Raw genomic sequence first — 61,164 nt, forward strand, 5'->3', positions numbered from 1 at the left:
ACACCGTCCTACACCTGCCCCTCTTTCCCTGCAGGCTGTAGACACCGATCTGGCTTCCCCACCTGCTCTCACCCCAGCATTTCTGTCCCTTCACTGATGTGTCTGCACCCTCACTGGCTGTTCTTTGGAACACAAAGCCATGGGCTGATCCAGCTCCCTCTGCGTGACCTCTTGCACCACAGCCCTGCCCTTCCAGTCACATTTCTTCCTCCTGATATCCAGTCCTCACCTTCCAAGTTGCACTTTCTGACTCTTCCCTGCTTCTTCCCACTTCCAAGGAGAGCACAAACATCTAAGAAACTGCCCTTCATGCAGGGAACCCAACCTGTTAGGCTTCTTCTGGTCTTTTACCTGACCAGAGAGAAGTAACTTCACCACGATCTTCTAAATCCCGTGACTGCTGTTGGCCTTTCAGCTTCTCTGACAGACATGACCATGTTCCTGCTGCTGTCCCGTCATGTCCTCAGGTGGGATGGACATGACAACGCATGTCCAAGGCCTCTTCCTGTGTAGGACCCGTGAGTACTTAGGCAGAGGTTCCTCCCCAGCCATGTCCCTGCTGCTGGCCTGTCAGCTCCAGAGACAGAACTGATCTCACTGTCCCCTTCACAGCCACACGCTTCTGACTAGATTATGAGTTTCTGAGACACAACTGACCTCATAATACCAGCACCCATCCATCCCCCTCCTTAGCACCCAGGACCTGACCAAGACTGAAGCATGTTCTACGCAGTCCTCCACCTGCCCCTCTTTCCCTGCAGGCTGTAGACACCCATCTGGCTTCCTCACCTTGTTCAAATCCATCAAATATATTTCCTACTAACAATGTGCATGAAAAGCACTCTTCTCTGGAACTGCTGTATTTCCGTTAACACCTTCTATATCTCCTCTTTTGACTTCCTTATTTTTTTTACTATTCTTCTACCTATTCTCTCTCCAGAAACCTCTCCAAGGCAAAAAATCTTTCAAATCACAGAATAACTCAGGTTTGAAGAGAGCCCTTGTCTCACTCATCTTGTCTCACCCTCCTGCTCAGGGCAGAGTCAACCAGGTGAGGTTGCTCAAGGCCTCCACCCAGGTTTGCATCATCCTCAAAGGTGCTGAAAGTGCACTCTGTTACATCCTAGAAGGGGAGAATAAAGATGTTCAACAGTGTTGGCCCAGTTACTGGTCACTGAGAGATGACACTAGTAACTGGCTGCATGGAGGACTTTGTACCACTCATGATATTTGGGTTTGATGGTTCAGCCAACTTCCCACACAGCATCCACTTCTTGAGCCCCATCAGCACCACTCTGCCCAGAAGGACACCATGGCTGAGGCCTTGCAAGCACCCTGTACACAACATGCCTTTCTTTCCCCTGTCCATTTGGCTTCCGCAATCCTTCCTTTGCCTTCACATTCCAGGAAATGGGTGTAGGAGGACATGTCCCATCCCTTTCCCAGGGAGGGAGGTAGGGTGACCAGCCTGTAACTCTCCCAGTTCCTATTCCTGCTCTTCTTGAAGATGGGTTTGAGGTCTACGTTTTCTAAGGACCCCAGAACCATTCTGGTTTCTATGGCACTTTTGAGAGCACAATCCGGAATCATGGGAAGGGTGACGTAGCAGACAAGAACACGTGCAATGAGCCTGTCCAAGGCAGCTGAGATGAATCTCACTGGTCAAATGGGGTTTGTTCCTGTAGTCAAACACAGAAATGTCAGGGTTCTGTCAGGTGTCAACATCTGAGCTGGCTTCATGGACTCCTTATGCAGCCATGGATGCTCAGAGACAGAGTCTGTCCCTTTTACACAAAGAGCCAGGTGTCACAGAGTCCCTCTCGACCTCCTGTTGCCACTCCCAAAGGGCAGGAGACACCTGAGCCCTGTGGTGTGTCACCCTGCTCTGCACTCATCTGAGTTGTGCCACGGCAGGAAGAATGGACACAAGGAGCTCGCTTGAAGGAAGCACATCCCAGTGCTGCATTCAGGCAGTTAACAATGGGATGTTACTTCCAACACCAAGTGACCTCAAGATCTTGTCTGTTCCACAGGCCTTCATGGAACCCTAAGGAATAGTTGATGGTGTTTGTGATCACTCGGCTTCATGTCACCTCAAGTACATGATGTGCGTGCTCACAATTCATCTGTACAAAGCAAACATGAACTGCTGAACTACTCATTCGGTGTCCATCCACGGAAGGAAGAACAACCTCTGTGGGTGAGAGGCCAGTGCAGGAAAAGGTGGTTGTGAGGGGCCAGTGCATGATGATTGACCTGAGGCTCCTTCCGAAGGGGTGTCCAGTGCACAGGGGCACAGCCCAGCCCCTGCTCTGCTGGTCCTGCAGGTCTCTGGCAGGAGGCCTGGCTGTGAGAGGACACTGCTGTGTGCCCAGCCCTGCACACACACACTGTGCAGCTGCACAATGGTGTTTCATCTGTGGGCCACTTTCTTGTGCATGTTCTTGAGAGAAACTTTGCAAGAAGACCTAAGCCTTCAGGCACTGCCTTAAGAAGATCACTTTTCTTTATAGAAGCACTGTTACGGAGGCCAGCTCTGTCACAGCAGTGCCCATTGCCTGTCCCTGCCTGCGCTCACAGGACTGACACACAGCAGGACGGTGACCAAGCTGCCAGAGCACTCAGGCCTTGCACCAACACAAGGGATGAGAAGGAGAGTGTGGGAGTGGAACGAGAACAGCTCTGGAAGACCAAGGGCTGCTGCTCCCTGGCAGCGCTGCCAGGCTGGGACTCTGCTCCCCTCCACTACTGCAGACAGAAACTGTCCCTGCAGCTCCAAAAAGGCCTTAAAAGAAGATCTCAGGGGAAAAATAAAACAAAACGAAACACTGCAGGGCCTTTTATTCTTTTTTTAAAAAAGTAGAGAAAAGGGCTCCTCATTTCCATAGACACTTGGTCAGAAAAAAAGGCAGACAGTGAATTAGGAAACAAATGACAACATTATCACAAAACGCAACCACAACAAAAACAAGAAACGCTGAGAATGTAATGAGTTACACTATAACTGCTATGCAGAGGGTGAGAGTTTGTTGCTGTTTCTTATTGAAAAAGTGCAGTTATCAATTTCCACACTGAATCCTGGAGCTCCTGGTTCCTCATGCTGTAGATGAGGGGGTTCACTGCTGGAGGAACCACCGAGTACAGAACAGACACCACCAGGTCCAGTGAAGGGGATGAGATGGAGGGGGGTTTCAGGTAGGCAAATGAACCAGTGCTGATGAACAGAGAGACCACGGCCAGGTGAGGGAGGCAGGTGGAAAAGGCTTTGTGCCGACCCTGCTCAGAGGGGATCCTCAGCACAGCCCTGAAGATCTGCACATAGGACACCACAATGAAAATAAAACACATAAAAGCTAAACAGGCACTGACCACCATAAGGCCAAGTTTCCTGAGGTAGGAGTGTGAGCAGGAGAGCTTGAGGATCTGGGGGATTTCACAGAAGAACTGATCCACAGCATTGCCCTTGCACAGTGGCAGTGAAAATGTATTGGCCGTGTGCAGCAGAGCATAGAGAAACCCAGTGGCCCAGGCAGCTGCTGCCATGTGGACACAAGCTCTGCTGCCCAGGAGGGTCCCGTAGTGCAGGGGTTTGCAGATGGCAACAAAGCGGTCATAGGACATGATGGTGAGCAGATAATACTCTGCTGAAATGAAAAAGAGAAACATAAAGACTTGTGCAGCACATCCCAAAAAGGAGATGGCCCTGGTGTTCCAGAGGGAGTTGGCCATGGATTTGGGGAGAGTGGTGGAGATGCAGCCCAGGTCGAGGAGGGAGAGGTTGAGGAGGAAGAAGTACATGGGGGTGTGGAGGTGCTGGTCACAGGCTATGGTGGTGATGATGAGGCCGTTGCCCAGGAGGGCAGCCAGGTAGATGCCCAGGAAGAGCCAGAAGTGCAAGAGCTGCAGCTCCGGTGTGTCTGTGAATGGCAGGAGGAGGAACTGGATGATGGAGCTGCTGTTGGACATTTGCTGTTTGTTGGCATGTGGGCTCTGTTGGAAAAAAAAAAAAAAAGCAACTTAAAATTAGGACAGACTCCTCTTAGCAAAGCCACACCATTTTTTAAAGATATCATCCCAATAGAAATGCATTTTCTTTCTCTGGTCTGTGCTGGCTGAGTGTGCTGCCAGGAGCAGGACCTCTGCCGGTGTGCTGCCCAGCAGCCAGCTTTGCTCTGCTGCAGTGGGGACATGGGAGCTGGTTTGTGACAGCTCTGACATTCACAAGGAATGGCAGATGTAATCCACCTTCAATGAAAAAGTTTAATATCTGTGCTCATGACTGTCAAGGGCTTTGGCTGCAGAGGAGACAATTAGCTTGTCCTTATAAATTTTTTTTGTGTGTTTTTTTATTTTCCACCACCACATCAGGTGAGTGGGATTTTTTTATGGGTAGAAATCCTCATTTCTCTGACTGAAAATATGAAGAGGCTTGAGACAGGACAGGCAAAAAAGCTGTGCTTTCTCTGGCTCAGTGCAGACTCAGACAGCAGAAGTGTCCATCAGGATTGCACTCATCTGTCCTGTGCTCCACCTTGTGCTGCCATGAAAATGACTTCAGACACAAATTAATCTAAGTAATCCAAACAACTGTACTCACACTGGAGCAGGAGAGCCTTTTAGAAAGGGCAGATTTGCAAACTATTTCCCAGCCCAGAGGTGGAGACGTGATGGAGAGAGCAGGACACGACCCCTCACAGAGACAAGCAAAGGACCCTGGCAGGAGAGTGCGGACCCCAAGGAAAGGCTCAGCACTCCTGGCATCCTACAGCAGAGCTGGGCCTTTCTGGGGGCAGCTGGTGAGCCCAGCAGGACAGGCAGAGCAGAGTCAGGGCTCCTGGAGATGGGATGTGCTAAAGGGACAGTCCGATCATTGCCCAGCAGACAACCCCCAGCAGCCACCTGCAGAGCAGGAGCAAAAGAGCTCCTGACCAGCCCCTGCTCTGCTGCCTGGAGCTCTCCCTGCCTGCAGCTGTGTCTCTGTGCCCAGGTCTCCTCTCTGCCCTGATGAGGCTGGAAAAGTCATCCTGATGCTGTCTGTAAGCCAGGGTGTATTTAGTTCTGATACTCACAGCTTTATTCCCCTCTCGGAGTAAGATTTCTGGAATTTCAATTCCTCCTCCTGAACTAAGAAAATAATTTCTGCGTCCTATTGCCCACCCAGACAACTCAGAGTACGTGATTGATGGTACAAGATCCTTCTTTTTCAGGTAGCCCCTGCCTTGCTGTGCTTTTTTAAAAGTAGCCTGGCAGATGTCCTTTAGTGGTCTGGAGTAGTGAGGAGCCCTGACCCACACAGTGCTCTCTCAAGAACAGAAGGACCCTGCACTGATCTGTCAGAGATTGTTCCTTCCATGCAGAATTTCTCCCCACACAATCACAGGGATCTCCATGGGCAGGCTTAGTGCTGACCCTGACCAGCAGTGGAGTCCTTGAGCCGACACACAGCCCATGGGGTGCAGGGAGCCTGCTCTGAACCACAGCTCTGGGCACCCAAATTTGAAATTTCTGAACAAGAGCTTCCTCTTTCAGATCCAACAAGCTGCATTTGTGCCAGATTTAGAGGATGCCTTCAGGAGCTACAGCTGCATTGCCCTGGACCCAGAGACTTACCGTGACAAAGACTGAAAAGATTTCTTATCCAGTGAGCTCTCAGTCATCTTCAAAGTCCTGACCACCTTTAATCTGTCTCTGCCTTGCTCATCTCCCTGAGATCCCCAGGCAGAGCCCTCAGCCCTGCTGCGCTTTGCAGAGGAGCTGCTCCTGGGCAGAGCTGTCTCTCTGCAGCGCTGCCGCTTGCCATGAGCTCCCTCTGTCCCAGGAGCCCAGCCCAGCTCAGCAGCACAGGAGTAGCCCCAGGCACTTTAATGACCCCTCTGGTGGCTTTGGTGCTGAGTCCATGAGCCTCACAGCCTGAGAGGAATTGAAGAAACTTCTCAAGAAGTCAAAGTCAGATTCAAACTCCAAAGTTTCTTGTAATGTTAATGGGTCCCACTGAGGGACACGACTGAAAAACCATCCCCAGGGTCAGTTAAGACAGAAAACTGGAGCCAGAGATGACAAGTCACTAAAAGCAAAGTACAGGTGGCTCTGATTCTGAGTAAACCTGGATGTGTTTCATTAACCAAAGGGCCAAGCCCTGACCCCCATACCCTGGGAAATCAGATCCTGTCCCTCCCACGTTGCCCAGGGCTCTTCCTGGGACACTGTGATGTAGGGCTGTGCAAGGCCAAGGGCAGGACTATGGTCCGACACATCCCAGGTTCCTGGCTGGGGACAAGGAGGCCCTGAGGCCCCTGTGCTATAAGGACAAGGTGTCTCCTCACAGGCATCAGTGGTGGAGACAACAGCCATCGCTAAGGGGAGAAGGAGCTCATGTCTTTGGGGGCTTTCGGCCTTTTTATATCCCTTGATCATCTCCACGACAGCCTGTCCTATGCTGTGGCATCACCTGCACCTCTTGCCCTGCAGGCTGGAGACATCCCCCCTGCTGCCCACCTTGCTCTTGTCTGAGCATCTTCCTTCCTTTGCTGAGATCTCTCCGTCCTCCCCAGCTGTTCCTTGAAGCCCAGAGCCTTGGGCTGATGCAGACTCCTCTGGGTGACCTGCTCCACCACAGCACTGCCCTTCCACTCACATTCCTTTCTCCTCATGTCCAGCCTGGACCTCCCCAGCTGCACTTTGTGCCATTATTTCATTCCTATTCTGTTTCCGACTATGAAGAAAATCTCCACCCTCTCTGAAACCACCCTTCCAGCACTCTCAGGCTACTCCTACACTGCTGCAGCCTCCCCAGCGCTGCTGGGCCAGAGCAGCCCAGGTCCCTCAGCATCCCACACCATGTGCACAAGGTCCTGACCCCTGCCTTGGCAGAGCCCTGCACTCTCCAGTTCCTCCCTGCTTCTCCAAACTGGGAGCCGCACACTGGCACACACCCGTGTGTGTGGGGTCACACCAGTGTTGAAGCGAATGGGATGAGAACTCCAGGTGTCTGGGTCCCCACGCTCCTCCTCATGCAGCCCCGTGTGCAGCTGCCTTGTTCATGGTGAGCGTGCAGCACGGGCTTGTGTGGCGGCCCTTGTAGTGCCCAGGCCCTTCTCCTCAGGGTCCCTGCTCAGCGTGTCAGGTCCTGGTCTGTCCTGATGGATGGGGTTATTCTCCTGCCCTCATACAGAACTGGCCACTTCTCCTTTTAAAACTTAAGAGATTCCTTATGCTGTAACTCCAATTTTCTCCAGGTTTGGACTCTCCCTGGAGTGCTGCAGTCTCAGCCCCTCAACTTCTGGCCAAGGCAGAGACCAGTCACCTCAGGAGCCCCCAGTGACCCCAAAGTAAAGGGTCCCTGGCCTACAGGGCTCTCAGAGCTTTCTGATAGGCGACCCCAATGTTTCTCCAGGTCTGGACTCTCCCTGGGCTGAAGCTCCGTTTGCTCAACTGTTAATGTTTCCATGCAGATGGCTTATCTGGATGAAAGTGTCTCTCCCAAGATAATAGCATGAGGAGTTACAGGACACCACATATAGCCCCTCCTGGACAAAGTGCGGGGTCTTGGGGGACTGATACTCATAATGCCAGAGGTCTGGACTTAGAGGGGAGGTTTTCTTTCATGTGGGAGAGCAGCAGGAATGCGTGGAGCTCTGCCTGGGGATAGATAATGTCAGATGAAGGTTGAAGAGTCAGCATGAGAGGGCAGAAAAACATGGGCAATGTTGTGGTGACTGGACATCAGCTACAGGCTCTCTGATCAGGAAGAGGAATTAGATGACACCTCTTTCAGACAAAGGAAAGAAGCCTCATGTTTTCCGGGCCTGTGTCCTCATGGCAGATCTAAGATATTCCAATAGCTGCAAGGTACCAGCCATCCAGGAGAGTTTTGCAGCTCATTGACAACATCTTCCTGAAATGGATGACTGAGGAGTCAGTGAACTGAGGTGCCCTATGGGACTTGACACTTACAAACCAGAAAGAGTTGGTCAGGGAAGTAACAGTCGGGGATGAGAAAGTGGAGTTGAGGCTTCTGGAAGATGATAACAAGGCAAAGAGCAGGATTTCAGGAGAGCAGGCTTTGGCCTGCTGAGGGACCTACTTGGGTCCTGTGGGATATGACCTTGGTGTCTGCAGTGCTTTTTCTCTCCCATTTATTCCCTCCTCTCTCCCACCTGCTGTTGTGTAGCATTTTTTACCCTTTCTCAAATACAACATTGCAGAGGTGCTGCCAGCATCACTGAGTGGCTCAGATTTGGCAAGGAGTGGGTCCATCTTGGAGCCAGCTGAAATCAGCTCTGTCTGACATGGGTCAATCTGCTGTTGTCTTCTCAGAGAAGTGACAGCTGTAGCACACCCACACTCACCCCCAGTTCCAAGACTTCGCCATGTAAATCCAGCACAGGGTGACATCATGTTGGGTGTTACAAACTACTTGATCATGGAGAAGAAATGGAAAAGATCTTCTGTCAGCAACACGAGGAAGTGTCCAGTCAATGAGCAGGTTCCTATGGGGAACTGAAATCCCCCTGACAGTCACTGGCCAGGCAAACCTGTGGATACCAACAGTCCAAAGGATCTTGGGCTGACTTCTTAACATGTCTACCTGGTGGGCCAACAAGGGTGATACTCACCTGGATCTGGCACTGGGAAACAAGGAAGAGCTGGTGAGGGCTGCGAACATCAGTGTCCACCTTGGCTGTGGTGACCAGGAAACTGTGGGGTGCCAGGCACCAGAGGGGAGGGAGGAAGGGCAGCAGCAGAGCACAGGCTGGTGGACTCCAGAGAAGACTTTGACATACTAGGAGACAGCAGCCGATAGAGGTGGTGACATGGAAGTCTGTCTGATGGGTGAAGGAGCTCAGGAAATCTGAGAAGCCTTGCAGGACAGCCTTGTGCTCCAGAGGAGTGTGATTCCTCTTGAGCTGCCCTGGCTTGTCTCCTCACTCAAGTGGTGCATCAGGCACCCACTTTCCTACACATATTGTTTTGTCTTCATCAGAAAATGCTCCAGATCAATAAGATACCACCTCTTCAGGAAATGGGGAGGAGGGAGAGGGGGGAAGGCAATACAAGAAATACTGCTTTATTGTTCTTTATTATGGAAATGCTCTCTGTTTGGCTATTCCTGAAATCTCCCTAATCATCAACACCAGGCTGGAAGCCTTTAGGAAAATGATGCACAGAGCCTTGGCTGGTAAGGGCATTTTGGATGTTAATGAGCCCTCTGCTGCCATGATCCTGAACTGCAGCTGCTGAATGAAGTAGAACTCAAGTTTCTGAGGGTGTTTGGGACCCCATGAAGGGCCAGCACTGACACAGCTGTGAAGGAAACAAGCAGTCGAGATCCCTGTCCCTGGAGGCTGGTGAAGGAAAGACTTGGAGACACTGGTTACAGGTGGTGAGGGCAATGTGGAGGTGGCTCTGATGCCATGTCAGCCCTTGATGCTTGTTTATCACCAGAATGGCTGAGCCCTGACCCCTGGGGCTTGGTAAGTATTTCTCAAATGTTTTTCAGGGATTTGCCTGTGGTCAGTGTAGGTGTTTTGTGTTTTGGGGATAGGTTTTATGTCAAGTGCTGTTGCTTTAACTGCAAGGCTCTGGTCTTCTGTGGAGTTGGAAATGCCTGCGAGTTCCTCTCATCTCATCCAGCTTCTTTCATACACCTGGCAATGGTCACCAATCACCTCAATGTCCCAGTCCCAAACTTGCTTGGATCCTCTATTTGGATCCATATCCCATCACTGCAGGAGGTTCATGCATCCACCAGGTTCATGGATGTTTCCTGAGGTCCATCCAAGTGTGGGCAGTGTAAGAGAGGAGCAGAGCAGGGTCAGCTCATGGGCCATGACTGAGCACAGCCACCCCAGCAGCAGCCATTCCCCATCTCCCAGGCACAGCCATGCCCACAAGATGGCAATGTCACTACCATATATGATTAGCTCAAGAGAAGCCTTTCTTCCTTCCATATTCCCAGGAAAATCTTCCTGCTCTTCCTCCTCCACCTGCAGACATCAACTGCTTTCCATTTCTGGGCTCAGACATGGCTGTAAGGGTTCACTAAACCATCAGCCATCTCATTGCTTCTCCCTGACATGCCCTGACCCTCTCCCACACCTACACGTGGCCAATCGCAGCTGCTCAGGGGCTCCCGCTCTCCAGAAGAGACCTTGAGCTTCTTGGTTCTTCCTGCTGCTTATTAGAATCTTCCTCGCTCTCTCCAGAGTTCATGGTGAACTTTCTTGTCCATAACAGCCCCTTTATGACCATGGCTTAGTAAACGGCTGTCTTTTATTATCATTGGTGCAGAAAGAGTAGTCACGGGAAAGCACCCAATATGTCAAAACTGATGCTGAGTGAAATGCCATGAAGACCTGATGAGTTACCCCTGTGGCTGTGTCTCTCCTGGACGGAGTCTGTCCTGAGAAGGGGATCCAGCTTCTACCCCTCTCTGCAGAGGCACATGAGCAGTGTCCGTGCACCTGGGGACACAAAGGGTGACTTTTGCCAGACCACCCTTCATTTGAACCACTTAGATGTGTACTTATAGATAGGGTATCATGCTTTATACTGCAAATAGCTATTTGATTTGCACTGCCAGTGGGGCTACCACTGATGCAGAGTGAAATGTGGGAGATAATTATATTGAGGCAGATTAATATTTCTTCAAATTTTTTTTTGTACTGACACTCTTAGAGAAATTACACAAACACCTGAAGGATTATTCACGCCTTTTAACATGATTATCCACAGAAGGCCCACCAGATTTGCATCTCAAGAAACTGGATGCCAGAGTTGAAGGGAAGGATGGTTTGGGCTCTGTCCTGGGATCTGGGAAACTGAAACGTGCTCCCATCTCCCCAACACTCTGCCCTCCTCACTGAGGGGTTCTGAGACATTCTGCCAATGAGGTCTGAACTCACAGGCATGACAAGTATCTTATGTCTAACTGCACTTAATGGTGTCCTGCCAGGTCAGAATTTTATCTTCCATCCCTGGAAGTATTTAAAAGATGTGGAGATGTGTTACTTAGGCATATGGCTTAGTGGTGGCCTTGGCAGTGTTTGATTTACGGTTGCACTCCATGTTCTTAAGGGTGTTTTCCAGCCTAAATGATTCTATGATCCTATGATTCTATGATTCTATGATTTGGGTTGAAACCATTTCAATTCCCATCACGTGCATCTTCCCTCAGAGGCTGCTGTTGTGTGGCACAACTGTCCTGGCTCTCCAGGCAGGTTGGGCACTGGTTTGGTGCCTGTATTGGAAGTTTTCCCCTTCCTGGGGTAAAAGAATCTTGATGGTGACTTTGATGTCTGGCTGATGTGCAGACTCCGTACATGGATGCTGACACCTCTTGAGCAACCTGCTCTAAAAGGATTAAGGAGTTGGGCATGAGTAGAGCAAAAAAGAGGAGACCCTGGGTTGGGGCAAATGAAAAGGGATGCAAAAGTTGTGGTCCGGCATGCTTCGGGTACTTGTAAAGCAGCCCTGCACCTCATGTGAATTAGTTCTGTGGTCAGGGAGAACTTGAGAGCTCTCCCTAAATGGAAAATACAAAGGGGAAGGAAGGACAGCATCATCCAGGCTCAAAGGGAGCTTGGGAGATGTCTTGACCAACCTCCTGCGCAAAGGAGGGTCAGACCAGATGACTCAGGGCTTTATCCAAACACATCTTGGACACTTGCTGGGACAGAGTGAGTGCACATGCCTGGGAAACAGCTTCCAGTGCTTGACTGTCCTCATGACTGCAAAGTTTCTCCCTTCCTATAGCACCTTTCCAAGTCCAACCATCCAGATTGCTTTTTACTCATCTACTTACACACTGACACAGACCATAATATCCTAACTTGGACACTCTAATATTGCAGGGGATGATGATGAATGTCTTCCTGACTTCCAGGTAACAGACCATCAATGTTCTCCCTGCAACCAACAATCCTGTCCATTCCTCACAGAAAGCAAAGAGGGCGGACAGGCACAATGGACCCTGGGTAAACCCCGTCACCTTCTCTTTCAGACACCCAGAAATGGGGTCCCAGTGGACATGCTCTGGGGCACAGCCTTGAGTTCCCCTGCTCACTCATTGGCCATTTTTGAAAAGTGCACACACTGCGTGAGAGGTGCCAGTGGTCAGGGAGTCCCCCTAGTTTCCATGAGCTTTCAGAGATGGTGGAGAGTGGCCTCCCTGTGACATCGTCCTGCTGTCTCAGCTCCTGGGGTGCTCCCCCTCCTGTCCCATAGACTGGTCAGGATTGTGTTAGTTCCAGTGAGCCCTGACTTGATCCCCACCCACTGCTGGTTGTTTTCCTCCAGATTCCTACCTTGAGGCAGAGTGGCCTGGGAGAACATGCTGGTGAAGATGGAGGACAAGAGGACACAGACTCTCACCACTTTCTCTTATTAAATTCATCAGTGGCCACACAGTGTCTTTGTTTCTCCTTTAACTGTTCCTGAAGTAGGAACAGCTCATTATGTGGCTCTTGAATATCCTTACAGGTCTAGACTGAGTTTTGATCTGGACTGTTGCTGTGCTTGGAGGCTGCTGTCCTTCAAGACCAGATGAACTAACTTCTGCCACCCTGCCTTGGCAGTTTATTCCATCCGTGTCACTGCTCTGTCTGCAACACTGACAGCTCCAGCTCCCCCAGTCAGGTCCCTGGCTGAGGACATTGCCTCACATCTGGGCTGAACCACCCCAGCTGTGGCACCAGCCCAGCTCTGACCTGCCACAAGGAAACCTGGTACCAAGTGTGCAAGACTCCATGTGTGCAAAGGCTTTGCTTCAGAACAGAGACATGACATGGCCAGAAGATTGCTGAATGTCTTTCTAACCCAAGGACTACAAACACAAAATAAAATACCGAAACTCATTCAACTGGAGATATTCTTCTCTCTAGCTTGGAGAGTTTAGATCTTTGCTGTAACCTTCCTGGTGTCCTGTCTAATGATGGGACAACAGAAGATGATTCTCATGCCCAGATTCTAATATGAAAAATACTACTGCAGGAAGGAATTGTCTCTGTAGAGGTGAGAGAAGAAACAGCACTGATTACTTCACACTGTTTCATGGGACGTTCCCCTGGAGCCCCAGGAATACCAGAAGGGAGCCCAGAGGGGACAGAGAAAGTGCCACCTTGGGCTGCTCCTGTGCTGCTGAGCTGGGCTGGGCTCCTGGGACAGAGGGAGCTCATGGCAAGTGGCAGCGCTGCAGAGAGACAGCTCTGCCCAGGAGCAGCTCCTCTGCAAAGCGCAGCAGGGCTGAGGGCTCGGCCTGCAGCACCGAGGGGATGGAGCCAGGCAGATAAATTTTATAGACAATCTGGGGTGGGAGGACAAAGCTCTCGCTCACTTGGAGAAAAATCTTCACAGCCCTTAGCATGGTAAGTCTCTGGCTCCAGGGCAATGCAGCTGCAGTTCCTGGAAAGATCTCCTAAGCTGGTACCTCTAACAGTTTATGAGACTTTTCAGGAGGAGTCTCTCAGTGTCTCTAATATTGAGGAGGACGTGCTTCAGAGCTTCCCTGCTGCACCATCAGGGGGACAGGACATGACGGCTGCCTTCTCCCAGGGATGGTTGTAGAGATGTGCATCTGGGTGAGCACCCAGGGGTGCCCAGGGCTGTCCTGCAGGGCAGGGTCCCTGCACCCCAGGGCTGTGCCGGGGCAGGGACTCTGCCGCCCGCCAGGGTCAGCGCTCAGCCTGCCCGGGGAGATCCCCATGGTGCTGTGGGAAGAAGCTGTGGGCAGAAGAAGCGACCGGTATCAGGGCAGAAAAGGTGCTTCTGCTGTGGAGAGTCCTCTGTGGGTCAGGGCTACTCACAGCTCCAGATCACCCCCAGCGTTTTTCCAAAGGGATGCCCTAAGGACAAGATCAATGCGAGGACTACCAGAAAGATAAGGAGCTTTCCTGACCCTGTCTTTTTAGTTTCCTATCGCAAGGGGTGGGGGGGTGCAGGAAAGGATAAAATGAAAATGAGCCCTCATGCTTAAAAAAGTCACTGAGATTCCTGAACTGCAGTTTCGAGTGATCAGTACATCTGCCAGAAGGCTCATAACATCCCTTCACCACCCCTCTGCCTCTGGACAGCACCTGCATCACCTTTGCTGGACCCATAAGCTTCAATCTGACCTGTCCTGTTTCCCAACCTGCAAACAGGATGATGCCCCCAGGCAGTGCCCTGCAAACAGGCAGGTTTCCGTAGGGCCAGGGTGAGGGCGCAGAGGGTGGGATGGGGTCTGTGAGCACTGACAGGGAAAAGACATGGACAGGGAAACACCTCCCAGCGGGAGAATCTCCAAGCAGCAGGGAAAAGATCAGAAACGAGAGGAAACTAATCCCAGAATTGTTATGGGAGGGAGAACAGAGAAAACTCTGTATGATCCCCTGCAGTGCAGATCCCTCCTGTGAGCAGCCCCCTCGCCTCCTCTCCCACCCAGCAAAGCCTCTGCCCTCAGGGCCGGGGGCTCCAAGGCATGAAGCAGCTCCTGTGCAGCCAGAGCTCCAGTTCCCTCTGCAGAGCACAGGGGCTGAGAGCAGCTGCCCGGCAATGCTGGTGTGTGGGAGGTGGCTGCACAGCTGGGGAAGGGTGACGCTGTCTGAGTGCCCGGCTGCCTCTGCCCTGGCCTCTCTCACACCCACCCTCACCGCAGTTTCCTTCTTGCTCCGCTGCTCTGGGTCACGGTTGTTGTGATCTTGTTCTTGCTGTCAGGCTCTCTGGGGATGGGAGTTTCAGCTGCAGAGTCACAGCCTGATCTTGTGGGCCCTTTCCTGCAGCTGTGTCCATGGGAACACCTGTCCCAGCTTTCCTCTGACATGTGGGGTGTGGGCAATGCAGTCTGTGGGTCTGGGAAATGAGCTGAGTCTCCCTTAATCAAATGCCATCATTAGGACATTTGCTATCTCCTTGAGGTTTCCATCCAAGCTGTGAGCTCCCCACCAGGATGCAAACCTGTGCTATAACACCTTAGTGTTATCTTAAGCCCCATGGAGAAACACAGAGATGCTACAACAGCGAAAATGCCGTTGGGTTTGTGAAATGAGCCATGTGTGTCCTGGGCTAAACGTGGGGTGCTGAGACCTTAGGAAAGGGTGAGACATGTCGTTGTCTGATGTGGGTCCGTCTGCTCTCAGCAGTGCCTGGTGGCTTTTCAGGGTAACATGGCAGTGTGATCAGCCTCCATCTCAGAAAGGTGCCAGCCCAGGGCAGCTGGAGCAAGACAGAGGGACAGACCAGGTCCCCTTAATCTGCACTGACCCACAGACATGGAGCAGAAATGCTGAGAGTTTCTGAGATAGAAGAACATTCTCCAGGGCAATTGCAGGAAGCTGTAAAAACCCCAAAATCTCAAACTGCCTTGTGTAATCATGGTTCCTTATCACTGGGAGAGCAGATGCTGACAGGCCCTCCTGCAGCAGGAACGGTTCCATCTGACACAGCTGATCCCCAGGTCTGGCCCCTGCCCCCGTTCCCATGACCCCCTGCTGCAGAGCAGGGCTGACTCCTGGGCAGCCAGTGGGCACAGATCCTGCTCCTCACGGCACCTCCAGCCAGCACCACCCAGGGCTCAGCCACGGAGCTGAAGGAAGGTCTGGAAAAGGACAAGGGGGTGTGGAGCAGGGGGAGGGTGCATAAGCAATGGCTTTGATTTTGCTCAGAGAAGTCTCCCCTAACTTGCCACTGTCTTTTGCTCCTGTGACAGTACTCCATACCCATCGGAAGCAAATGTCCAACAGCAGCTCCATCACCCAGTTCCTCCTCCTGCCGTTTGCAGACACACGGGAGCTGCAGCTCTTGCACTTCTGGCTCTTCCTGGGCATCTACCTGGCTGCCCTCCTGGGCAACGGCCTCATCATCACCACCATAGCCTGTGACCAGCACCTCCACACCCCCATGTACTTCTTCCTGCTCAACCTCTCCCTCCTCGACCTGGGCTCCATCTCCACCATTCTTCCCAAATCCATGGCAAATTCTTCGTGGGATACCAAGTCCATCTCGTACACAGGATGTGCTGCACAGCTGTTCTCATTTGCCTTCTTGGCAGTAGCAGAGTATTGTCTCCTCACAGTCATGTCGTACGACCGCTACGTTGCCATCTGCAAACCCCTGCACTACGGGACCCTCCTGGGCAGCAGAGCTTGTGTCCACATGGCAGCAGCTGCCTGGGCCACTGGGTTTCTCAATGCTCTGCTGCACACGGCCAATACATTTTCACTGCCACTGTGCAAGGGCAATGCTGTGGACCAGTTCTTCTGTGAAATCCCCCAGATCCTCAAGCTCTCCTGCTCAAACTCCTACCTCAGGGAAGTTGGGCTTATGGTGGTCACTGTTTCTTTAGCTTTTATGTGTTTTGTTTTCATTGTGCTGTCCTATGTGCAGATCTTCAGGGCTGTGCTGAGGATCCCCTCTGAGCAGGGACGGCACAAAGCCTTTTCCACATGCCTCCCTCATCTTGCTGTGGTCTCCCTGTTCATCAGCACTGGTTCATTTGCCTACCTGAAGCCCCCCTCCATTTCCTCCTCATCCATGGACCTGGTGGTGTCTGTTCTGTACTCAGTGGTGCCTCCAGCAGTGAACCCCCTCATCTACAGCATGAGGAACCAGGAGCTCAAGGATGCCATGGGGAAACTCATATCTTAGTGTTTTCTGAAGCAATAAACTGTTGATCTGCCTGTACAAAGGAGTTTTAATGGAGCTAATAACAGGCCCAGCCTGTCATCTGGATTTTCTGTTGTTATTGGTTGGTTTTTTATTGTGATGATTTTGTCATCCCCTTTCTAATCCACTGTCGGCTTTTCTTTTATAACCATTGGTTGTGTAAATGTGGCACAGTACTCTCCTTCTCTCCAAACAAAATAAAGGTTCCTGCAGTGATTTGTTTTTCACTATGTCCTTCCTGCAAGGCCTTTTTGGAGCTGCAGGGATTGTTCCTTTGTGCATGGGAGGACGGGAAAAGAGTCCAGCATTGCAGCACTGCCAGGGAACACCAGCACTTCATTTTCCAGAGCTGTTCTCGTTCCACTCCCACACTCTCCTTCTCATCCCTTGTGTTGGTGCAAGGCCTGAGTGCTCTGGCAGCTTGGTCACCGTCCTGCTGTGTGTCAGTCCTGTGAGCGCAGGCAGGGACAGGCAATGGGCACTGCTGTGACAGAGCTGGCCTCAGAACAGCATTCCATGAAGAACGCTGATCTCCTGAGGGCCGTGCTGGAAGGTTTAGGTCTTCTTTCAAAGCTTTTCTCAAGAACATGCCCAAGGAAGCAGCCCACAGATGAAACACCGTTGTGCAGCTGCACAGTGTGTGTGTGCAGGGCTGGGCACACAGCAGTGTCCTCTCACAGCCAGGCCTCCTGCCAGGGACTTCAAGACCAGCAAAGCAGGGTCCATTCTGTGCCCATGTTCATTGGACACCCCACAGAAGATGCCCCAGGGCATCATCATGCGCTGGCCCTTCACAACCACTATTTCCAACCCTGGCCTCTCACCCCAGCTCACAGAGGCTCTTCTTCCCTCCATGGATGGACACTCACTGTTTACGTTGTATTGATGAGATGCGAACATGCACATCATTCACGTGAGTTGACGTGAACCCGAGTGAGCACAAACACTATCAGGTGTTCCAGGGGATTCCTGAAAGCCCGTGGGACAGTGTCCTGATGTCACTTCATGTTGGGAGTAACATCCCATGGGAAAACACGTGAACGCAGCATTGGGATGTGCTTTCTTGAACCGAAATCCCTGTGTCCGTTCCACATGACGTGGGACATTTCAGATGAAGACAGAGCAGGGGGACACACTTTAGGGCTGAGGTACCTCCCGTCGCTTGGGAGTGGCAACAGGAGGTTTTCATTGAACCGATGAGCCGTTAGCATGCACATCATGTGTGTGAGGTGACAGGAACCCGAGGTGAGATGAGCCCAAGTGAAAAATAACCAGACATTCCTTGAGCTTCCATGAAGGCCTGTGGGGCAGACGGTGTCTAGAGGTCACTTCATGTTGGATGTTACATACCAGAGGAATCTGCCTGGATGCAGCACTGGGATGTTTATGTGCTCAAATCGTTAGTAGGATTTACATTTGATAACTTCCCTAATACAAGCATACATTCATCTGGTCAGGTCCTGGGCCATAGGAGGTTGATGGATGGGTATGGTGTGTTATGACATCAGCTGTGTGTCAGTGTCTCATAATCCAGTCAGAAGCGTGTGGCTGTGAAGGGGACTGTGAGGTCAGTTCTGTCTCTGGAGGTGAATGGCCAGCAGCAGGGACATGGCTGGGAAAGAACCTCTGCCTAAATACCTACAGGTCCCACCCAGGAAAGGCCTTGGAGACGGATTGTCATGTTCATCTCATCTGAGTACATGATGGGACAGCAGCAGGGACATGGTCGTGTCTATCAGAGAAGCTGAAAGGCCAGCAGCGGTCCTGGGATTTAGAAGATCATTGTGAGATTACTTCTCTCTGTTCGAGTGCAAGATGACAAGAAGACTAACAGGTTTGGTTCTCTGTTTGATGGGCAGTTACTCAGGTGGCTGAGCTTTCCTTGGTAATGGGGAAAAAAAAAAAGAGGGAAAAAAAAGTCATGAAGTGCAGTTTGGAAGGTGAGACCTGGATATCAGGAGGAAGAAATGTCACTGGTAGGGCAGGGCTGTGGTGCAAGAGGTCACGCAGAGGGAGCTGGATCAGCCCATGGCTTTGTGTTCCAAAGAACAGCCAGTGAGGGTGCAGACACATCAGTGAAGGGACAGAAATGCTGGGCTGAGAGCAGGTGGGGAAGCCAGATCGGTGTCTACAGCCTGCAGGGAAAGAGGGGCAGGTGTAGGACAGTGTAGAACAGCCTGTGATGGAGATGGCAAAGGGCGCTGGCAAGGCTGGAAGGCACCCACAGAACCCAGGTCTCTGTCCCTTTGGCCATGGCAGTTGTCTGTGCCACTGAGGCCTAGGAGAAGACAAGTTGTCCTCATGGCACTGGGGCCTCGTTGCCTCCATGGAGGCCCAATGAGGAAGCTGGAAATTGTTGTACCAGTGTTGTCCTTCCCTCGGCCTTGCACACCCACATCCCACGGTCCCAGGTAGAGCCCTGAGCTGTGTGTGAGGGACAGGATTCCCGTTCCCAATGCCTGGAGGTCATGGCTTCTCCTTTCTGCTTCAGAAAGCAAAGCAAGGGGTTTCTCAGCATCAGAGCTGAAGAAAGGACTAAAAGGAGACCTCATGGTGGCTAGAGCTTCTTCACAATCGGAGAAGGATGGGCAGAGCTCTTCTCTTTAGTGACTAATGACAGAACCCCAGGAATGGCGGAAGATGTGCCAGGGGAGGGTCAGGTTGGACATGAGGAAAAGGTTCTTCACCCAGAGGTTGCTGGAGCACTGGAACAGGCTCCCCAGGGAGGTGTCACGGCCCCAAACCAGACAATGTTCAAGAAGAGACTGGGCAACGTCCTCAGATACATGGTGTGAACTGTGGAGTTGTCCTGTGCAGGGACAGGAGTTGGATTCAATGTTCCTTGCGGGTTCCTTCCAACTTAGGACATTCTACGATTCTATGAAATACTAGGTAAAAAGTCCATATATTCATTGTACAGATGAGTTGTAAACATACATATCTTGTGCATGTCCATTGTGTGCATGTGGTGAGATGAACCCAAGTGAGCACAAATGTTTTCAGCTCTTCCTTGGGGTGCTATAAATATCAGTTGAATAGAGATGGTGTTCAGGGGTCTCTTCCAACCTGCATTATTGTACGATTTCATTAATCTTTTCCTTGGAGAACTCTTTTGAGACAGAATACACAGAGGAAGAAGAAAAAAAAAAATTGAGGCAGAAGCAGAGATATAAAATGCAACAGTGTAAATAGAGCAGCTCCTCTGAGGAGCGTTTCTCCGCTCAAACCCTTGATAGGAAATCTATTAGATGAATTCGATGAAAGCAGCTTAGTTTTACCTGCTCACACACTGCACCACAAGGAGGGTGATGGCTGGGTACGGCACCATGTGCTCAGCTGTGTCTCAGGAACTCCTAGTTCAGTAGGAAGCCAATGGCTGTGGAGGGGACTGTGAGGTCCCTTCTGCCTCTGCGTGGGATAGGAAAACAGCAGAAACATGGCTGGGAAAAGGACTGTGAGGTCACACATAGGAGACAAGCAATCGGGCCAAATCAGCATGGCTTTATGAAAGGCAGATCCTGCTTGACCAGTCTCATCTCCTTCTATGACACGGTGACTGGCTTAGCAGATGAGGGAAAGTCTGTCGTGGGGGAGTGAATCCACCACACAGGCTGTGGATGTTGTGTGCTTAGAGTTGAGCAAAGTCTTTGACACCGTATCCCACAGCATTCTCCTGGAGAAGCTGCAGCTCATGGCCTGGGTGGTGTATCTGTGATGGATAAAGAACTGGCTGGAGTCCCGGGCCCATAGAGTCGTGGTGAACGGAGCCAAATCCAGTTGGTGGCCGGTCACGAGTGGTGTTCCTCAGGGCTCAGTATTTGGGCCAGTTCTGCTTAATCTCTTAATCAATGGTCTGGAAGAGGTGATCGAATGCACCCTCAGTAAGTTTGCAGATGACACCAAATTGGGTGGGAGTGTTGACCTGCTGGAGCGTAGGAAGGCTCTACAGAGGGATCTGGACCAGATGAAATGATGGGCTCAGTCCAGTTGTCTGGGATTTAATAAGACCCAGTGCCGGGTCCTGTGCTTGGGTCAAAACAACCCCAGGCAGCGGTACAGGCCGAAGGGAAGAGTGGCTGGAAAGCTGCCTGGAAAAGAGGGATGTGGGCGTGTTGATTGACAGCCAGCTGAACAAGAGCCAGCGTGTGCCCAGGTGGACAAAATGCCACCAGCATCCTGGCATGCATCAAGAGTAGCGCAGCCAGCAGGACCAGAGTAGCTATCATCCACTTGTAGTTGGCGCTTGTGAGGCCCCCACCTTGAAACCTGAGGTCAAATTTGCATCCCTCACTATAGGAAAGACCTTGAGGTGCTGGAGCAAGTTCAGAGAAGGGCAATGGATCTGGTGAAGAGGCTGGAGCAAAAGTCTGATGAGGAGCAGCTGAGGGAACTGGGGCTGTTTAGTCTGAAGAAAAGAAAGCGGAGGGGAGGCCTTCTCACTCTCTACAACTGCCTGAAAGGAGATTGGAGTATGGAGAGTGTTGGTCTCTCCATGTCTGTCCTGTACTGAGGACCCCAGAGCTGGATGCAGGACTCCAGGTGGGACCTCACCAGAGTGGGGCAGAATCCCCTCCCTTGACCTGCTCGTCATGCTCCTTTGGATGCAGCCCAAGATATGTTTGGCCATCTGGGCTGCAAGAGCACATTCCCAGCTCCTGTCCAGTCTTTCACCCACCAGGATCCCCAAGTCCTTCTCGTCAGGGCTGCTCTCCATCCCTTCATCCCCCAGCCTGTAATGATAGCGAGGGGGTTGCCCCAACCCAGGTGCAGGACCTTGCGTACGGCCTTGTTGAACCTCAGGAGATTCAAATGGGTCCACTTCTCGAGCTTATCCAGGTCCCTCTGGGTGGCCTTCTGTCCCAGAGGCAACACCACTCAGTTTGGTGTTATCCGCAAACTTGCTGAGGGTGCACTTGATCCCACTATGTCATTGATGAAGATATTAAACAGTACTGATCCCAGTATGGACCCCTGAGGGACGTCACTTGTCACCAGTGTCCATCGTGCCATTGATCACTGCTTTTTGGGTGTGAACATTGAGACAGTACCTCACCCACGGAACAGTCCAGCCATCAAATCCATATCTCTCCAATTCAGAGAGAAGGATGTTGTGAGGGACCATGTCCAAGGCTTTACAGAAGTCCAGAGAGATGACATCCATAGCCCTTCCTCTGTCCGCTGATGTAGTTACTCCATCGTAGAAGTCCACTAGGTTAGTCAGGCAGGACTTGCCCTTGGTGAAGCCATGCTGGCTGTCTCAAATCACCTCCCTGTCCTCCTTGTGCCTTAGCACAGCTTCTGGGAGGATCTGTTCCATGATCTTCCCAGGCACAGGTAACAGATTGACAGGTCAGTAGTTTTCAGGGTCCTCCTTTCTACAGCAGAGGAGAGAAACACTGCCACACAGCGCAGCTTGGAATGTGGAAACTGGACATGAGAAGGAAGAAATGTCACTCAAAGGGTAGTGCTGTGGTAGAATAAATCATTCAGAAGGAGCATGAGTTCAGTCAACGACCTTGTGTTCCAAGGAACAGAGCACGGGAGTGGAGACACATCGGTCAATGTATGGAAATACCTGGGTGAGAGCAAGGGGAGGAAGCGAGATGGGTGTCTGCAGCCTGCAGGGAAACAGAAGCAGCTGTGGGACAGTGTAGGACAACCTGTGGTGGAGATGGCAAAGGGCACTGGCAAGGCTGGATGTAACCAAGAGAACCCAAGTCTTTGTCCCCTTGGCTATGGCAATCATCATGTTGTCCTCAGGCACTGGGGCACCTCATGGCCTCCTTGCACACCCCCAGGAAGGCTGGGAACTGTCACACCATTGTCCTTCACTCAGCATCACACAGCCCACATCCCCCTGCCCCAGGAAGAGCCCTGAGCAATGGGTGAGGGACAGGATCTGCCTTCCCAGGGGCTGGGGGTCAGGCCTTGGCCTCTCTGCTTCACCCAACAAAACCAGGCTTTTCTCAGCACCTCAGCTGCCTGCACATGACCCTTTGTTTATCTGCCATCATGGCCTCCAATTCTCTGCTCTAACGAGTCCCTGGGGAGGCTTTGCTGGTACTTGTCCTCGGTGGAACTCATTAATACTTCAAGGTACTCAGTACTTTTTTCTTCTGACTTTGACTTCTGGCAAGGTTTGTGCAATCTCCTCTCAGCACCTCAGTGAGTTTCAAGGACTCAGCACCAAATGCACCATGGGGCTCATTACACTGAAGAAAGCTCTAAGAAACCATGTCTCTTCTTGTAATTTCCTTCTACTCTTGTACAGTGAATTAGAGAGTTTTCTTGGTGTAACTATGTAGAAAGATTTCAAAAAGCTTCTAATAAAGGCGTCTTTCTATTTTAAAGGGTGTATTTCATTAATTTTTCCGTTTAAAGAAAATATTCTATCAGTATTATATCGATCCAGGGTCTCTCCTGTGGAGGTCTGGACTGGTTGGAGAAGGTCTGACACTTGAGGCCTGACACTGTGTGGACAACCTTGCTCCTCACCTCCCCAACCCCATCATTTCTCTCATTGGCCACCTGGCACTTGCATCCCTTTTCCTTACCCCAGACTTCTCCACTGCAGGCTGCAGCTGGATGTTCCAGCTCCTTTGCAGCAGCTCCCACCTGCTCTCCTTGGAGACCTGGCTGCACACAGGCAAAGAGGGACTTTTCTTTCCTTTTGAACAAACAAAATAAAACTGATAAGATTCATGATTAAAAGAAAACACACTCCTCAACTGTATGCCAAGGACAAACTGCCACCAATGAGATTCACCATTCACAAGGCATAACCATGAGAAAATATTTTAGGCAGAAATGAATTACAAAATAAACACAATAAAAGAGTTGGCTAAAGACAGAATTAGACAGACTACCGAAAGACAAGGAAGCTTTTAACTCCTTGAAGCTGAAAGCAGCAACTGGATTGTTGAGAGATGTCTGAGTGATCAAAGAGTAAGGGGAAGGGAAATCCAGAGAGCAATCGCAAGTGCTTGTGTGTAGATTAGTTGCTGGAAATGTGACTTCAGACATGGTCAGTTTAGTTAGGATGGGTGGAAATACATGAAAGATGAGGGAGATCAGATGCACAGCCTAACAGAGAGAGTGCTGGCAAGGCAAATCTAGTGGAAGATGAGAAGTTCTCCTCTTGCTCTTAATGCACATGCTGAAAAGCCTCATTTTGATCTCATGGGAAAACACTGATATTTTATTTAAAGTATTTAATGTTTTCAGCTGATGATTTCCTGCTCCTGCTTTTAAAGACGTGTGCAAATGTCTCGCATTTTCAGGGCGAGCTCCATTGCCTGACCACAAGTATCCAGGGCCACCTCCAGAGGAGCCAGTGTCTCTGAAGTCCAGGTCTGGACTGGTCGCTGTCACAGAGGACCCGCTGGAGACCAGAGCCCCTCGGAAGCTGCAGCTGGAGCCTGGGCAGAGGGTCCCAGGGCACCTACACTGGCACCACCCACCCCTGTCCCTGTAACTGCATCCCAGCCCAATGTCATGATCACTTGCCTTTGCAAACAAAGGCAGAACATAAAATCCCCCGGAGATCAGTATAGTAAAACAAGGCAAAACAAAGGAAGGAGGTTAACAACACCAGCAATATTTGAAGCCTAAATCTGCAATAAGACTTGTCTTTCACTCTACATCTTTCATTCTATTTTTTATTGCTTAAAACAAAAAAAATGTTCTCAACATTTCCATCATATGGAAACCTACAGCATTCGAAACATTTTATTTTTGTCTTACACAGCCCAGGGCCCCAAAAGCTCCCTGCCAATAACTGTCCATGCCACTTCTTACTCTTGGCACAGAGTGAATCCCACTCTGAGGTTTTGGCGACACTTGCCTGATGGAGAAAAGCAGGGTAAAAGGCTTCAGTGTAATGTGCCCATTTGGGATGGCCAAATTTGCACTGATCTTATCAGATATCTGTCATCTGTCTTTTTATATGAGAAAATCTGTATTTGTGTGTAGGTACAAGCACAGAAGAATCATAAAATAATAGAATAATGGAATCATAGAATCACGTAGGTCAGAAAAGACCTTTAAGATGATAGAGTCCAGGCATAAACCCAACACTGCCAAGTCCACCACTAAAGCATGTCCCTAAGCCCCATTTCTACATGTCTTTTAAAACCCTCCAGAGATGGTGACTCAACTACTTCCCTGAGCAGCCAGTTCAAATGCCCAAAAATCCTTTTCATGAAGAAATTTTTTCTGTTACCCAGTCATTCCCTGGCACAACTTGAGGCCATTTCCTCTTGTTCTATCACTTGTTACCTGGATAAAAGAGACTGACCCACACCTCACTACAACCTCCTTTCAGGTAGCTGCAGAGACCAATAAGGTCTCCCCTCAGCCTCCTTTTCTCCAGGCTAAACAGCTTCAGCTTCCTCAGCCACTCCCCATCTGACTTGTGCTCCAGACCCTTCATCAACTTTGTTGTCCCTCTCTTAACTGACTCCACCACCTCAAAGTCTTTCTTGCTGTGAGGTGCCCAAAACTGACCCCAGGATTCAAGCTGCAGCCTCACCAGTGGCCAGGACAGGGGAACAATCGCTTCTCTAGTCCTGCTGGTCACACTAGTGCTGATACCAGCCAGGATACCATTGGCCTTTTTTGGCCACCTGAGCACACTGCTGGCTCAGGTTCAGCCGCTGTCGACCAACAGCTGCAGGTCCTTTTCCACCAGGCAGCTTTCCAGCTGCTCCTCTCCGAGCCTGTAGTGTTACCTGGTGGTGTTATGACTTTAGTGCAGGACCTGGCACTTGGCTTTGTTGAACCTCAGGCAACTGGCCTCAGCCCATCATTTCATCCAGTCCATATCCCTCTGTAGAGCCTTCCCAGCCTCCAGCAGATCAACACTCCCACCCAACTTGGTGTCATCTGCAAACTTACTAAGGGTGCACTTGATCCCATTGTCCAGATCATTGATAAAGAGATTAAACAGAACTGGCCCCAATACTGAGCCCTGAGGAACACCACTCATGACCAGCCACCAACTGGATCTGACTCTGTTCACAACTCTTTGGGCCCAGCCCTCCAGCCAGTTCTTTACCCAGCAAGGAGTATGCCTGTCCAAGCCATGAGCAGCCAGTATTTTTACTTTTTTGTTCTATTTTATTTTATTTTGTTTTATTTATGAATAAATATGGTATTTAAAATGTATATATGCCTCTGTACTTGTGTATAAGAGTATACACATTATATATAGATATATACGTATGTATAAAACCAGAGAAATTAAATATACATAGCCATTATAACGTACATATAAAATGGATAATGCCTTCTTTAATAAGATCTAATGGAATGAAGAAGTAGATTTTAAATGAGAGTAGAAAGAAAAGTATAAGGATGGGTCGACATCCCCCATTTTACCTGGTCCAGAACCCGCCCACAGATGTCTGGGGAGGAACTTCAATCAGGTGGGGAGGACACAGACAAGCTGGATCATGCCCAAGGGCTATGTCCTCCCCCAGGAGGCCACTGAGGGGCCCTCAGCACAGATCCTTTCACATACAAGGAAAAGCCCAGTCCTGTGGGCTGGACTGGACGGCCCCCACATCCCAGCCCAGACCAGCAGGACATGCCGTGCGGGATTACTGGGTCAGACTCTGAGCTCTTCTGGGTGCTGCAAAACACAGGCAAACTGTCTGTGAACATGGAAACCCAGGACAAAATGCCAGCTTCAGAAGAACATGTGCATGGGGACAATATGGAAAAGACCCGAAGAGGATCTCAAAATAGACAACGTGAAGCAGAAGATGTTGCCAATGAACCCATGAACCACAAATTGGATGTTGAGGTGCCAAACAGAGGCACCTCCCTGGTTGTGGGGGTCACCTGTGGGGTGCAGGCTGGTGATAAATAGGTTTCCTTGTCCTTAGGTTCATAACCTGATTGAATGTTCCAGACTGCTCTGAGTGAGGGGAGAAGTGATGGGACTTGCCCAGGTCCACCTCAGCCACACCAGCCAAACCCAGTGTGCTGTGTGTGTCATGTCTGGGGTGGGGAAGGGGGTGGTGGTGGATGTAAATGTCTTGAACACTGTAGGACCTGAGCAGAGTGCACATGGTATGGAATAAGGGGTGGAGATTGTACTGCCTGGGATGGAGCTAATTTTCTTGTTCACAGCCCCTGCTGATGGTGCCCAGAACAGCTTTGACAACACTCATGTTGCAGCAGTTGCTGAGCAGCACTGGCACAGCCTCAAGGCCTTCGCTGTTTCTCCCTCTGCCCTAACAGTGTGGAGGCTGCAGGTGGCAAGAGGCTGGAGGGGACAAAGCAAGGAGAGCTGACCCCAACTGACCAGAGGGATATTCCACACCATATGACCTCATGGTCAGCAATAGAACTGAGGAGGCAGGTGTGTTCTTCAGAACATCCTTTGCTCAGAGACAGGCTGAGCATATATCTCTCCTGCTCTGAGTGATTACTTTTCCACTTAAGTTGTCTTTATCTTGACCCATGAGATACTCTTTCTTGCTTTTGCCCTTCCAGTTCCCTCCCCCATCCCGCTGCTGGGGATTGAGCAAGTGATTGGGTGGGCGCTGCCAGATGGGGTCACCCCCAACATGTGCACAGAGCAAATAGGTTGTGCGGGTGAGGTCCCTGGTGTCTCAGTAGATCACAGGCCAGGAGCTGACTCAGCGATTGTGTAAGTGGTTGCAGGTCACTGACACCCGAGCAGCTGACAGGCCCAGCGCAGGCACACAGTTTGTGTCACAGCTTGTGAGGTCACTTGTGCCTTTGTGTCTCGCAGGCGAGCAGACAGCAAGTGGGTGGATGTGACGTGGTCAGGTCACTGGTGCCTGAGGAGCTGAAGGCAAGAGGGAGAAACGTGGCTTGGGATGTACTTGTGATGTCAGTCCTGGCTGAATGGCTGATGGGCCAGGACCAGGTGCACGTCCTTACAGGTGCTGGGGAGGTCACCAGGTGTCTGAGTCAGTCACCCCTGAGTAGCCTCACAGGCCTGGAGTAGGCCCATGGCATGTGTAGGTGGTTTTGCGGTCATTGGTGTCTGAATAGCCAATAGACCAGGAGCAGGCCCATAGTTCATGTAGGTGATTTTGTGGTCAATGGTATCTGAATAGCCAATAGGCCAGGAGCAGGCCCATAGTTCATGTAGGTGGTTTTGTGGTCATTGGTATCTGAATAGCCAACAGGCCAAGAGCAGGCCCATATCAGACATAGATATTATGACATCACCAGTGGCTGAGTAGTAGATGGGCCAGGAACAGACACATGGCTCGTCTGGGTGCTCGTGATGTCACAAAACCATATTTATACCCCACCCAAATTCAGCTTTTTGGAACCATTGTCAGCAGAAGTCCATAGAGTGCACACACACGTGTGACAGTGTAACCAATGAGCACACAGCGGTGGCAGTAGAGGTGTGAGGTCACTGTCAGTATAACCAATGAGCACACAGCTGTGGCAGTAGAGGCTGTGAGGTCACTGTCAGTATAACCAATGAGCACACAGCAGTGGCAGTAGAGGTGTGAGGTCACTCTCAGTATAACCAATGAGCACACAGCGGTGGCAGTTGGAACTTCGTGGTCACCCTCAGTATAGCCAATGAGCACACAGCGGTGTCAGTAGAGGCTGTGAGGTCACTGTCAGTGTAACCAATGAGCACACAGCAGTGGCAGCAGGAGCTGTGAGGTCACTGTCAGTGTAACCAATGAGCACACAGCGGTGGCCGGAGGAGCAGTGAGGTCACTGTCAGTGTAACCAATGAGCACACAGTGGTGGCAGTAGAGGTGTGAGGTCACTGTCAGTATAACCAATGAGCACACAGCAGTGGCACTCGAGGGTGTGAGGTCACTGTCAGTGTAACCAATGCGCACACAGCGGTGGCAGTAGAGGTGTGAGGTCACTGTCAGTATAACCAATGAGCACACAGCAGTGGCACTCGAGGGTGTGAGGTCACTGTCAGTATAACCAATGAGCACACAGTGGTGGCAGTAGAGGTGTGAGGTCACTGTCAGTATAACCAATGAGCACACAGCAGTGGCAGTAGAGGTGTGAGGTCACTGTCAGTATAACCCATGCACACCCAGCACTGGCAGTAGGAGGGTGCAGTGCTCACGTCACCGGTGACACCCCATGGCCATGGAGCTCGGTGCAGACCGTCCATGTGCTGTCACAGGGTCCCCACGAGGTACCGGAGCTGCCCGGCCCCGTGTCTGCGAGGCCGAAGGAGCAGCCCCTGCAGCCCTGGCTGCAGCCGTCGGGGTGGGGGTGGCTCGGGGGCACCACAGGGATGTGCCCGGGCACGGCGCCCGGAGGAAACCACAGACTTCCTGCCCGGGCGCCGCGGGGGGAGCGCGGGGGCTGTGGTTTGTGCACCTGCAGGCTGCAGCTCTGATCCACCCGTGGGGAATAACGGCCCCTCGGTGACACACTGACAGGCAGGGACGCGTCTGAGCCCCTGGGCTGCACGTCTGCTGCCAGGACAGGGACGTGTCCCAGCTCCAGCTCCTGCGAGGGACCTTCCGTGGGCTCTCCAGGGAGCGGTGGGTGAGCCAGCGCTCCTGGGATGGGGCTCTGCCCTGGGCTAAGGCCCTTTCCCAGCTGCTGCTCCCAGCACAGTGGGGACTGTCACAGGGGCCGTTTCCTTCCCTTCCTGACACAGCCCCGGTGCAGTCGCAGCCCCATGGGTCTTATAGCACAGGAGTATTTGGACGCTCTCTACCTCGAGCTCTTGGATAGTCTGTCACAGGACATGCTCGGTGCTCCTGGTCCCCACCACAGGGCTCAAGGAGTAAAAAATTGTTTGCCCCACTACAACCAGCCCTGTCCTGTGATGTTCCACCAGCACAGTGATGTGACACCTGCAGTGGAGCTGTCCCTCATATATGGTCATGAATGGCGCTGGAGAAGTTCATTGGAGGACTGGGCTGTGTCGCAGGGGAGATAGCTCCCGATAATGTCTAAAAAGGTGCTGCTGCTTCGATTGGCTCCTCCTGTAGCTGGGGGACATCTGCAGAGATATATTGCCCTCCCGTCATCATTGTTCCCATGAGTCCCTGGAGCTGCGGCAGGGAGTGTTGCACAGAGGGATGCGCCATCAGGGCAGGAGGCTCAGGATGGGCACAGAGGGACTCCTGTCCCCTCAGACGCTGTGGCTGCTCCTCTGGGTCCAGCTGTGCAGGGGTAAGCGCTGACTCCCTTGTCCCCCTGCCCAGGGCCAGCGGGTACCAGTGTGGTCATGGGGATCTGTCTGGGAATGGGGTTTCTTTGCAGGTGCTGCTGAGACAAGGGGCAGAAGGTGCTCAGATCCATGGAGCCTGTGCCCTTCCCTGTGCCTATCTGGGTGGGAGAGAATATCTCTTTTTCCAGGGCTCCAGTGTTCAGGGCAGCCTGTGCCTGGCTGGATTCACAGACACCCTGTCCTGGGGTGCCATTTTGGACCCCCTTGTTCCCAGCACTCTACCTCTGGAGCCAGTGGTGGCCTCACTGGTGATGGCAGCACCCAGAGATCCCCAGGCCACTGCCAACCTCTGGGGTGCCCCAGAGGGTTTGTGTGCTGCTCAGCGCCCCTTGTTCCAGGGGAGCCCTGACCCCACGGGGGCAGTTTGTGCCCTGCAGAGAGAAGAGGACGGGGACATCTGTAGTAGGGAGAAGCCCTTCCTGGGGGGCCTGGCCCAGTGCAGGGGCTGGGCTGACACCAGGAGAGGAGGGGATGTGTGATCCTGTGGATGGTCTCAGTGGGAACAGGGAAAGCCCTGGGGCTGGGCCAGGTTTGGATGGTGCTGGGGCAGGTGGTTTGCAGGGGAAGCTGCAGCCCTGGGTACACGGGACTCTTCAAGGGGTGCTGGTCTGGGGGCAGCGGGTGCCCAGTGCAGGGTTGGGCAATGTGTGGGTGGGTATGGGTGGGGGTCAGGTGGCCTTTGGGGTGGGAAGAGGTGCCTTGTGTGGTGGGATGGATAATGACCCAGCCGTGCTGGACGTGGGCACCCCCAGCCTTGCGCAGCTGTGGGGACAGAAGGGACCCTCACATTGCTCTGGGGACAGCCTGGAGGGGAGGGGGCTCCCACCCTGGTACATCTGATTCAGTGCGGGCAGGAGGTTCCCCCAGACCTGCAGCACTGGGGCTCGGCGCTCTCCTGACTCATCCCGTGTTGGTGTTTGAAGGTGCTGCGGAGGTGAGGCTGGCGGATGGCGGCAGGCGCTGTGCTGGGAGAGTGGAGGTGAAACACCAGGGACAGTGGGGGACTGTGTGTGATGACTACTGGAGTATGAACGATGCAGCAGTGGTTTGTAAGCAGCTGGGCTGTGGGTCTGCTGTTGGAGCTCCTCAGTACGGACACTTTGGGGCAGGATCTGGCCCCATTTGGATGGATAATGTCGGCTGTAACGGCACTGAATCTGCCCTGGCTGATTGCAAACACACAGCATGGGGTGAACATAACTGTGATCATGCTGAGGATGCTGGAGTGATGTGTTCAGGTAAGGGGTCAGCGTGTTCCCACCTTTGGGGCTGGGATGCAGGAAGGGACCTGGCTGTGCCATAAGGAGCAACAAACATGCTGGAACTGGGCCGAGTGTGGCCAATCATGCTGTTGAACGGGGACTGTCATTGCTGGTGTAACTGGTCCCTGGAGAAAGCTGTAACAGCCCTGTGGGGACAGGACCCCCTGTAGACAGCACTGACCAGCTGCCCAACCCCTCCTGCCTGCCCACAGCTCCCCACACTGACCCATGAAACAGGGTCTTTGCCAGCACTTAATGACTCTCGTCCATGCTGCTGTCACCCTCTGAGGCAGCGTGAGGCCAGGGGGACATGCGGGTCTCCTGCCCCCTGCCTGGCCATTGGCCTGGGACCTGTGCACCCCTGGGCAGAGCACGGTGTCCCTGGATGAGAACATCCCCCTTGAGCAGGGAGCGGAGGGCTCTGGACAGGCACCAGCCATGATAGCAGTTGCTCCATATGTGTGCTCTGGGATATCTCCCACCTAAAAGGAAGATTCCAACACCTCAGGAACACCCTGGGATCAGAGTGCTCTTCTGGTTGCACGCAGGTGATGATGGTCCTGCCTGGCCCAAGCTCTGCAGGGGCTGAGAAGCTGCAGCTTCATCATCACCCGGGCCAGTTCTCCTGGACCCCAACTGCTCACAGGGCTGCGGTGCTGGGGGGACCGTGCCGGGCACCACAGAGGAACTTGTGTGGGAGCCCTTTGTGTGAGCAGCACCTGCGGCTGTGAGTGTGTGGCAGACACACACCTCAAGTGCTCTGGTGGTGTAGACAAGGGGAGGAGGAGTCTTGGATGTGTTTCTGGCACCAGCCCTTCCCCAACAGCTTCCTCTGGCATGTGCAATAGGCAGTTTGGCCACAGCTTGCCCGGAGGCGATATGGGACATGGGCATTTAACTGCCAGAGGGCTCTGGGAACTCCCAGGTGTTTTGGTGGTTTTTTTTCCAGGATTTGTCCGTCTGGTGGAAGGGAAGAGCCGCTGCTCAGGACGTGTGGAGATCCGTGATGGGGACCAGTGGAAAACTGTTTGTGATTCCCACTTTGGCCCCAAAGCTGCTGAGGTGCTCTGCAGGGAGCTGCAGTGCGGTCTGTCCCTGCCTGTGTCTGGAGGAGGTCACTTTGGAGAAGGGGTTGGTCCCATGTGGGATGGAGAGCTGCAGTGTGTGGGGAATGAGTCCCTCCTGTCCTCCTGCCCCACGGGGTCCTCCCAGGACCAGGCCTGCACCCAGATGAACAGCGCTGCTGTCAGCTGCACACGTAAGGACTCGGGGTGGGGTGGTGAACCCTGGGGTGAGCTCCAGCCTGAGGAGGGGACAGTTGGTGCTTGTGGAGACAAGGGAACTGGGGCATCTGTTCCCACAGGCTGGCAGAGATGTGACATTCCTGGGGATCACAGAGAAGGGCAGGGCTGGGCTGACGCCCAAGGACAAAGAGGGGCCATGGGCTGGGAGGGCTCCCTGGGATCAACATGTTGCTCCACAGCGGATACACAAAGGCCTGAGATGATGATTTGGGAGGTGCCCAGGGCGGACTGTGGTCCATTGGAGCTGGGGGCCCTGGGAGAAGCAGCAGCCTGTGCTTGGGGATCCTTGGGGACAGGTCTCTTGTCAGGGTGCTGGCTGGGGAGGAGTGGGTGCTCTTGGTGGGTGTGAGCCAGGGGCAGGTTGAAGGGTCTATCAGGGTAGAAGGAAGTGCTGAAAGCTCTGGGGTCACAAATGACCCAGCAGAGCTCTTCACTCCTGCCTTGCACAACCCATGGGGCTACAAGGGACGTCTGCACCATATTGGGGACAGTCTGGAGGGGAGGCGACTCCCACCCTGACACCCACAGTGCTGGGGCTTGACGCTGATCTGACTGGTCCTGTGTCAGTGTTTGAAGGTTCTGCGGAGGTGAGGCTGGCGGATGGCGGCAGGCGCTGTGCTGGGAGAGTGGAGGTGAAACCCCATGAACAGTGGGGGACAGTGTGTGGTGCCTACTGGGACATGAACGATGCAGCAGTGGTTTGTAAGCAGCTGGGCTGTGGGTCTGCTGTTGGAGCTCCTCAGTACGGACACTTTGGGGCAGGATCTGGCCCCATTTGGATGAGTTATGTTGGCTGTAATGGAACCGAATCTGCCCTGTCTGACTGCAAACATGCAGGATGGGGTGAACATGACTGTGTTCACCGTCTTGATGCTGGAGTGACGTGTTCAGGTAAGAAGTCAACCTGTTCCCACCTTTGGGGCTGGGATGGGGGAAGGGACCTGGCTGTGTCCTCAGGGAACAAAAAGCATGAGCCAGAGAATGTGCCAGTGATGCTGGTCCAACTGCTGAGCTGGGACTGTCATTGCTCATGTTCCCAGTCCCTGGGAAAGCCCAGAAGGAACCTACCCCACAGTGAACTAACCCTGCCACAGTTTCTCTGCCCGACCTCAGTTGGTGTCTTGGGCTGCACATGAATCCTCCATCCTGCCCTGGGGTGTCTGCTGGTGTCTGTCGGTTCCCAATCATTTTGCGATATCCCAGCCAACAAGGCTGAGGATCCCTGAGCTGGAAACACCAAGAGGGAACATGCCGGCACCCCACACCTTGGAGGAAGAGTATGAGATGGCTGGTCATGCTGGGATGTTCTCCCTCAGGGACATGCGAATCTTGATGAGGGCACACTTTTCAGGAATTTTCTTGATGGAGAGCACGAGCGCTGGGCCCTGGGCAGAGGAGCAGGCGGCACACGGCCCCTCGCTGCCCAACCCCAGGGCTCGGCTGTGTGGTCCCGATATGTGAGGCTTTAGGACCTTGGCAGCTGCTTGACTCTGGCTGCTTCTTCTGCATCACTGCATGCACGGGCTGGTCCTGAGACATTGCACAGGGCTGTAACAGCCCTGTGGGGACAGGATCCCATGCAGGCAGCACTGACCAGCTGCCCAACCCCTCCTGCCTGCCCACAGCTCCCCACACTGACCCATGAAACAGGGTCTTTGCCAGCACTTACTGACTCTCGTCTCTTCTGCTGTCACCCTCTGAGGCAGCGTGAGGCCAGGGGGACATGCGGGTCTCCTGCCCCCTGCCTGGCCATTGGCCTGGGACCTGCGCACCCCTGGGCAGAGCACGGTGTCCCTGGATGAGAACATCCCCCTCGAGCAGGCAGGAGAGGGCTCTGGAGAGCGCCAGCCATGATAACAGGTGCTCCATATCTGTGCTCTGGGACATCTCCCACCTAAAAGGAACCTCCCAACACCCCAGGAACACTCCTGGGATCAGAGTGAGCTTCTGGTTGCACCCAGGTGATGATGGTCCTGCCTGGCCCAAGCTCTGCAGGGGCTGAGCAGCTGTAGCTTCATCATCATCTGTGCCAGTTCTCCTGGACCCCAACTGCTCACAGGGCTGCGGTGCTGGGGGGACCGTGCCGGGCAGCACAGAGGAGCTTGTGTGGGAGCCCTTTGTGTGAGCAGCACCTGTGGCTGTGAGTGTGTGGCAGACACACACCTCGGGTGCTCTGGTGGTGTAGACAAGGGGAGGAGGAGTCTTGGATGTGTTTCTGGCACCAGCCCTTCCCCAACAGCTTCCTCTGGGATGTGCAATGGGTACTTTGGTAATGGCTTGCTCGGAGGTGATGTGGGACGTGGGCATGTAACTGACAGAGGGCTCTGGGAACTCCCATGTTGTTTGGTGTTTTTTTCCAGGATTTTTCCGTCTGATGGGAAGGAAGAGCCGCTGCTCAGGACGTGTGGAGATCAGTGATGGGGACCAGTGGAAAACTGTTTGTGATTCCCACTTTGGCCCCAAAGCTGCTGAGGTGGTCTGCAGGGAGCTGCAGTGCGGCGTGGCCCTGCCTCTGTCTGGAGGAGGTCACTTTGGAGAAGGGGTTGGTCCCATGTGGGATGGAGAGCTGCAGTGTGTGGGGAATGAGTCCCTCCTGTCCTCCTGCCCCACGGGGCCCTCCCGGGACCAGGCCTGCACCCAGATGAACAGCGCTGCTGTCAGCTGCACACGTAAGGACTCGGGGTGGGGTGTTGAACACCGGGGAGAGCTTCTGCCTGAGGATGGGACAGTTTGTGATTGTGGAGACAAGGGAACTGGGGCATCTGTTCCCACAGGCTGTCTGAGATGTGACGTTCCTGGGATCATAGAGAAGGGCAGGGCTGGGCTGATGCCCAAGGACAAAGAGGGGCCATGGCCTGGGAGGGCTCCCTGGGATCAACATGTTGCTCTACAGGGGATACACAAAGGCCTGAGATGATGATGTGGGAGGTGCCCAGGGCGGACTGTGGTCCAGGGGAGCTGGGGGCCCTGGGAGAAACAGCAGAGTGTGCTTGGGAATCCCTAGGGACAGGTCTCTTGTCAGGGTGCTGGCTGGGGAGGAGTGGGTGCTCTAGGTGGGTCTGAGCCAGGGGCAGCTTGAAGGGTCTGTAATGGTAGAAGGACGTGCTGAAAGCTCTGGGGTCACAAATGTCCCAGCAGGGCTGGAGCTGGTCACCCCGGCCTTGCACAGCCCGTGGGGATGCAAAGGACCTCTGAACCATATTGGGGACAGTCTGGACAGGAGGGGGATCCCATCCTGACACCCACAGTGCTGGGGTGTGATGCTGATCTGACTGGTCCTGTGTCAGTGTTTGAAGGTTCTGCGGAGGTGAGGCTGGCGGATGGCGGCAGGCGCTGTGCTGGGAGAGTGGAGGTGAAACAGCATGAACAGTGGGGGACTGTGTGTGGTCACTACTGGGACATGAACGATGCAGCAGTGGTTTGTAAGCAGCTGGGCTGTGGGTCTGCTGTTGGAGCTCCTCAGTACGGACACTTTGGGGCAGGATCTGGCCCCATTTGGATGGATGACGTCGGCTGTAATGGCACCGAATCTGCCCTGTCTGACTGCAAACATGCAGGATGGGGTGAACATAACTGTGGTCACCATCTCGATGCTGGAGTGACGTGTTCAGGTAAGGGGTCAGCCTAATACCTAACTTTGGGGCTGGGATGCAAGAAGTGACATGTCGGTGCTCTCAGCAAAAAACAAACACGGTAGATCTGGGCCTAGTGTGGCCAGTCATGCTGCTGAGCTGGGACTGTCATTGCTGGTGTAACTGGTCCCTGGGGAAAGCTATGACATCCCTGTGGGGACAGGATCCCATGCAGGTAGCGTTGACAAGCTGCCCAACCCCTCCTGCCTGCCCACAGCTCCCCACACTGACCCATGAAACAGGGTCTTTGCCAGCACTTACTGACTCTCGTCCGTGCTGCTGTCACCCTCTGAGGCAGCGTGAGGCCAGGGGGACATGCGGGTCTCCTGCCCCCTGCCTGGCCATTGGCCTGGGACCTGTGCACCCCTGGGCAGAGCACGGTGTCCCTGGATGAGAACATCCCCCTCGAGCAGGCAGGGGAGGGCTCTGGAAAGCCCCAGCCATGATAACAGCTGCTCCATTTCTGTGCTCTGGGACATCTCCCACCTAAAAGGAACCTCCCAACACCCCAGGAACACTCCTGGGATCAGAAGGAGCTTCTGTTTGTACGCAGGTGATGATGGTCCTGCCTGGCCCAAGCTCTGCAGGGGCTGAGCAGCTGCAGCTTTGTCATCATCCGGGCCAGTTCTCCTGGACCCCAACTGCTCACACGGCTGCGGTGCTGGGGGGACCGTGCCAGGCAGCACAGAGGAGCTTGTGTGGGAGCCCTTTGTGTGAGCAGCACCTGTGGCTGTGAGTGTGTGGCAGACACACACCTCGGGTGCTCTGGTGGTGTAGACAAGGGGAGGAGGAGTCTTGGATGTGTTTCTGGCAACAGCCCTTCCCCAACAGCTTCCTCTGGCATGTGCAATAGGCACTTTGGCCACGGCTTGTTCGGAGGTGATGAGGGATGTGGGCATGTAACTGACAGAGGGCTCTGGGAACTCCCAGGTTGTTTGGTGTATTTTTCCAGGATTTTTCCGTCTGGTGGGAGGGAAGAGCCGCTGCTCAGGACATGTGGAGATCCGTGATGGGGACCAGTGGAAAACTGTTTGTGATTCCCACTTTGGCCCCAAAGCTGCTGAGGTGGTCTGCAGGGAGCTGCAGTGCGGCGTGGCCCTGCCTGTGTCTGGAGGAGGTCACTTTGGAGAAGGGGTTGGTCCCATGTGGGATGGAGAGCTGCAGTGTGTGGGGAATGAGTCCCTCCTGTCCTCCTGCCCCACGGGGCCCTCCCGGGACCAGGCCTGCACCCAGATGAACAGCGCTGCTGTCAGCTGCACACGTAAGGACAAAGGGTGGGGTGTTGAACACTGGGGCTGTGCCAGGGGTTGGGAACAGAGCAAGAACCAGGCTGGGTGGGTGTAGGACAGGAGGGATCATTGCACCGTCTCCAGCACAAAAACCGTGCACAAGGAGAAGAAAGGCATCTGTCCCTTTGGACTGTCCACTGGCTACCGAGGCTACAAAAGCACCAACCCACCCTCTCTCCTCCTCTGTCCCCAGAGTACACAGCGTTCAGGCTGGTGAACGGCAGCACAGCCTGTGCAGGGAGGGTGGAGGTCCAGGTGCTGGGGACCTGGGGGACCCTCTGTGCCTCCCGCTGGGATCTCTCGGATGCCCACGTTCTGTGTCATCAACTCCACTGTGGGTTTGCTGAGTCCATTCCTGGAGGAGAGTATTTTGGGAGATACACTGGCCCTGTCTGGAGAGACTCGTTCCACTGTGACGGGACTGAAGCCCACCTGGGACAGTGCCCAGTGACCACCCTGGGGGCCTCCCCATGCTCCCACGGGAACAACGCTGCTGTCATTTGCTCAGGTCAGTGCTGGGAAAATGGTGCATTAGCTCCATTTCCCTTTGTGGGAGACATGGCCACCCAAAGCTGGGTCACATGGCAGCGCCAGGCTGAATTTCTCCCTGGAGGATCCCTGGGGGGCTTTCCCTGCTCACACTGACCGCTCTGCTCTGGGAGAGCTGAGGTCTGAACAGAGGCAGACACCTGTCCCCAGGGCAGCGCCTCAGGCCCCAGCACCACTGCCAGGCCTGTGTTCCATAGGATGAGCCCAGGACAGGTCGGTGGGGCTCTGCGCCATCCCTGTGGCTGCAGACAGCCATATCCCATCCCCACAGAGAGCCCTGCAGAGCCCCATCCCACCACCCAGCAGCAGCAGACCTGGCTGTGAGCTGCAGACAGGGCCTGGGCTTTGCCCTGGCTTCTCATCAGTACAGGGCTCAATCTTGTCCTGTCTGGTCGGACAATCCCCCCTTGCCCTCCTCCCTGGAGGCTGCCGTGCTGCCCGGTGCCGCTGATGGCTGTGGCTCCTCTGCTGTCCCCAGGCCCAGCCGACTCTGCGTCCCTGCGGCTGGTGGGCGGAGGGAGCCGGTGCGACGGGCGAGTGGAGATCTTCCAGCGCGGGACGTGGGGCAGAGTCCTGGACGACCAGTGGGACGTGCAGGAGGCCAGCGTGGTGTGCCGGCAGCTGCGGTGTGGAGAGGCAGAAAAAGCCTACAACCCCCCAAAGCCTGAGCAAGGGACGGGCCCCGTGGGGCTGCGAGGGGTCCGGTGCGCAGGGCACGAGGCCAGCCTGACCCTCTGCAACACCTCCCTGCCCGGGAGTTTGCTGTTGGGAGGGATTGTGGAGGACGTGGGAGTCATTTGCTGGGGTGAGCGGTGCTGCACGAGCCCCCAGATGATGGGGTGGGGGGCAGCCACCCCCTGACAGCACCTGGGGTTTCTCCCCACTGCAGGGAGCCGGCGGGTCCGGCTGGTCAACGGGTCCGGGCGCTGCGCAGGGCGAGTGGAGATCTACTACCAGGGCAGCTGGGGGACCGTCTGTGACGATGGCTGGGACTTGTCTGATGCCGCCGTCGTTTGCCACCAGCTGGGCTGCGGAGGGCCGGTGGAGGCGGCCGGCTCCGCTCGGTTCGGAGAAGGCTCCGGGCAGATCTGGCTGGATGGTGTGAACTGCTCTGGGTCCGAAGCTGCTCTCTGGGACTGCGCTGCCGGGCCCTGGGGGCAGCACGACTGCGGGCACAAAGAGGACGCGGGCGTCATCTGCTCAGGTCTGTGCTGGGAGATGTGCTGGGATGGTTCCCAGGGAGGCTGGGATGCAGGGAAAGCCGGGCATGGCCAAGGCTGTCCCTGGCTGAGCCCCTGCCTGAGCCCGGCCTATGGACACCCATGCACGGGTGCCCTCAGTCCCACTGGGGTCCCTGGGGAGCTCAGCTGTCCCCCAGGGTGAGTGGGGAGAGCAGGGCTGTGTGTCCATCAGGGACTTCTCTCTGCCCTGGCTGCAAGGGGGACTTCCTGGCCCTGTCCTGCCTGGCTGGCGGCCTGGGGAGCGCAGAGGTGTCCTGGCTCCCACAGCCCCAGACCAGCCTGTTCCTCTTGCTGCCTTTCCTCCCAGAGTTCATGGCCCTGAGGCTGGAGAACAGTGACGGCTGCTCCGGGCGCCTGCAGGTTTTCTACAACGGGACGTGGGGGAGTGTTTGCTCCAACTCGATGACTCCTGACACGGTGTCACTGGCATGCAAGGAGCTGGGCTGTGGGGATGGAGGATCCCTGGAAACAGGCCTGCCCTATGGCAGGGTGTCTGGCCCTGTCTGGCTGGATTATGTGCAGTGTGGGGAGAAAAACATCTCTTTTTGGCAGTGTCCCTCTGCTCCCTGGGACCCACAGTCATGCGATGACCTGCGAGATGAGACCCACATCACCTGCAATGGTAATTCTGAGCCACTCGGGTCCGGTGTCACCCCAGCTTCTGCTCCCCTCTGGGCACAGCCAAATGCAGAGAAAGAGCTTGGAGGGGTTTTCATTTCCATGTCAGACTCTTCTGCTGCTGGTGGCACAAACATGACCACAGTTCTCAGAGCCCCACACGTCCAGCAGCACTTGCCACCCAGCAGTGCCTGGAGGAGGCAGTGACATCTCCAAGTGAGGTCTCAGCAGAGACCAGATGGGGTTCAGAGGAGCCTCCCCTCCATGGACACCCCCTGCTGCTCTGTGACCAACATGGCACACACAGGCACGAGCAGAGCTCAGCCCCGCTCTCTTCTGCACAATCCCCGAGCCAGCCCCTTCACCACAGTGTTTCCTTCCTCAGGGAGACGCCCAGAAATGCCCCCAGAGCCTTTGGCCCCGTGCCCCAACTCCACCAGCTGCACAGGTAGGGAGCTGCTCCTCTGTGTGCTCCTCTTGCCTGGCAGGGCTCTGCTGTCTGAGTGCCATGGGAGCTCTTTGCCTTCTCCAGACAGGGAGAAGATCCGTGCCGTGGGAGGCGAGGACGGGTGCTCGGGCAGAGTGGAGCTCTGGCATCACGGCTCCTGGGGGACAGTGTGCGATGACTCCTGGGACATGCGGGATGCCCAGGTGGCGTGCAGGCAGCTGGGCTGTGGCCCCGCGGTGTCTGCCCTGCGTGAGGCTGCTTTTGGGGTGGGGCAAGGCCCCATCTGGCTGGAGCGGGTGGAGTGCCGGGGGACGGAGTCGTCTCTGCAGGACTGCTGGGCCCGGCCTGGGGACGGACGTGCTTGCCGGCATAAGGAAGATGCTGCCGTGCGCTGCTCGGGTGAGCTGGGGCTGGGACCCCTTGCTCGGGTATTGGCAGGGAGCTGGGGAAGGCCTTTCACCCGCTTGGTCCTGGCACAGCCCCTGAGCTCCCGAGAGCAGGAATGTTCCTGTGGGGTGCAGCAGGCTGGTGCCACGCAGGGAGCAGCCTCGGTGGAACTGGATGTCCTTGGGCCACTGCCCGTGGGGCCCTGCAGCTCCAGGGCCATCCCCTGGGCTGCCTGTGCCACCCTGCCTGCCACCCAGAGCAGAGGCCACGGGCCCTGTCCTGGGTCCCTTTCTAGCACTACAGGAGGGGCAATTTGGCTGGGATGTGTCAGGGACACCAACAGACACACATGGGTGTGTTGGAGGGGTGACTCCCTGTTATGTGCACTCCCACCCTCTCAGCCCAGCTCTCCTTTTCCTCCTCTGCAGCTGCACCCAGGACAGCAGCATCCCCACCCCAAGCAGGTAACTTGTCCTCCCCCCAGGGCTGGGTATCCAGGGCCAGACTCTGACCCACAGTTGGGTGGAAGGGGCTCCTTGTTGGTGTGTGAAACTCCCAGGAGGAGGCACTGGGGTGGTTGTGTGGGGGTTGAGGAGGGCTGTAATTCACTCAGCAGGGTGGAAGCTTCTCCATCACTCCCCCCCAGGGCCCTCCACTGCCTGCTGCCTTGTGTGATGGGGGTCAGGACTGGTGCTGCCTCCACCTCTCCCAAGGCTGGTGCTGTTCTTCCATGTTCTTGCCCATGCAGATCCCACCCGGGGCCGTCCCGCTGTCAATGGGAGGATCTCAGTGCCCGTCATCATCTGCATCATCCTGGGGGCCCTTCTCTGCCTGCTCCTGGCCCTGCTGGCCGGGCAAGTGCTCAGAGCCAGGGCTGGGCGCAGAGGTGGGTCCTTCCACAGAGGTCCCAGTGATGCCTCCTGGAAGGGCTGTGGGTGCTGCGGGGGGTCAGCAAGGGGCACAAGCAGAGCTGAGGGGATGAGACTGTGTGCTGCCACCTGTTCCACGCACCTCATTGACTGTCTGGCCATAGGGCACCAGCAGCAAGGGGTGGAGAGAGCCCAGAGGTGGTGGGAGCAAGAGATGGGGCAAGGAGAGAAATGGCAGAGCAGGACCAGGGAACATGTTATCCTGGGGGAAATGTTATCCTTGGGGAGATATTATCCTGCGGGAGATGCTGTCCTGTGGGAGATGTTATCCTTGGGGAGATATTATCCTGGTGGAGATGCTATCCTGTGGGAGATGTTATCGTGGAGGAGATGTTATCCTGTGGGAGATGTTGTCCTGGGGAGATGTTATCCTGGAGGAGATGTTATCCTGGAGGAGATGGCCAAGGCTGGCAGTGCTCTGGGTAGTGCTGGAGGGTGCTCTGGAGAAAAGGAGAAGACAGGAGGAACACAGAGCAGCAGGGCCCATCTCCACGGTGTCAGGCCCCAGGCTGACCCTCTGCCCAGCCCTGCCTGCCCTTGGTAAGGCTGGGGCCCTACTATGGACTCATGGGGCAGACAGGGGTCAGCTCCATGTCAAACGGAAACATGAGAGCTACTCTGGGGGGATGACCCAGGGGCCAGAGGGGCTTGGGCGCTGTCTCCAAGGGTGTGATGCTGCCCCAGATCATCTCCACAGTGATGTGGCCCTCACTGGGGATGTGGCAGCTGTTCCTGGACAGCACAGTGGGGCTGTGCTGTTGGAGCAGTCCTGGGCTGGGCCAAGGAACAGGTCTGGGGAAACACAGTGGGGTCCCATCGCCTCTCTGTCTGTCCCTGTGCCAGCTCTACCTCTGTCCCCAGGCTCCAGGACAGCCCAGGAGCTCTTCCCCGAGGCCGTGTATGAGGAGATCGGTTACAGCCCAGTGCAGGAGAAGCAGGCGAGGTTTGGTCGCTCAGGTGGGTGTGGGCACATCTGCAGGACCCTTTCCCCTGGCCCACCCCAGGGCTGATCCTCTGAAGCCCCCAGCCCGTGGTCCCTGCAGTGCTGGGGCTGTGTGGTCTGTGGGGAGAGCACCCAGGTCCTGGGCCCAGGAGAGGAGCTGCCTCCCAACCAGCTTTGCCCATCGCAGCTGGGCAGCCCCTCTCTTCCTGCCCCTGCACCCCACTTGACCAGTGAGGGATGAGCTGTCCTGGGGCAGCTCTGGGAGCACCTTTGAGACAGAGCTTGTCCCGGGGAACAGAGTGAATTCCCAGCCCTCCTCCCCATGCAGCCCCAGCTCTGTGGGTCCCCCTTCCCCAGCAGCACTGGCCATGAGCCACGTCAGTGGGCTCGCTCCATAACACCCGCTGCACATCTCTCCAGGCTCCTCTTCAGAGCAGTCCCTGACCCGGCTGCAGCCCTACCCTGGGTACCGTGAGGAGGAGGATGGTCTGGGATCAGCACCAGGTAATGAAGCAGGAAGGGGCTGATCTGCCTGCAGACAAATGATGGACAGAGGTGTCACTGAGTGTCACCGTCAGAGACGGGGAGGACCTGAGGGTCTCCTGTGTTGCTGCCAACACCAGTGCCTCCCATCCTCTGCTCTGCAGGATGTATCTTCTCACTGTCACCAGCTCCCCTCTCTTTTCAGATGTTCTTGTTCCGCATGGGGATGACCCAGCAGAGGGCTATGATGATGCCAGGGAGGTTTCTCACCCTCAGGAGGACGATGCCCCTGGACAGGATGCTTGGGAAATGCCCAGGGTGCCAGAGGAGGGAGCAGGACCCAGGGATGCACCCAGAGGTAAGAGGGAAATTCAGCGCTGCTGGTTCCTGGGGTGCCATCCCTGCTGCCACTCTAGGTGCTGATGTACGGAGACCTGAACCTCCTGGGAAGGGGGAACCTGCCCCAGGAGTTTCCCATGGAGGGACTGAAGGGTGGGAGAAGGAGCTGAATGTGGTGAGGAGCAGGGAGGAAGGTGGTGCACAGACCTCATGGGGTGAACTGCAATGTCCTGCATTGCTGCTTGCAGGGGGCAGCCTGTGCTCCCAGAGAAGTGCCGGGGTCCCTGGAGCTGAAGGAGACACCTCATCCCTGTCCCCGGGGAGCATGGGCTATGATGATGCTGAAGAGATCTCTCTGGCACATCCTTGTGAGGACACAAAGGCTGTGACAGAGCTGGGTGCACAGCAATCCCTGAGCCCCCGGCCAGGAGAGCCCATCCCTGCTGTGCAGGTGGGTGCAGCCGGGAGGGAGGAGAGGTCTGTGCAGCTGGGAGAGCCGTGAGCACCGGGGAACCGTCTCCCTTTGCCCATGGGCAGCAGAAACAGCCCAGAGTTTCCTCCATTTTTTTCCTATTTTTACACTGTGCATCATATTTGTTCTCATTAAAAGTCTCAGTGGACTTTAGCCGGGATCTGGTTTGTGTCTGCCCAGGCATCAGGAAATCTTCCTGAGTTTGTTCAGGGGCAGCAGAGAACAAAGACATGGCGGTGGGGAAGGGGTTTGTCTCAGGGACAACAGGTTTGGGGTCAGGTTGTGGGGCTGCCAGAGCCTGTGGTCCCTGTGGAATAATCCTGCTGACAGAGACGTTCCCATCCTGCTTTGCCACAGTCAGTTTCTAGTCAAAATGGCTCTCTAATAGGTGCCATGATGCACCCCAGTGCCCATTTCTTCACCCCAAGATCTCCCAGCTGCTCTTTCCCCCAGGCCCTGCCTGGGCCAGGCTGGTCCCACAGCACAGAGGCCATGACAGAGCTGCCAATCAGGGTAAGTCCTGGGCTGTGACCCCGCAGAAGTGAACCCTAAGGTGGTCAAGGTGCCCTTTAAACTCCAGATGGCCCCAGAGGTGATGATGGCCCACAGATCTCCTCCTGCAATGGTCAGGAGGCACATGGGTCCCCGAAGCCCGTCTTCATCAATGACTCTCCTGTTCTTGCTCAGCAAGAACCTAGAAGGTCTCTTTTGGAGCAGTAACAGTCATGCAGGCACTACCCCTGCAGCCAAACATTTTCAAGCTCATTCTCAAAGCTGAAAAGACAGTAACTTTGCTCGGGCAGTCTGTCCCTCTCCTCTCAGTTGTTCTCAGTCACAACAAAAGCCCAACTTCCCTGGAATATTTGGGTATGGAAACGGGGGACAGTTGAGACACTTGTGCTGTGAGCCCTGGCTCTGGGCTGAGAGGATGGAGAGCACAGCAGCTTGTGCAATGCTCAGGAAATGCAAGTAAAAGTAAGAATGACATTCAGTGGTAGAGCTGGGGCTGTTTGGGAGTCCCAGTGTGATGGCTGGTGACTTCCAAGCTAGACCCCAGGGGAGCCACTGCTGGTATTTCTGTCCTGACCTGTGCCCTGGCAGCAGGGAGGAACTGATGCAGAGGGATGTTCATGTGGGGCCTCAGACAGATTCCCCTGTGCTTGTATCTCTCTGCTGATGCCCAGAGAGGAGCGTGTCTGTGATTCATCAAACATTGCAGCAGGAGGGCAAAGCGGGGAGGCACAAAACTCTGCTCAGGACAGCGTGTGACTGAACAACACCGGTGCCCACGCTCCCCAGGGGACGAACCTCAGCACGGCTTTGCCAGCTGTCCTTGGCACATCAGAGGCCCAGCTGTGACAAACCTCCAGACAGAGGATGCTGCCACTCACACCTCAGCTCCAGAGAGTGCCCGGCCCTTGGACTGGGTGGGATGGTGGTCAGGATGCTCCAGTCTGGGAACTGAGGTCCAGGGAAGGAGGTGTATGAGGGGAGCAGTCTGTGCACCATCGAGAATGACGAAGAGGAGAGAGACAGGGTCTTTGCAGAGGCCTCACAAAACAGAGATCCTGATTGCTGATTAGAAGGAGGGACAGCTGGAGATCACCCCCAAAAAGCACTGAATAGAGATTCCTGCCCAGGGAGAGGCGGGAACTCGTGGTGCAAGAAGAAGGCTCCTTCTGACCCACAGATCTGCAGGTACAGGGCATGGGCAGTGCTGTGGCAAGAGCTGGAGGAGCAAGGAGGGCCAGGGCAGGATGGAAGAAGGCAGATGGGCTCCGCAAATGTCAGAGGGAGAAAATCATTGCGAAGGCCAGGGATGAACCAGGGGCCTTTAGATATTCAGTCTGATGCTCTCCCAGCTGAGCTACTTCAGCTCTGCCCCGAACATCCAGCTGCAGCCTGCAGTGGAGAAGTCTGGGGTAAGGAAAAGGGATGAAAGTGCCAGGTGGCCAATGAGAGAAATGATGGGGTTGGGGAGGTGAGGAGCAAGGTTGTCCACACAGTGTCAGACCTCAAGGGACAGCTTCTCCAACCAGTCCAGACCTCCTTAGGAGAGACCCTGGATCAATATCAGATAATGCTGCAATCACCTCTTCTCCACACTGAAAAAAAATAAACTATACCCTTTGACAAAAAAAAAATAGTAATTTTTATTAGAAGGTTTTTGAAATCACTCTCCGAAACTACAATAGGCAACCCCTCCAATTAACTGTACAATACTAGAAGACAATTACAATAAAAGACATGGTTTCCTAGAGCTTTCTTCAATGTAATGAACCCCATGGTGCATTTGGTGCTGAGTCCTTGAACCTCAGGTGCTGAGAAAAGATTGCAGAAACCTTTCCAGAAGTCAAAGTCAGAAGAAATAAGTACTAAGTACCTTGAAGTATTAATGAGTTCCACCGAGGACAAGTACCAGCAAAGCCTCCCCAGGGACTCGTTAGAGCAGAGAATTGGAGGCCATGATGGCAGATAAACAAAGGGTCATGTGCAGGCAGCTGAGGTGCTGAGAAAAGCCTGGTTTTGTTGGATGAAGCAGAGAGGCCAAGGCCTGACCCCCAGCCCCTGGGAAGGCAGATCCTGTCCCTCACCCATTGCTCAGGGCTCTTCCTGGGGCAGGGGGATGTGGGCTGTGTGATGCTGAGTGAAGGACAATGGTGTGACAGTTCCCAGCCTTCCTGGGGGTGTGCAAGGAGGCCATGAGGTGCCCCAGTGCCTGAGGACAACATGATGATTGCCATAGCCAAGGGGACAAAGACTTGGGTTCTCTTGGTTACATCCAGCCTTGCCAGGGCCCTTTGCCATCTCCACCACAGGTTGTCCTACACTGTCCCACAGCTGCTTCTGTTTCCCTGCAGGCTGCAGACACCAATCTCGCTTCCTCCCCTTGCTCTCACCCAGGTATTTCCGTACATTGACTGATGTGTCTCCACTCCCATGCTCTGTTCCTTGAAACACAAGGTCGTTGACTGAACTCATGCTCCTTCTGAATGATTTATTCTACCACAGCACTACCCTTTGAGTGACATTTCTTCCTTCTCATGTCCAGTTTCCACATTCCAAGCTGCACTGTGTGGCAGTGTTTCTCTCCTCTGCTGTAGAAAGGAGGACCCTGAAAACTACTGACCTGTCAGCCTCTTACCTGTGCCTGGGAAGATCATGGAACAGATCCTCCTAGAAGCTGTGCTAAGGCACAAGGAGGACAGGGAGGTGATTTGAGACAGCCAGCATGGCTTCACCAAGGGCAAGTCCTGCCTGACTAACGCAGTGGTGTTCTACAATTGAGTAACTACATCAGTGGACAAAGGAAGGGCTATGGATGTCATCTCTCTGGACTTCTGTAAAGCCTTGGACATGGTCCCTCACAACATCCTTCTCTCTACACTGGAGAGATATGGATTTGATGGCTGGACTGTTTGGTGGGTGAGGAACCGTCTCAATGGTTGCACCAAGACAGTGGTGGTCAATGCAACGATGACCACTGGTGACAAGTGGTGTCCCTCAGGGGTCCATACTGGGATCAGAACTGTTTAATATCTTCATCAATGACATAGTAGGATCAAGTGCACCCTCAGCAAGTCTGCGGATAACACCAGAGTGGTGTTGCTGATATGACTGTGGGACAGAAGGCCATCCAGAGGGACCTGGATAAGCTCGAGAAGTGGGCCCATTTGAATCTCCTGAGGTTCAACAAGGCCATACGCAAGGTCCTGCACCTGGGTTGGGGCAACCCCCTCGCTGTCATTACAGGCTGGGGGATGAAAGGATGGAGAGCAGCCCTGATGAGAAGGACTTGGGGATCCTGGTGGGTGAAAGACTGGACAGGAGCCAGCAATGTGCGCTTGCAGCCCAGATGGCCAAACATATCTCGGGCTGCATCCAAAGGAGCATGACGAGCAAGTTAAGGGAGGGGATTCTGCCCCACTCCGGTGAGGTCCCACCTGGAGTCCTGCATCCAGCTCTGGGGTCCTCAGTACAGGACAGACATGGAGAGACCAACACTCTCCATACTCCAATCTCCTTCCAGGCAGTTGTAGAGAGTGAGAAGGCCTCCCCTCCACTTTCTTTTCTTCAGACTAAACAGCCCCAGTTCCCTCAGCTGCTCCTCATCAGACTTTTGCTCCAGCCCCTTCACCAGCTCCATTGCCCTTCTCTGAACTTGCTCCAGCACCTCAAGGTCTTTCCCATAGTGAGGGATGCAAATTTGACCTCAGGATTCAAGGTGGGGGCCTCACAAGCGCCAGCTACAAGTGGATGATAGCTACTCTGGTCCTGCTGGCTGCACTACTCTTGATGCATGCCAGGATGCTGGTGGCATTTTGTCCACCTGGGCACACGCTGGCTCATGTTCAGCTGGCTGTCAATCAACACGCCCACATCCCTCTTTTCCAGGCAGCTTTCCAGCCACTCTTCCCTGAGCCTGTATCGCTGCCTGGGGTTGTTTTGACCCAAGTGCAGGACCCGGCACTGGGTCTTATTAAATCCCAGACAACTGGACTGAGCCCATCATTTCATCTGCTCCAGATCCCTCTGTAGAGCCTTCCTACGCTCCAGCAGGTCAACACTCCCACCCAATTTGGTGTCATCTGCAAACTTACTGAGGGTGCATTCGATCACCTCTTCCAGACCATTGATAAAGAGATTAAACAGAACTGGCCCCAATACTGAGCCCTGAGGAACACCACTCGTGACCGGTCACCAACTGGATTTGGCTCCATTCACCACAACTCTTTGGGCCCGGGACTCCAGCCAGTTCTTTACCCATCACAGATACACCATCCAGGCCATGACCTGCAGCTTCTCCAGGAGAATGCTGTGGGATACGGTGTCAAAGACTTTGCTCAACTCTATGCACACAATATCCACAGCCTGTGTGGTGGATTCACTCCCCCAGGACAGACTTTCCCTCATCTGCTAAGCCGGTCACCTTGTCATAGAAGGAGATCAGGTTGGTCAAGTGGGACTTGCCTTTCATAAATCATGCTGATTGGGCCCGATTGCTTGTCTCCTATGTGTGACCTCACAGTCCTTTTCCCAGCCATGTTCCTGCGGTTTTCCTATCCCATGCAGAGGCAGAAGGGACCTCACAGTCCCCTCCACAGCCATTGGCTTCCTACTGGACTATGAGTTCCTGAGACACAGCTGAGCACATGACATCGTACCCAGCCATCACCCTCCTTGTGGTGCAGTGTGTGAGCAGATAAAACTAAGCTGCTTTCATCAAATTCATCTAATAGATTTCCTATCAAGGGTTTGAGCAGAGAAACGTTCCTCAGAGGAGCTGCTCTATTTGCACTGTTGCATTTTATATCTCTGCTTCTGCCTCAATTTTTTTTTCTTCTTCCTCTGTGTATTCTGTCTCAAAAGAGTTCTCCAAGGAAAAGATTAATGAAATCGTACAATAATGCAGGTTGGAAGAGACCCCTGAACACCATCTCTATTCAACTGATATTTATGGCACCCCAAGGAAGAGCTGAAAGCATTTGTGCTCACTTGGGTTCATCTCACCACATGCACACAATGGACATGCACATGATGTGTATGTTTACAACTCATCTGTACAATGAAAATATGGATTTTTGACCTAGTATTTCATAGAATCGTAGAATGTCCTAAGTTGGAAGGAACCCGCAAGGAACACTGAATCCAACTCCTGTCCCTGCACAGGACAACTCCACAGTTCACACCATGTATCTGAGGATGTTGTCCAGTCTCTTCTTGAACATTGTCAGGTTTGGGGCCCTGACACCTCCCTGGGGAGCCTGTTCCAGTGCTCCAGCAACCTCTGGGTGAAGAACCTTTTCCTCATGTCCAACCTGACCCTCCCCTGGCACATCTTCCGCCATTCCTGGGGTTCTGTCATTAGTCACTAAAGAGAAGAGCTCTGCCCGTCCTTCTCCGATTGTGAAGAAGCTCTAGCCACCATGAGGTCTCCTTTTAGTCCTTTCTTCAGCTCTGATGCTGAGAAACCCCTTGCTTTGCTTTCTAAAGCAGAAAGGAGAAGCCATGACCTCCAGGCATTGGGAACGGGAATCCTGTCCCTCACACACGGCTCAGGGGTCTACCTGGGACCGTGGGATGTGGGTGTGCAAGGCCGAGGGAAGGACAACACTGGTACAACAACTTCCAGCTTGCCCATGGGGCTGCAAGGAGGGAACGAGGCCCCAGTGCCATGAGGACAACATGTCTTCTCCTAGGCCTCAGTGGCAGAGACAGCTGCCATGGCCAAGGGGACAGAGACCTGGGTTCTGTTGGTCCCTTCCAGCCTTGCCAGCTCCCTTTGCCATCTCCATCACAGGCTGTTCTACACGGTCCTACACCTGCCCCTCTTTCCCTGCAGGCTGTAGACACCCATCTCACTTCCCCACCTGCTCTCACCCCAGCATTTCTGTCCCTTCACTGATGTGTCTGCACCCTCACTGGCTGTTCTTTGGAACACAAAGCCATGGGCTGATCCAGCTCCCTCTGGGTGACCTCTTGCACCACAGCACTGCCCTTCCAGTGACTTTTCTTCCTCCTGATATCCAGTTCTCACCTTCCAAACTGCACTTCATGACTTTTTTTTCCCTCTTCTTTTTTTTTCCCATTACCAAGGAAAGCTCAGCCACCTGAGTAACTGCCCATCAAACAGAGAACCCAACCTGTTAGTCTTCTTGTCATCTTGCACTCGAACAGAGGGAAGTAATCTCACAATGATCTTCTAAATCCCAGGACTGCTGCTGGCCTTTCAGCTTCTCTGATAGACACGACCATGTCCCTGCTGCTGTCCCATCATGTACTCAGATGAGATGAACATGACAATCCGTCTCCAAGGCCTCTTCCTGGGTGGGACCTGTAGGTACTTAGGCAGAGGTTCTTTCCCAGCCGTGTCCCTGCTGCTGGCCTGTCAGCTCCAGAGACAGAACTGACCTCACAGTCCCCTTCACAGCCACACGCTTCTGACTGGATTATGAGACACTGACACACAGCTGATGTCATAACACACCATACCCATCCATCAACCTCCTATGGCCCAGGACCTGACCAGATGAATGTATGCTTGTATTATGGAAGTTATCAAATGTATATCCTACTAACGATTTGAGCACATAAACATCCCAGTGCTGCATCCAGGCAGATTCCTCTGGTATGTAACATCCAACATGAAGTGACCTCTAGACACTGTCTGCCCCACAGGCCTTCATGGAAGCTCAAGGAATGTCTGGTAATTTTTCACTTGGGCTCATCTCACCTCGGGTTCCTGTCACCTCACATACATGATGTGCGTGCTAACGGCTCATCTGTTCAATGAAAACCTCCTGTTGCCACTCCCAAGGGATGGGAGGAACCTCAGCCCTAAGGTTTGTCCCCCTGCTCTGTCTTCATATGAAGTGTCCCCTGTCATATGGAATGGGCACAGGGATCTCAGTTCAAGGAAGCACATCCCAGTGCTGCATTCACGTGTTTATCCATGGGATGTTACTCCCAACATGAAGTGACCTTGAGACACTGTCTGTCCCATGGGCCTTCGTGGAATTCCCTGGAATAACTGATGGTGTTTGTGATCACTCGGTTTCATGTCACCTCAAGTATATGATGTACATGTTCACATCTCATCTGTACAAAGCAAACACGTACTGCTGAACTACTCATTCAGTGTCCATCCATGGAGGGATGAACAACTTCTGTGGGCTGGGGTGAGAGGCCAGTGCTGGAAATCGTGGTTCTGAGGGGCCAGTGCACGACGATTGTCATGAGGCCCCTTCCATGGGGTGTCCAGTGCACAGGGGCACAGCCCAGACCCTGCTCTGCTGGTCCTGCAGGTCTCTGGCAGGAGGCCTGGCTGTGCGAGGACACTGCTGTGTGCCCAGCCCTGCACACACACACTGTTTATCTCTGGTGTTTCAACCTTCAGGCTGCATTCTTGTGCATGTTGCTGAGAGAAACTTGAAGAAGACAAAAGCTTTCAGGCACTGCCTTCAGAAGATCACTTTTCTTTATAGAAGCACTGTTACGGAGGCCAGCTCTGTCACAGCAGTGCCCATTGCCTGTCCCTGCCTGTGGTCACAGGGCTGACACACAGCAGGACGGTGACCAAGCTGCCACAGTGCTAAGGTTTGCACCAACACAAGGGATGAGAAGTAGCACATGGCAGTGCAATGAGAACAGCTCTGGAAGACCAAGGCCTGGTGCTCCCTCTCAGTGTTGCCATGAGGGACTCTGTTCCCCTCCAACAATGCACAAGGGAATCATCCCTGCAGCTCAAAAAAGGCCTTGGAGGAAGGATATAGTGAAAAACAAGTCACTACAGGAACCTTTATTTTGTTTAGAGACAAGGGGAGTACTGCTCCGCATTTACACAACCAATGCATATAAAAGAAAAGCTGACAGAGAATTAGAAAGGAGATGACAAAATTATCACAATAAGAAAAGAACTAATAACAACATAAAATCCAGACGACATGCTGGACCTGTGATTAGCTACATTAAAACTCATATAGAAGCAGATGGGCAGTTTATTGCTTCAGAAAACACTAAGATATGAGTTTCCACAGAGCACCCTTGAGCTCCTGGTTCCTCATGCTGTAGATGAGGGGGTTCACTGCTGGAGGCACCACTGAGTACAGAACACACACCACAAGGTCCAGGGATGAGGAGGAGATGGAGGGGGGCTTCAGGTAGGTAAACATGGCAGTGCTGATGAACAGAGAGACCACGGCCAGGTGAGGGAGGCACGTGGAAAAGGCTTTGTGCCGTCCCTGCTCAGAGGGGATCCTCAGCACAGCCCTGAAGATCTGCACATAGGACACCACAATGAAAACAAAACACATAAAACCTAAACAGGCACTGACCACAAGAAGCCTGATTTCTGTGAGGTAGGAGTTTGAGCAGGAGAGTTTGAGGATCTGGGGGATTTCACAGAAGAACTGACCCACAGCATTGCCCTTGCACAGTGGCAGTGAAAATGTATTGGCCGTGTGCAGCAGAGCATAGAGAAACCCAGTGGCCCAGGCAGCTGCTGCCATGTGGACACAAGCTCTGCTGCCCAGGAGGGTCCCGTAGTGCAGGGGTTTGCAGATGGCAACAAAGCGGTCATAGGACATGATGGTGAGGAGATAATACTCTGCTGAAATGAAAAAGAGAAACACGAAGACTTGTGCAGCACATCCCAAAAAGGAGATGGCCCTGGTGTTCCAGAAGGAGTTGGCCATGGATTTGGGGAGAGTGGTGGAGATGGAGCCCAGGTCGAGGAGGGAGAGGTTGAGGAGGAAGAAGTACATGGGGGTGTGGAGGTGCTGGTCACAGGCTATGGTGGTGATGATGAGGCCGTTGCCCAGGAGGGCAGCCAGGTAGATGCCCAGGAAGAGCCAGAAGTGCAAGAGCTGCAGCTCCCGTGTGTCTGTGAACGGCAGGAGGAGGAACTGGGTGATGGAGCTGCTGTTGAACATTTGTTGTTGATGAGCATGGGGCACTGTCACAGGAGCAAAAGACAGTGACAAGTTAGGGGAGACTTCTCTGAGCAAAATCAAAGCCATTGCTTATGCACCCTCCCCCTGCTCCACACCCCCTTGTCCTTTTCCAGACCTTCCTTCAGCTCCGTGGCTGAGCCCTGGGTGGTGCTGGCTGGCGGTGCCGTGAGGAGCAGGACCTGTGCCCACTGGCTGCCCAGGAGTCAGCCCTGCTCTGCAGCAGGGGTCATGGGAACGGGGGCAGGGGCCAGACCTGGGGTTCAGCTGTGTCAGATGGAACCATTCCTGCTGCAGGAGGGCCGGTCAGCATCTGCTCTCCCAGTGATAAGGAACCAGGATTACACAAGGCAGTTTGAGATTTTGGGGTTTTTACAGCTTCCTGCAATTGCCCTGGAGAATGTTCTTCTGTCTCAGAAACCCTCAGTATTTCTGCTCCATGTCTGTGGGTCAGTGCAGATTAAGGGGACCTGCTCTGTCCCTCTGTCTTGCTCCAGCTGCCCTGGGCTGGCACCTTTCTGAGATGGAGGCTGATCACACTGCCATGTTACCCTGAACAGCCACCAGGCCCTGCTGAGAGCAGAGGGACCCACCTATGACCATGACAAGTCTCATCCTTTCCTAAGGTCTCAGCACCCCACGTTTAGCCCAGGACACACATGGCTCATTTCACAAACCCAACGGCATTTTCGCTGTTGTAGCATCTCTGTGTTTCTCCATGGGGCTTAAGATAACACTAAGGTGTTATAGCACAGGTTTGCATCCTGGTGGGGAGCTCACAGCTTGGATGGAAACCTCAAGGAGATAGCAAATGTCCTAATAATGGCATTTGATTAAGGGAGACTCAGCTCATTCCCCAGCCCCACAGACTGCATTGCCCACACCCCACATGTCAGAGGAAAGCTGGGACAGGTGTTCCCATGGACACAGCTGCAGGAAAGGACCCACAAGATCAGGCTGTGACTCTGCAGCTGAAACTCCCATCCCCAGAGAGCCTGACAGCAAGAACAAGATCACAACAACAGTGACCCAGAGCAGTGGAGCAAGAAGGAAAATGCAGTGAGGGTGGGTGTGAGAGAGGCCAGGGCAGAGGCAGCCGGGCACTCAGACAGCGTCACCCTTCCCCAGCTGTGCAGCCACCTCCCACACACCAGCATTGCCGGGCAGCTGCTCTCAGCCCCTGTGCTCTGCAGAGGGAACTGGAGCTCTGGCTGCACAGGAGCTGCTTCGTGCCTTGGAGCCCCCGGCCCTGAGGGCAGAGGCTTTGCTGGGTGGGAGAGGAGGTGAGGGGGCTGCTCACAGGAGGGATCTGCACTGCAGGGGATCATACAGAGTTTTCTCTGTTCTCCCTCCCATAACAATTCTGGGTTTAGTTTCCCCTCATTTCTGGTCATTTCCCTGCTGTCTGGAGATTCTCCTGCTGAGAAGTGTTTCCCTATTGATGTCTTTTCCCTTTCAGTGCTCACGGACCCCATCCCACCCTCTGTGCCCTCACCCTGGCCCTACAGAAACCTGCCTGTTTGCAGGGCACTGCCTGGGGGCATCTTCCTGTTTGCAGGTTGGGAAACAGGTCAGGTCAGATTAAGGCTGATGGGTCCAGCAAAGGTGATGCAGGTGCTGTCCAGAGGCAGAGGGGTGGTGAAGGGATGTTATGAGCCTTCTGGGAGACGTACTGATCACTCAAAGTTGCAGTTCAGGAGTCTCAGTGACTTTTATAAGCATGAGGGCTCACTTTCATTTTATCCTTTCCTGCACCCCCTCACCCCTTGGGATAGGAAACTGAAAAGACAGGGTCAGGAAATCTCCTTATCTTTCTGGTAGTCCTCGCATTGATCTTGTCCTTAGGGCATCCCCTTGGAAAACCGCTGGGGGTGATCTGGAGCTGTGAGTAGCCCTGACCCACAGAGGACTCTCCACAGCAGAAGCACCTTTCCTGCCCTGATACCGGTCGCTTCTTCTGCCCACAGCTTCTCCCCACAGCACCATGGGGATCTCTCCGGGCAGGCTGAGCGCTGACCCTGGCAGGCGGCGGAGTCGCTGCCCCGGCACAGCCCTGGGGTGCAGGGACCCTGCTCTGCAGGACAGCCCTGGGCACCCCTGGGTGCTCCCCCCTGCACTCACCCTCAACAGAAGGTGCCGTCATGCCCCATCCCTCTGACAGTGCAGCAGGGAAGCCCTGCTCTGGAGCATGTTCTTCTCTACAACTGATATACTGTGAGAAAGACCTGACAGATCCTGTAAACTGTGAGATGTACCACCTTTAGGAGATCCCTCCAGGAAATGCAGCTGCGTTGTCCTACAGACAAAGACTTACCATGTCAGGACTGTGAAGATTTGTCTCTCATCAAATCCTCAGCAACCTACCACTCCACATTGCCTTTAATCTCTCTCTGCCTGGCTGCTGTCCAGCATCTCCAGGCAGAGCCCTCAGCCCTGCTACACTTAGCAGAGGAGCTGCTCCTGGGCAGAGCTGTCTCTCTGCAGCGCTGTCACTTGCCATGAGCTCCCTCTGTCCCAGGAGCCCAGCCCAGCTCAGCAGCACAGGAGCAGCCCATGATGTCCCTTTCTCTGTTCCCTGTGGGCTCCTCCAGGTGTCTCTGGGGCTCCAAGGGCTCAACTTTGAAACAGCCTGAAGTAATCAGTGATGTTGATTCTCTCTCCTCTGCACAGACACTTCTTTCCAGCATTGTATTCTTCATATTAAAAAATAATCGGTATGAGAATCATCTTTTCTTGTCCCATCATTAGACAGGACATCAGTAATATTACAGCCATGTATCTAATTTCTGCAGGCCAGGAGAGGAATATCTTCAGATGAATGAATTTATGCATTTTATTTTGGTTTTATATTCCTTTGTCTAGAGAGACATTCAGCAATCTTTTGACCATGTCATGTCTCTGCTCTGAGGCAAAGCCTTTGCACACACGAGGCCTTGCACACTTGGTACCAGGTTTTCTTGTGGCAGGTCAGAGCTGGGCTGGTGCCACAGCTGGGGTGGTTCAGCCCAGATGTGAGGCAATGTCCTCAGCCAGGGACCTGACTGGCTGAGCTGGAGCTGTCAGTGTTGCAGACAGAGCTGTGACACGGATGGAATAAACTGCCAAGGCAGGGTGGCAGAAGTCAGTTCATCTGGTCTTCAAGGACAGCAGCCTCCAAGCACAGCAACAGTCCAGATCAAATCTCAGTCTAGACCTGTAAGGATATTCAAGAGCCGCATAATGAGCTGTTCCTACTTCAGGAACAGTTAAAGGAGAAACAAAGACACCGTGTGGCCACTGATGAATTTAATAAGAGAAAGAGGTGAGAATCTCTGTGTCCTCTTGTCCTCCATCTTCACCAGCATGTTCTCCCAGGCCACTGTGACATGAGACAGGAATCTGGAGGAAAACAACCAGCAGTGGATGGGGATCAAGTCAGGGGTCACTGGAACTAACACAATCCTGACCAGTCTATGGGACAGGAGGGGCAGCATCCCAGGAGCTGAGACAGCAGGACAATGTCACAGGGAGGCCACTCTCCAACATCTCTGAAAGCTCATGGAGACTGGGGGGACTCCCTGACCACTGGCAGCTCTCACACAGTGTGTGCACTTTTCAAAAATGGCCAACAGATGAGCAGGGGAACTCAAAACTGTGCCCCAGAGCATGTCCACTGGGACCCCATTTCTGGGTGTCTGAAAGAGAAGGTGATGGGGTTTACCCAGGGTAGGTTGTGCCTGTCCACCCTCTTTGCTTTCTGTGAGGAAAGGACAGGATTGTTGGTTGCGGGGAGAACACTGATGGTCTGTTACCTGGAAGTCAGGAAGACATTCATCATCATCCCCTGCAATATTAGAGTGTCCAAGTTAGGATATTATGGTCTGTGTCAGTGTGTAAGTAGATGGGTAAAAAGCAATCTGGATGGTTGGGCTTGGAAAGGTGCTATAGGAAGGGAGAAACTTTGCAGTCATGAGGACAGTCAAGCACTGGAAGCTGTTTCCCAGGCATGTGCACTCACTCTGTCCCAGAAAGTGTCCAAGATGTGTTTGGATAAAGCCCTGAGTAATCTGGTCTGACCCTCCTTTGCGCAGGAGGTTGGTCAAGACACCTCCCAAGCTCCCTTTGAGCCTGGATGATGCTGTCCTTCCTTCCCCTTTGTATTTTCAATTTAGGGAGAGCTCTCAAGTTCTCCCTGACCACAGAAATAATTCACATGAGGTGCAGGGCTGCTTTACAAGTACCCGAAGCATGCCGGACCACAACTTTTGCATCCCTTTTCATTTGCCCCAACCCAGGGTCTCCTTTTTTTTGCTCTCCTCATGCCCAACTCCTTAATCCTTTTAGAGCAGGTTGCTCAAGAGGTGTCAGCATCCATGTACGGAGTCTGCACATCAGCCAGACATCAAAGTCACCATCAAGAGACTTTTACCCCAGGAAGGGGAAAACTTCCAATGCAGGCACCAAACTAGTGCCCAACCTGCCTGGAGAGCCGGGACAGTTGTGCCACACAACAGCAGCCTCTGAGGGAGGCTGGAGGTGATGGGAATTGAAATGGTTTCAACCCAAATCATAGAATCATAGAATCATAGGATCATAGAATCATTTAGGCTGGAAAAGACCCTTAAGAACATGGAGTGCAACCGTAAATCAAACACTGCCAAGGCCACCACTAAGCCATATGCCTAAGTAACACATCTCCACATCTTTTAAATACTTCCAGGGATGGAAGATAAAATCCTGAGCTGGCAGGACACCATTAAGTGCAGTTAGACATAAGATACTTGTCATGCCTGTGAGTTCAGACCTCATTGGCAGAATGTCTCAGAACCCCTCAGTGAGGAGAGCAGGGTGTTGGGGAGATGGGAGCACGTTTCAGTTTCCCAGATCCCAGGACAGAGCCTAAGCCATCCTTCCCTTCGACTCTGGCATCCAGTTTCTTGAGATGCAAATCTGCTTGGTCTTCTGTGGATAATCATGTTAAAAGGAATGAATAATCCTTCAGGTGTTTGTTTAATTTCTCTAAGAGTGTCAGTACCAAAAAAAATTAGAAGAAATATTAATCTGCCTCAATATAATTATCTCCCACATTTCACTCTGCATCAGTGGTAGCCCCACTGGCAGTGCAAATCAAATAGCTATTTGCAGTATAAAGCATGATACCCCATCTATAAGTACACATCTAAGTGGTTCAGATGAAGGGTGGTCTGGCAAAAGTCACCCTTTGTGTCCCCAGGTGCACGGACACTGCTCATGTGCCTCTGCAGAGAGGGGCAGAAGCTGGATCTCCTTCTCAGGACAGACTCCTTCCAGGAGAGACACAGCAATGGGGGTAACTCATCAGGTCTTTACGGCATTTCACTCAGCATCAGTTTTGACATATTGAGTGCTTTTCTGTGACTACCCTTTCTGCACCAATGATCATAAAAAGACAACCGTTTAGTAAGCCATGGTCATAAAGGGGCTGTTAGGACAAGAAAGTTCACCATGAACTCTGGAGAGAGCGAGGAAGTTTATAATAAGTACCAGGAAGAACCAAGAAGCTCAAGGTCTCTTCTGAAGAGCGGGAGCCCCTGAGCAGCAGAGATTGGCCATGTGTAGGTGTGGGAGAGGGTCAGGAAACATCAGGGAGAAGCAATGAAATGGCTGATGGCTTTAGTGAACCCTTACAGCCATGTCTGAGCCCAGAAATGGAAAGCAGTTGATGTCTGCAGGTGGAGGAGGAATAGGAGGAAGATTTTCCTGGGAATATGGAAGGAAGAAAGGCCTCTCTTGGGCTAATTGTATATGGCAGTGACATTCCCATCTTGTGGGCATGGCTGTGCCTGGGAGATGGGGAATGGCTGCTGCTGGGGTGGCTGTGCTCAGCCATGGCCCATGAGCTGACCCTGCTCTGCTCCTCTCTTACACTGCCCACACTTGCATGGACCTCAGGAAATATCCATGAACCTGGTGGATGCATGAACCTCCTGGAGTGATGGGTATGGATCCAAATAGAGGATCCAAGCAAGTTTGACACTGGGACATTGAGGTGATTGGTGACCATTGCCAGGTGTATGAAAGAAGCTGGAGGAGTTGTGAGGAACTCCCAGGCATTTCCAACTCCAGAGAAAACCAGAGCCTGCAGTTAAAGCAACAGCACTTGACATAAAACCCACCCCCAAAACACAAAACACTCACATTGACCACAGGCAAATCCGTGAAAAACATTTGAGAAATACTTATCAAGCCCCAGGGGTCAGGGCTCAGCCATTCTGGAGATAAACAAGCATCGAGGGCTGACATGGCATCAGAGCGACCTGCACATCACCTTTACCACCTGTAACCAGTGTCTTCAAGTCTTTCCTTCACCAGCCTCCAGGGACAGGGACCTCGACTGCTTGTTTCCTTCACAGCTGTGTCAGTGCTGGCCCTTCATGGGGTCCCAAACGCCCTCAGAAACTTGAGTTCTACTTCTGCCTTTCACTTCATCAGAGGTTTGTTCATTCTTTCAGTAGCTGCAGTTCAGGATCATGGCAGCAGAGGGCTCATTAACATCCAAAATGCTCTTACAAGCCAAGGCTCTGTGCATCATTTTCCTAAAGGCTTCAAGTCTGGTGTTGATGATTAGGGAGATTTCAGGAATAGCCACACAGAGAGTATTTCCATAATAAAGAACAATAAAGCAGTATTTCTTGTATTGCCTTCCCCCCTCTCCCTCCTCCCCATTTCCTGAAGAGGTGGTATCTTATTGATCTGGAGCATTTTCTGATGAAGACAAAACAATATGTGTAGGAAAGTGGGTGCCTGATGCACCACTTGAGTGAGGAGACATGCCAGGGCAGCTCAAGAGGAATCACACTCCTCTCGACCAAAAGGCTGTCCTGCAAGGCTTCTCAGATTTCCTGAGCTCCTTCACCCATCAGACAGACTTCCATGTCACCACCTCTATCGGCTGCTGTCTCCTAGTATGTCAAAGTCTTCTCTGGAGCCCACCAGCCTGTGCTCTGCTGCTGCCCTTCCTCCCTTCCCTCTGGTGCCTGGGACCCTACTGTTTCCTGGTCACCACAGCCAAGGTGGACACTGATGTTTGCATCCCTCACCAGCTCTTCCTTGTTTCCCAGTGCCAGATCCAGGTGAGCATCACCCTTGTTGGCCCACCAGGTAGACATTTTAAGAAGTTGGCCCAAGATCCTTTGGACTGTTGGTGTCCACAGCTTTGCCTTGCCAGTGAAAGTCAGGGGGATTTCAGTTCCCCATAGGAACATGCTCATTGACTGGACACTTCCTCGTGTTGCTGACAGAAGATCTTTTCCATTTCTTCTCCATGATCAAGTAGTTTGTAACACCCAACATGATGTCACCCTGTGCTGGATTTACATGGCGAAGTCTTGGAACTGGGGGTGAGGGTGGGTGTGCTACAGTTGTCACCTCTCTGAGAAGACAACTGCAGTTTGACCCATGTCAGACAGAGCTGATTTCAGCTGGCTCCAAGATGGACCCACTCCTTGCCAAATCTGAGCCACTCAGTGATGCTGGCAGCACCTCTGTGATATTGTATTTGAGAAAGGGTAAAAAACACTGCACAATAGCAGGTGGGAGAGAGGAGCGAGAAAATGTGAGAGAAAAAACGCTGCAGACACCAAGGTCATATCCCATAGGACCCAAGTAGATCCCTCAGCAAGCCAAAGCCTGCTCTCCTGAAATCCTGCTCTTTGCCTTGTTATCATCTTCCAGGAGCCTCAACTCCACTTTCTCATCCCTGACTGTTACATCCCTGACCAATTCTTTCTGCTTTTAAGTGTGAAGTCCCACAGGGCACCTCACCTCACTGACCCCTCAGTCACCCGTGTCAGGAAGATGTTGTCAATGAGCTCCATACCCATCCTGGATGGCTGGTACCTTGCAGATATTGAGATATCTTAGGTCTGCAACAAGGATGCTGCCCTGGAAACATGAGGCTTCTTTCATTTGTCTGAAGGAGGCCTCATCTAATTCCTCTTCCTGATC

The 61,164-nt window shown here is 53.5% G+C and overlaps 3 protein-coding genes and 1 pseudogene across 3 annotated transcripts; 2 read left to right on the plus strand and 2 right to left on the minus strand.

Moving 5' to 3' along the window:
- Positions 1–3,039: 3,039 nt before the first annotated feature.
- Positions 3,040–3,621, minus strand: LOC135999688 (olfactory receptor 14J1-like). Its single transcript, XM_065653248.1, has one exon. It carries the CDS (start codon positions 3,619–3,621, stop codon positions 3,040–3,042), a length of 582 nt encoding a protein of 193 aa, XP_065509320.1.
- An 11,997-nt stretch (positions 3,622–15,618) lies between these two features.
- Positions 15,619–16,620, plus strand: LOC135999592 (olfactory receptor 14J1-like). The gene has a single exon (XM_065653155.1). The coding sequence runs from the start codon at positions 15,619–15,621 to the stop codon at positions 16,618–16,620; it is 1,002 nt and encodes a 333-aa protein (XP_065509227.1).
- Positions 16,621–26,224: 9,604 nt separating this feature from the next.
- LOC135999689 (scavenger receptor cysteine-rich type 1 protein M130-like) lies at positions 26,225–43,780 on the plus strand (annotated as a pseudogene).
- An 8,486-nt stretch (positions 43,781–52,266) lies between these two features.
- LOC135999690 (olfactory receptor 14J1-like) lies at positions 52,267–53,181 on the minus strand. Its single transcript, XM_065653249.1, has one exon. The coding sequence runs from the start codon at positions 53,179–53,181 to the stop codon at positions 52,267–52,269; it is 915 nt and encodes a 304-aa protein (XP_065509321.1).
- Positions 53,182–61,164: the final 7,983 nt, after the last annotated feature.

Source organism: Caloenas nicobarica, chromosome 29 (assembly GCF_036013445.1).
Source record: "Caloenas nicobarica isolate bCalNic1 chromosome 29, bCalNic1.hap1, whole genome shotgun sequence".
NCBI lineage: Eukaryota > Metazoa > Chordata > Aves > Columbiformes > Columbidae > Caloenas > Caloenas nicobarica.

What these genes read in the sequence shown, in the direction of transcription:
- LOC135999688 (XM_065653248.1), bottom strand. Translation starts at nt 3,621, where the DNA reads ATGTCCTATGACCGCTTTGTTGCCATCTGCAAACCCCTGCACTACGGG.
- LOC135999592 (XM_065653155.1), top strand. Translation starts at nt 15,619, where the DNA reads ATGGCTTTGATTTTGCTCAGAGAAGTCTCCCCTAACTTGCCACTGTCT.
- LOC135999690 (XM_065653249.1), bottom strand. Translation starts at nt 53,181, where the DNA reads ATGTTCAACAGCAGCTCCATCACCCAGTTCCTCCTCCTGCCGTTCACA.